This window comes from Pseudophryne corroboree, chromosome 3 (assembly GCF_028390025.1).
Source record: "Pseudophryne corroboree isolate aPseCor3 chromosome 3, aPseCor3.hap2, whole genome shotgun sequence".
Classification (NCBI taxonomy): Eukaryota; Metazoa; Chordata; class Amphibia; order Anura; family Myobatrachidae; genus Pseudophryne; species Pseudophryne corroboree.
In genome coordinates this window covers 215,953,241-216,025,329 of record NC_086446.1, presented here as the reverse complement: position 1 = coordinate 216,025,329, position 72,089 = coordinate 215,953,241, and the positions used below count along the sequence as shown (strand labels likewise).

Here is a 72,089-nt window from a genome sequence, read left to right as displayed (position 1 = left end):
ACAGGAGACGCCAGGCTGACAGATGCACATCCAACCACGCGGACACAGCGGAGGCCGCGGCTGACGTAATCGCCACTCTGAATGCAGAAGCTCAGGGACGGCGGCGGAGGCCGCGGGAGACGCCATGCCAGATGTATAAGGCGTTACTGTGACTGCGTCCAGAGAGACAGGAGAGGATGCGGGAATGTGCACATCAGGATAACAGATGGGATCCGGTCCTGGAGCGCTGAGCCAGCCTTAGGAGGCATCTGATAGGTAAGAAATGGCGTCCAGATACCCGGATCGTGACAGAGACAACTGTCATACACAATGACCTATGTTAGTGTTCCTTTTAACCTCATACATTGGATTAAAAAAGAGGTTGATCAATTTACATGGAGTAATGAGATTCTGAGTAATATTCTGACAGTAGAATTTCCAAAATACCTGCTCATATATACTGTATACTGCTAGGTTCATAATACCTTCATAGACTCAATGAGAATACTGATAATCTTTGCCAAGGTATATATCCTACAGTCTATTGTACAGCTGCTTGATTCTTACTTACAACATGTATCAAAAAGATTGATAGCTACTTTAAGACAAAACTAAATTCTTATCAGGTTTGTCATAGTTAACAATTTTCTGAAGATTGTTGACAGCAGTGGTTATTTACTTCCTCTAATTTCACATCATGGTGGTGCACAGTTAGTGAGACATACCTCATTAAATGATCCCTAGTAGCAGTTTCCATGTTATACCAATAATAGGAATACTTTTATACCTACAGTATGGAACCCATCTGTCAAGATCACTGAAAACACATTTTGTTAAGAGTTTACTATGTACTGGCCCATGCATCATTGCTCTACCAGAATGTCTACTTGCTTCTGTGCTCTTAGCTGCTCTTGTTACTGGTTGCCTAACCAATACTGGTTCCAGTCTGGTCATTAATGCTTCTAGTATTGCTCCAATACTGGCTTCAGTCTGGCTCCAATACTGGCTCCAGTCCAATCATATCCTAGTTCCATTCCAGCTCCAATACCGGTTTCAGTCCAGTTACCTACTGGTTCCAGTCTGACTACAATACCAGCATCAATCTAGTCACATTCCAGTCTGGCTACAATTCCACAATCACCATTCTGGTTACATTCTGGTCATCACTCTGGTTCCAGTATATGCATTATCCTGAAGTCTGCCTTATACAGTAACTATCTATGCTGGCCCGCTCTAATTACCACCAACACTATCCAGTTGAGTTAAGTTATATATATTATTAGTGCTAGAAGGTCATGCCATCAGGTAGTTCTCTTAGTCCAAGGGGGAAAATTACTAAGAATAATTTTTTGATGCGATCCCAAGTTGCCCTTCATCAGTCCTAATTGCCAGAACAAAAATTGTAAATTGACTAAAAATTGTGTTGGGCTGAAATGTGTTGTCTGATGGTGATAGCAATCATCTTATGTCATGCTTTGAGGTTCAATTGTAGTTGTGATAAAGCAAAGTGTTTGCAGCAAAGCATTTATGGAACAGTGAGATATGTGCAGGCATTTGTGTTCAAAGTAACTTAAGGTTTATTTATTTTTTAAATGGCATGGGGTCCCTCCTGAAAAGCACATCCGGAACTGGGCTCTGTGAGTTGGTCTTGGTTCAAGAAATAAAGAGGAAAAGATAGCATGGGGAGGTCCCCCAGATTTCATTGAACCAGCAGTGTGCTCTTGAGCTGGTCCTGGTTCTGGAAAAAAAGGGGGAAAAGTATAAGAGTTTGCTGTATTTCCAACAACCAGCACCGGCCCTTACGAGTGGGGGTGGGTAATTCCACAGCCAGGGGATACACTTATATTGGTTCTCCCTGCCATACTTAGAGAACCACAAGCACTAGAATGTGTGATATTAACGGCTCACTGGTACCTATAGTCCCCGTTTAAAAATTATTATTTAAAAAAACACAAGACACACACCATAGAAAGTATAACTTTACTACATACATGCACTCACACTCACATATTCTTACCTTGCCCCTGGTACCATTTGGTCTTCCTGTCCAAGTAGAATCCACTACATGGGGGAAAGGAAAAATCCATACTGTCCTATCCTTTGGAGAAGGTCGGTCCTCTTCTCAAGTAGTCATCCAGGGGATTAAAAATAAGAAAAACAGATTACCCTAACTGGGACGCACATAGAGGAGTTATATGTGTATACACATATAGCTACTCTCCGCAAAGGGTGGAACTCACATGCTGTGGGTTCTGTCATTCTCAAAGATACCAGGCCAATCAGCAGCCAATTCCATGGGAATAGGTCGCTGATTGGCTTTAAGCGGCATGATTGTCAATCAATAGCCAGGTGGATTTCTGTTCATACAGTACCTCCTTATTAAGGATATCTAGCAAACTAAAAGGTAAATCTCTTTACATTGTTTTATTACATCAGACTTTTTATATATGCTGTAATTAAACATATACAAATATCATAAAAGTGAAGTAAAGCAAATTATTACTTATGTTGGTTTTATTTTAGAAATCAGGCAATTGTAAAACAAAAGCTAAGTGGCACTAACAGTAGAATGATGATGATGATGATGATAATAATAATAATAATAATAATATGGAATAATTAAATCTGAGTGACCCTCAATGATGTCTTATACATTCCAGTAGTCAAGTGATTAATGTAACAAACATTAATCACTTGATGAAGTAGCTATGTGTACTGGTTTATAATTAGCAGTCAATTAAATTACAGATATTAGTTCAACACATTTGTACATATAGACTCAATGAGAATACTGATTATCTTTGCCAAGGTATATATCCTACAGTCTATTGTACAGCTGCTTGATTCTTACTTACAACATATATCAAAAAGATTGATAGCTACTTTAAGACAAAACTAAATTCTTATCAGGTTTGTCATAGTTAACAATTTTCTGAAGATTGTTGACAGCAGTGGTTATTAACTTCCTCTAATTTCACATCATGGTGGTGCACAGTTAGTGAGACATACCTCATTAAATGATCCCTAGTAGCAGTTTCCATGTCATACCAATAATAGGAATACTTTTATACCTACAGTATGGAACCCATCTGTCAAGATCACTGAAAACACATTTTGTTAAGAGTTTACTATGTACTGGCCCACTGCATCATTGCTCTACCAGAATGTCTACTTGCTTCTGTGCTCTTAGATGCTCTTGTTACTGGTTGCCTAACCAATACTGGTTCCAGTCTGGTCATTAATGCTTCTAGTATTGCTCCAATACTGGCTCCAGTTTGGCTCCAATACTGGCTCCAGTCCAATCATATCCTATTTCCATTCCAGCTCCAATACCGGTTTCAGTCCAGTCACCTACTGGTTCCAGTCTGACTACAATACCAGCTTCAATCTAGTCACATTCCAGTCTGGCTACAATTCCTCAATCACCATTCTGGTTACATTCTGGTCATCACTCTGGTTCCAGTATATGCATTATCCTGAAGTCTGCCTTATACAGTAACTATCTATGCTGGCCCGCTCCAATTACCACCAACACTATCCAGTTGAGTTAAGTTATATATATTATTAGTGCTAGAAGGTCATGCCATCAGGTAGTTCTCTTAGTCCAAGGGGGAAAATTACTAAGAATAATTTTTTGATGCGATCCCAAGTTGCCCTTCATCAGTCCTAATTGCCAGAACAAAAATTGTAAATTGACTAAAATTTGTGTTGGGCTGAAATGTGTTGTCTGATGGTGATAGCAATCATCTTATGTCATGCTTTGAGGTTCAATTGTAGTTGTGATAAAGCAAAGTGTTTGCAGCAAAGCATTTATGGAACAGTGAGATATGTGCAGGCATTTGTGTTCAAAGTAACTTAAGGTTTATTTATTTTTTAAATGGCATGGGGTCCCTCCTGAAAAGCACATCCGGAACTGGGCTCTGTGAGTTGGTCTTGGTTCAAGAAATAAAGAGGAAAAGACAGCATGGGGAGGTCCCCCAGATTTCATTGAACCAGCAGTGTGCTCTTGAGCTGGTCCTGGTTCTGGAAAAAAAAAGGGGGAAAAGTATAAGAGTTTGCTGTATTTCCAACAACCAGCACCGGGCCCTTACGAGTGGGGGTGGGTAATTCCACAGCCAGGGGACACACTTATATTGGTTCTCCCTGCCATACTTAGAGAACCACAAGCACTAGAATGTGTGATATTAACGGCTCACTGGTACCTATAGTCCCCGTTTAAAAATTATTATTTAAAAAAACACAAGACACACACCATAGAAAGTATAACTTTACTACATACATGCACTCACACTCACATATTCTTACCTTGCCCCTGGTACCATTTGGTCTTCCTGTCCAAGTAGAATCCACTACATGGGGGAAAGGAAAAATCCATACTGTCCTATCCTTTGGAGAAGGTCGGTCCTCTTCTCAAGTAGTCATCCAGGGGATTAAAAATAAGAAAAACAGATTACCCTAACTGGGACGCACATAGAGGAGTTATATGTGTATACACATATAGCTACTCTCCGCAAAGGGTGGAAGTCACATGCTGTGGGTTCTGTCATTCTCATAGATACCAGGCCAATCAGCAGCCAATTCCATGGGAATAGGTCGCTGATTGGCTTTAAGCAGCATGATTGTCAATCAATAGCCAGGTGGATTTCTGTTCATACAGTACCTCCTTATTAAGGATATCTAGCAAACTAAAAGGTAAATCTCTTTACATTGTTTTATTACATCAGACTTTTTATATATGCTGTAATTAAACATATACAAATATCATAAAAGTGAAGTAAAGCAAATTATTACTTATGTTGGTTTTATTTTAGAAATCAGGCAATTGTAAAACAAAAGCTAAGTGGCACTAACAGTAGAATGATGATGATGATGATGATGATGATGATGATGATGATGATGATAATAATAATAATAATAATAATATGGAATAATTAAATCTGAGTGACCCTCAATGATGTCTTATACATTCCAGTAGTCAAGTGATTAATGTAACAAACATTAATCACTTGATGAAGTAGCTATGTGTACTGGTTTATAATTAGCAGTCAATTAAATTACAGATAATTAGTTCAACACATTTGTACATATAGAGGAGACAATCAGGCAAATCATTTTCTTTAAACCTTATTAGAATAATTTAAGTGTAGAGACAAATTTTCCTGATATTTATAAACACCACACTTATGATTTTGTTAAACGCATGTCCAATTTGATCAGTTTACTTATATCAGAGCATTTTTATATAATATATAAGCCCTTTAATCTTTGATGCTATATAACTTTTAAATAGTTGCATTCAATTTTTGACTTAAAAAATGCAAGTCCTTCCATAAATCAGAACATGGGTGATTCAGAATTCTCTTCCTCTGTAAATAGATTGACAGCTAACACAAAATGGACAAAGTGGAAATATTGTGTAACACGGTGGTTCCCAAATTGGGTGCCATGGCAGCCTGGAGTACCTGCAGGGCACTCACAAGGGTACCATGGGTTTGTGGTACAGGACCAAAAAAATTATTTATGAGCAAAATTATAAGGACAGGTATGCATTTAAGGATAATTAAAAGGGAAGCAAAAAATTACACAAATGCCGTTTTATGTAATACAAAGAGTATTGGATTTACATAATTGGTGAACACTATTTTAGTTAGAACATCAAAAATTAATGGAAATATTTTAGTATGAATGCAACAGAGTACAGTTTAAACTTTGTGCTAACATGAGCCTGATGCTGAGTGATACAAATTGTCAATTTTGCACCAAACATGACCCCCCCCCCAAAAAAAAGGCACATGTATGCCACTTGCACACACATGACACTAGTGCCTGCTTGAAGCAAGAGCAGTAGAATGGGAGTGTCAAAAGACAGTATAACATAAGCTGGGTAAAGTAGGGCATCAGGGGCCCTTGTTTACTGTACACTTTGCACCCACTATAGATAAACCACTGTATTTACCTACATTTAAACACTTGCAGACCAACACAGAGATGAGAATATGCCATTAGATAACAAAATCAACTGTCTGTACCTGAAGGCTGGTTCACACGCTGATGATCATTGGTTGCTAGAACTGGTGAAGCAGATATGAGTGTTATAAAATAATTGTGAATATAAGATTTTGTAGATAAACAGGTGGGAGTATTTAGCACTCAATCTACTATGTGTGTGGTGTGAACAAAGCAGTATTTTATGGTATAACTTGTGTCTGAATAAGTAAGGAGTGTTGTTTCTGATGCTAATAACGCACTTAAGTTTAAGGTGTTAGTTATGCTGTGCACAGATGCAATTGTATACAGAGATAGTTCACAGTTTATGGCTGCAGATCAATTTCCTTATTTGTCTACACAACGTTGGTGGATTCAGTCTTAATTGACTACCAAAACAAATATTAAAATTTGGATAAATACATGTAATTTTTTTGGAGCCTTTTTTTGGACGCATACAGTATTTGGCTAACTTGGCATTCATTACCTATCATTTTCCTGTGCATGTACTTGAAGAGTATTTAGTAGTGTATCCATAGCCAAGCTAGGAGACATTCCCTTGTGCAAGTGTCTGTACATATGATTATAGGATAAAAAAAAACATACACAAGGCTAATATTTGCAATTATTATTGTGAAACTGCTACAGCAAGAATTTATTTTAGAGTGTATGGTTTAAACACTATAAATTATGCAATCTGAACAGGTATGTCAAATAATTATTTGTGCCCTTCGACAGTCATTAATTTAATTAACATTCTTATTAAACTTATTCTAATGTAAATTTACTGGTAATACATAATTGAATATGACTTTTAAGTAAAATTAACACCCACTCCTTTTTATCCCTTATGACATTAAATGCCTAGATATAATCAGCCAGGCAGAAGATCCTTCAGTTTGAAAGAATACTAATACATATATGCAGTCAATGTTTTAATTTTTCATTATCAGACATGCTTATTTTCCTGTTTTTAATGGGTAAAGCTTGTTCAATAAATTATTTACCACTGACCTGATAGCACAATATGTACATATGACATGTATGGTATTTAGTCATGTGTATTTTTGTACAGTACACCCTTTAAAACATCCTTTAATGATAGTCAGGTTTACAATAATGGTGCTAAACCCTGTTGAAAAGGTATCCGGACTCCAGATCGACAGCAAAAAGGTTGACAAACCTTAGGTCGACGCCAATTGCTCGACAAACCTTAGGTCGACATGGACAAAAGGTTGACAGGAACAAGGTTGACATGGAAAAAGGTCGACATGGGTTTTTCACAATTTTTTTCTTTTTTGGAACCTTTTAATACTTAACAATCCACGTGGACTACGATTGTAATGGTAATCTGTTCCGAGCGAAGCGGTAGAGGAGCGAAAACACCATGCGTGGGGACGCGGTGCACTAATTGGGGTTCCCGGTCACTCTACGAAGAAAACGAAGAAAAAAAAACCTCATTTTTCCATATCGACCTTGTTCCTGTCGACCTTTTGTCCATGTCGACATTTTGTCCATGTCGACCTAAGGTGTGTCGACCAATTGGCGTCGACCTAATGTTTGTCGACCTTTTTGCTGTCGATCCCGAGTCCCAGACCCGTTGAAAACTAATAATGACATTTAGAAAATATAAATATATATTACTTATCCAGTCATTCTCCAGTAGAATGTTGACTTTTAATGTGTTAAACGGCTAAAAGTAATATGGTCCATATTGGAGAAAAAAAATGCTTATTTTGCAGCTTTGCTGTAGAATTTATAAAAGCAAATCTTTTAATTGCAAAGCCAGGTCAATTTTCTTTAAAATAAAATTCCTCTTTAAATCATGTGGCAAATTTGAACCGTATTACAGTTATTCAATAGCTTGCAAAGTACATATCTTCTGCGTGTTGCACAGCAAAAATGGACAAATGAGATATGTTAAGATAAACAATTTAGAATTGTGGTTGTTGTTTATAGGTGATGCTTATGTGGAGAATTTATATACAGTACAGTAAGTGCGAGTTTGGGAGCTCGTGTTTCCTCTTGGTGCTGTTTGTTCGGTTTTACAGCCTCCCAGAGCTCAGGTCAGGTTTATTTTTTCCAGTCTCTTGTTATTATCTGCTGCATTCTGTTTGATTGCCACCCTCTCAGGTTGCCCTTTTCTTCAGTTTTCCATGTTATATCATTTATTTTTGGACCATTTTGTTTTTCTTCCTATTTTCCTTACGTCCTGTTTTGCATACTTTATATCCCACTTTGACTAGTGTTTTGTCTTTATGTAGGGAATTCTTAATGCTTTTGAAGGTTCAGGTGAGATCTTGCCAGTTCCTCTTCTGTCTGATAAACCCAGTCTAATTCCTTGCCAACTTTCTACACTTATTCTTTTGGTAATGGAGGTTATGAGTGTGGACTGTTTGGTTGGCAGGTGATTCAGATGAATCCAGTAAATTCAGTATCTCCTCTAGCTCAGTGTGTCCCTCTAATTTCATTTGGTTGCTATTGCAACTTTTCAGAAATATGTGTAAGCAGCCAGACAAGCTGGTTTGTGCTGTGAAAGCTGCATGTATAGGTGTGAGCTGAGTGCTTTGTGACAACACCGATATTATCAGGGGGGTTTATAGCAGTGTTGGGACAGATCGAGATGGGTCACTTGCAGATATCTTTGCAGTGACAGAGAAAGGTAAGGTGGGGATGTTTGCTGACAGTGGTATTGGGAGTAAGTTAACCATTAATACTTGACTTGATTTTTTTCATTGCTTGCAGCATGTCACTTGGGGACATGCCCAACAAAAACCAGATTGCATTGAGGCATATGCACATAATGTATGGACTTCCAGCTTTATGACAATGAACAAGAAAAAAGATGGATTTAGCTCTATCAGCTTTGGTGTCAAGAACATTGAGATGTGGCTTGTGGTCAAACAACCATACCCTTTTAGAATCCAGTAAGAGTATGAAGGCCTGGCCCACCTGCAGCATGGTGGCATATGTTTTATGCCTTCAAATAGCTGTCAATATTCATCTGGTGCCACCTGCTGATCGATCACATGTGTTAGGTCAGTATGGATGGTGTAATGCTTAGCATTACTGCCTCACAGCACTGAGGTCATGGGTTTGATTCCCAGCACAGCCCAAACTGTGTGGCATTTGTATATTTTCTCTGTACTTGCATGGGTTTCCTCTAGAGATGTGCACCGGAAATTTTTCGAGTTTTGTGTTTTGGTTTTGGGTTCGGTTCCGCGGCCGTGTTTTGGGTTCGAACGCGTTTTGGCAAAACCTCACCAAATTTTTTTTGTCGGATTCGGGTGTGTTTTGGATTCAGGTGTTTTTTTCAAAAAACCCTAAAAAACAGCTTAAATCATAGAATTTGGGGGTCATTTTGATCCCAAAGTATTATTAACCTCAATAACCATAATTTCCACTCATTTTCAGTCTATTCTGAACACCTCACACCTCACAATATTATTTTTAGTCCTAAAATTTGCACCGAGGTCGCTGGATGACTAAGCTCAGCGACCCAAGTGGCCGACACAAACACCTGGCCCATCTAGGAGTGGCACTGCAGTGTCACGCAGGATGGCCCTTCCAAAAAACACTCCCCAAACAGCACATGACGCAAAGAAAAAAAGAGGCGCAATGGGGTAGCTGTGTGACTAAGCTCAGCGACCCTAGTGGCCGACACAAACACCTGGCCCATCTAGGAGTGGCACTGCATTGTCAGGCAGGATGGCCCTTCCAAAAAATACTCCCCAAACAGCACATGATGCAAAGAAGAAAAAAAAGAGGCGCAATGAGGTAGCTGTGTGACTAAGCTCAGCGACCCAAGTGGCCGACACAAACACCTGGCCCATCTAGGAGTGGCACTGCAGTGTCACGCAGGATGGCCCTTCCAAAAAACACTCCCCAAACAGCACATGACGCAAAGAAAAAAAGAGGCGCAATGGGGTAGCTGTGTGACTAAGCTCAGCGACCCAAGTGGCCAACACAAACACCTGGCCCATCTAGGTGTGGCACTGCAGTGTCAGGCAGGATGGCCCTTCCAAAAAATACTCCCCAAACAGCACATGACGCAAAGAAGAAAAAAAAGAGGCGCAATGAGGTAGCTGTGTGACTAAGCTCAGCGACCCTAGTTGCCGACACAAACACCTGGCCCATCTAGGAGTGGCACTGCAGTGTCAGGCAGGATGGCCCTTCCAAAAAACACTCCCCAAACAGCACATGACGCAAAGAAAAATGAAAGAAAAAAGAGGTGCAAGATGGAATTGTCCTTGGGCCCTCCCACCCACCCTTATGTTGTATAAACAGGACATGCACACTTTAACCAACTCATCATTTCAGTGACAGGGTCTGCCACACGACTGTGACTGAAATGACCGGTTGGTTTGGACCCCCACCAAAAAAGAAGCAATTAATCTCTCCTTGCACAAACTGGCTCTACAAAGGCAAGATGTCCACCTCATCATCATCCTCCGATTCATCACCGTGTGCATCCCCCTCCTCACAGATTATCAATTCGTCCCCACTGGAATCCACCATCACAGCTCCCTGTGTACTTTGTGGAGGCAATTGCTGCTGGTGAATGTCTCCATGGAGGAATTGATTATAATTCATTTTAATGAACATCATCTTCTCCACATTTTCTGGAAGTAACCTCGTACGCCGATTGCTGACAAGGTGAGCGGCGGCACTAAACACTCTTTCGGAGTACACACTTGTGGGAGGGCAACTTAGGTAGAATAAAGCCAGTTTGTGCAAGGGCCTCCAAATTGCCTCTTTTTCCTGCCAGTATACGTACGGACTGTCTGACGTGCCTACTTGGATGCGGTCACTCATATAATCCTCCACCATTCTTTCAATGGGGAGAGAATCATATGCATTGACAGTAGACGACATGTCCGTAATCGTTGGCAGGTCCTTCAGTCCGGACCAGATGTCAGCATCAGCAGTCGCTCCAGACTGCCCTGCATCACCGCCAGCGGGTGGGCTCGGAATTCTGAGCCTTTTCCTCGCACCCCCAGTTGCGGGAGAATGTGAAGGAGGAGATGTTGACAGGTCGCGTTCCGCTTGACTTGACAATTTTCTCACCAGCAGTTCTTTGAACCCCTGCAGACTTGTGTCTGCCGGAAAGAGAGATCCAAGGTAGGTTTTAAATCTAGGATCGAGCACGGTGGCCAAAATGTAGTGCTCTGATTTCAACAGATTGACCACCCGTGAATCCTTGTTAAGCGAATTAAGGGCTCCATCCACAAGTCCCACATGCCTAGCGGAATCGCTTTGTGTTAGCTCCTCCTTCAATGTCTCCAGCTTCTTCTGCAAAAGCCTGATGAGGGGAATGACCTGACTCAGGCTGGCAGTGTCTGAACTGACTTCACGTGTGGCAAGTTCAAAAGGTTGCAGAACCTTGCACAACGTTGAAATCATTTTCCACTGCGCTTGAGACAGGTGCATTCCACCTCCTATATCGTGCTCAGTTGTATAGGCTTGAATGGCCTTTTGCTGCTCCTCCAACCTCTGAAGCATATAGAGGGTTGAATTCCACCTCGTTACCACTTCTTGCTTCAGATGATGGCAGGGCAGGTTCAGGCGTTTTTGGTGTTGCTCCAGTCTTCTGTACGTGGTGCCTGTACGCCGAAAGTGTCCCGCAATTCTTCTGGCCACCGACAGCATCTCTTGCACGCCCCTCTCGTTTTTTAAATAATTCTGCACCACCAAATTCAAGGTATGTGCAAAACATGGGACGTGCTGGAATTTGCCCATATTTAATGCACACACAATATTGCTGGCATTGTCCGATGCCACAAATCCACAGGAGAGTCCAATTGGGGTAAGACATTCTGTGATGATCTTCCTCAGTTGCCGTAAGAGGTTTTTAGCTGTGTGCGTATTCTGGAAAGCGGTGATACAAAGCGTAGCCTGCCTAGGAAAGAGTTGGCGTTTGCGAGATGCTGCTACTGGTGCCTCCGCTGCTGTTCTTGCGGCAGGAGTCCATACATCTACCCAGTGGGCTGTCACAGTCATATAGTCCTGAGTCTGCCCTGCTCCACTTGTCCACATGTCCGTGGTTAAGTGGACATTGGGTACAACTGCATTTTTTAGGACACTGGTGAGTCTTTTTCTGAGGTCTGTGTACATTTTCGGTATCGCCTGCCTAGAGAAATGGAACCTAGATGGCATTTGGTACCGGGGACACAGTACCTCCAACAAGTCTCTAGTTGCCTCTGCAGTAATGATGGATACTGGAACCACGTTTCTCACCGCCCAGGATGCCAAGGCCTCAGTTATCCGCTTTGCAGCAGGATGACTGCTGTGATATTTCATCTTCCTCGCAAAGGACTGTTGGACAGTCAATTGCTTGGTGGAAGTAGTAAAGTGGTCTTACGACTTCCCCTCTGGGATGACCATCGACTCCCAGCAGCAACAACAGCAGCGCCAGCAGCAGTAGGCGTTACACGCAAGGATGCATCGGAGGAATCCCAGGCAGGAGAGGACTCGTCAGAATTGCCAGTGACATGGCCTGCAGGACTATTGGCATTCCTGGGGAAGGAGGAAATTGACACTGAGGGAGTTGGCGGGGTGGTTTGCGTGAGCTTGTTACAAGAGGAAGGGATTTACTGGTCAGTGGACTGCTTCCGCTATCGCCCAAAGTTTTTGAACTTGTCACTGACTTATGATGAATGCGCTGCAGGTGACGTATAAGGGAGGATGTTCCGAGGTGGTTAACGTCCTTACTCCTACTTATTACAGCTTGACAAAGGCAACACACGGCTTGACAAATGTTGTCCGCATTTCTGTTGAAATACTTCCACACTGAAGAGCTGATTTTTTTGGTATTTTCACCTGGCATGTCAATGGCCATATTCCTCCCACGGACAACAGGTGTCTCCCCGGGTGCCTGACTTAAACAAACCACCTCACCATCAGAATCCTCCTGGTCAATTTCCTCCCCAGCGCCAGCAACACCCATATCCTCCTCATCCTGGTGTACTTCAACACTGACATCTTCAATCTGACTATCTGGAACTGGACTGCGGGTGCTCCTTCCAGCACTTGCAGGGGGCGTGCAAATGGTGGAAGGCGCATGCTCTTCACGTCCAGTGTTGGGAAGGTCAGGCATCGCAACCGACACAATTGGACTCTCCTTGTGGATTTGTGATTTCGAAGAACGCACAGTTCTTTGCTGTGCTTTTGCCAGCTTAAGTCTTTTCATTTTTCTAGCGAGAGGTTGAATGCTTCCATCCTCATGTGAAGCTGAACCACTAGCCATGAACATAGGCCAGGGCCTCAGCCGTTCCTTGCCACTCCATGTGGTAAATGGCATATTGGCAAGTTTACGCTTCTCCTCCGACGATTTTATTTTAGATTTTTGAGTCCTTTTTTTACTGATATTTGGTGTTTTGGATTTTACATGCTCTGTACTATGACATTGGGCATCGGCCTTGGCAGACGACGTTGATGGCATTTCATCGTCTCGGCCATGACTAGTGGCAGCAGCTTCAGCACGAGGTGGAAGTGGATCTTGATCTTTCCCTATTTTTGGAACCTCAACATTTTTGTTCTCCATATTTTAATTGGCACATCTAAAAGGCACCTCAGGTAAACAATGAAGATGGATGGATACTAGTATACTTATGGATGACGAGCGACTGCCGACACAGAGGTAGCTACAGCCGTGGACTACCGTACTGCGTCTGCTAGTATAGACTGGATGATAATGATATAAAAAATATATATATCACTACTGCAGGACAGGTATATATTGTATAATGACGGACCTGCTGGACACTGTCAGCACTGCAGACTCCTAAACTACTAGTATGAATAAGATAGAAAAAAAAACCCACCACAGGTAGGTATACAATTATGGACGAGCGACTGCCGACACAGAGGTAGCTACAGCCGTGGACTACCGTACTGCGTCTGCTAGTATAGACTGGATGATAATGATATAAAAAATATATATATATCACTACTGCAGTACAGGTATATATTGTATAATGACGGACCTGCTGGACACTGTTAGCACTGCAGACTCCTAAACTACTAGTATGAAGAAGATAGAGAAAAAAAAAACCACCACAGGTAGGTATACAATTATGGACGAGCGACTGCCGACACAGAGGTAGCTACAGCCGTGGACTACCGTACTGCGTCTGCTAGTATAGACTGGATGATAATGATATAAAAAATATATATATATCACTACTGCAGGACAGGTATATATTGTATAATGAGGGACCTGCTGGACACTGTCAGCACTGCAGACTCCTAAACTACTAGTATGAAGAAGATAGAAAAAAAAAAACCACCACAGGTAGGTATACAATTATGGACGAGCGACTGCCGACACAGAGGTAGCTACAGTCGTGGACTACCGTACTGCATCTGCTAGTATAGACTGGATGATAATGATATAAAAAATATATATATATCACTACTGCAGGACAGGTATATATTGTATAATGACGGACCTGCTGGACACTGTCAGTACTGCAGACTCCTAAACTACTAGTATGTAGAAGATGGAAAAAAAAAACCCACCACAGGTAGGTATACAATTATGGACGAGCGACTGCCGACACAGAGGTAGCTACAGCCGTGGACTACCGTACTGCGTCTGCTAGAATAGACTGGATGATAATGATATAAAAAATATATATATATCACTACTGCAGGACAGGTATATATTGTATAATGACGGACCTGCTGGACATTGTCAGCACTGCAGACTCCTAAACTACTAGTATGAAGAAGATAGAAATATAATGAATGACGGACCTGCTGGACACTGTCAGCAGAATGCGTTTATAGAATTAAAAAAAAAAACACCACACGAGTGTTTAACTTTTTCAGGCAGACAATATACTGGTGGTCACTGCTGGTCAGTCACACTGGCACTCTGGCAGCAAAAGTGTGCACTGTTAAATATGTACTCCTGCTATAACTGCTCCCCAGTCTCCCCCACAATTAAGCTGTGTGAGCAGTGAGCACTACTCAGCACAGTCAGATATACATAGATGATATTATCATGCAGCACACTGAGGCTGAGCACAGATATGGTATGTGACTGTGTATCTTTTTTTTTCAGGCAGAGAACGGATTATATTAAATAAAAAATAAAACTGGTGGTCACCACTAGTATAACTATCAGCAAAACTCTGCACTCTCTGAGTACTCCTAATGCTCCAGTAAATCCAGTGTCTCACTCTCTATCTAAACGGAGAGGACGCCAGCCACGTCCTCTCCCTATCAATCTCAATGCACGTGTGAAAATGGCGGCGACGCGCGGCTCCTTATATAGAATCCGAGTCTCGCGATAGAATACGAGCCTCGCGAGAATCCGACAGCGGGATGATGACGTTCGGGCGCGCTCGGGTTAGCCGAGCAAGGCGGGAAGATCCGAGTCTGCCTCGGACCCGTGTAAAAAGCGTGAAGTTCGGGGGGGTTCGGATTCCGAGGAACCGAACCCGCTCATCTCTAGTTTCCTCTGAGTGCTCAGGTTTCCTCACGCATTCCATAAATATACTGATAGGTTAAATGGATCTTGACAATAATTAACCATAGTGTTTGTGTGAACATTGAAAGACTTGATGGGCCAAGCGGTTCTTATATGCCATCATATTCTATGTTTCTATTTTACCTTCTATGGCAAATCCCAAATAACCAAAAGCTTTAGTAAAATGATGGGTGTGGAAGGCCATGGATGCTCTGAGCCCAGGGCAAACCCTAGGAAAAGCACTATCCCCCAGACATTTAGATGCTTCAAGTAAGTGATTTTATTGTGTTATATATAACAAACTACTTGTTAATCAAAGCTTGCCCTTCTGCATACCCTTGTCTCAAAGCCACTCTCTCAACCCCTTGCCTTGGCCATCTATGCCTTGCTTACTTCCTGCCACCTTATGCTTGCTCGCATCTCATGTCAACTGTCTGTCCTCCCCCTAGATTGTGAGCTCCTTGGAGCAATGCCCACTTCCCTCCTATTCTCACAACCCTCTTCTCTCACACTTCAATTACAGCTATCTCCTACTCAGGGACTGACTATACCCACATCTCCTCTGGCTCATTACTGTTTATCTCTTTCAGTGGCTGCCTGCCAGATTACTATGCAGTAGTATGCAGATTACTCCTTTGCTTCCTCACATATAAGCTGTAATGTGTACTGAGAATTATGGTGCTAATTGTTACCTGTGCTCTGTTTTAGTTTTTCTGTTACTGTAATGTCAAGTTCTGTGTACCCTGTATTAAGTTCTGTGTGCCCCAGCAACAGGCTGGTGCGGAAATTTCAATCACACAGCCATTCACAAGCTGATTGTCAGGAAGAGGCCATTTGTGGGTGGTAACTGACCGTTTTCTGGGAGTGTCAGGGAAAATGCAGGTGTTCTCAAGTGATTTCAGGGAGGGTGTGTGACGTCAGCTTTGGACCCGATCAGCCTATTCTCATCGCACTGTAGGAGTAAGTCCTGGGCTGCGCACAGACTGCACACAATGGTAAAATCATTCAATGGTGAGTGTGGTGCGAACGGATTTGCAGCTGTCAGCTGACTGGGGGACATTTGTAGCATGGCGTACACATGCATTTGCACACTTGCATGGGCTAATTTACACTCCCCTTGGGTGGCGACTATCTGATTGCAGGGCAGCAGTAATAGCACCCATCGATCAGGTCTGAATTAGGCCCATAGTTTGTACTGTTTGTGTTTGTATTTTATGTGGCATTTTGGTAACAGTATAGTGTTTGTATTTTCAGCACTGCCATTATAGAGCTTGTCACGGCAAAATGTGGCTGTCAATTAAGTTTATGTGAATGCACCATTTGGGTATTAGTAAAGTTTTGGTCTGTGGAAGCTGATTCGTGTATTGAAAACCATTCTACTTTTGTTTGTGGTGGTAATGCAGTCAATGAGAAAATGTGTATGCCAATGTTGGTGTTACCATGACATCATAATATTGTTGATCATACTGTGTGCAAGGCCCCTCTAAATTAATCCGTGGGCAGGCCTGGCATATGTTTCATGGGCCAATCCTATATTAGACTTCCTGAGAGAGCTTGGATTTGCTCCTCCTACAAAGGACATCACAAAATATTAACTGGATTAGAAGAGAGTTGTGTGGGGCACAATGTGTGACATGGGATAAGTTGAGTTGGGTACAAACTGTGACATGGAATAAGTAGGATAGGGCCCAGTGTACTGTATGAGAGGGAATGGGATGGATGTGCCACATTCCATGTGACACATGCTGGGTTGGGCATAGCTCAGTGTGTAACATGCGGTGGGTTGGGTGAGGCACAATTCTGTGACATAGGGGGGTTTGGGTGGGGCACAATTGTATGACACAGGGTAGGTTGGTTGTGGCACAATTATGTGAAACACGGTGGGTTGGTTGGTGCACAATTTTGTGACACAGGGTGGATTGGATGAGGCAGAATTGTACGACAAAAAGTGAGTTGAGTGAGGCACACTATGTGATGGATGTTTGGGTTGGAGATGCACTATTTATGACAATTGGAAGGATGAGGGTTCAAGGAATGTACATTGATGTTTCTAGAATTCCTCATATATATCACTACAATTGTATTTGTTTGGTGTACCAGTCATTAGAATACTCTAAGTATTATAAATACAGAAGGTCATTATAATGCTCTCTGCATAGTATAATGACACTTTTGGTGGTACTTTTTAAATTGTTGGCAATGTAAAGCTACTAGTAGATTCAAATGCATTGAGAATCATAATATATGCAGTAGTATAACATATGCACCTACACCTGCTGTATGCATTTATAGCCAGTAAGTAATAGAAAATGTATACATTCCATTCCAATGTACATTGGGCCTAAATCAGACCTGATTGCTGTTGTGTGAAATCACACAGTGGCCAATTATTGAATGACAGTGCATGCGTAGTGACAGAATAGCGTAAAAATTTCAATTGCTAGGCGTTCACAAGGTGATTGACAGGAAGGAGATGTTTGGGGGTAGTAAATTGTGTTTTCTGGGAGTGTCAGGAAAAACGCAGGCATTTTCTGGGAGGATGTGTGATGTCAGCTCCATCCCCAAACAGCCTGTTTGTATTGCACTATAGGAGTTAGTCCTGGGCTATGCCCTGACTGCACAGACTGGAAAAATCATTTGATGGTGAGTGAGTTGAGAACGGATTTGCAGCTGTCCGCTGTCATGCAAAGATTTCACTTGGTGTACACATGCATTTGCACACTTTGACTTACAAACACACCAAGTGGCTCAAACCCATTGATGGAAGTGTCATGATAGCAGGGGTGCGGCTAATAAGGGACCCACAGGTGTGTGCATAATGGGGGAACCTCCCTCTCAAAGCCCTACATAACAGCAATGTGGCTGCCGAATATTACTGCTTCCTCCAGAACCAGGCATAGCTGCTGTGATAGTTTAGTAGTTAAATATGTGATTCTTTTGCACAGCAGGAGCTATATGTCTCATTAAATCATTAATCAATGTGCCATAAAAAATAAAAAATAAAAAATAGTGTGTGTGTATATATATATATATATATATACTATATATATATATATATATACACACACACACACACACACACACACACAGTATATATATATATATATATATGTACCTTGTTTGTTTCTGAACTACTCAATTGATCATCACTATCTCACTTTTTGCCATTGGCAATGTCTGCTGCATTTCTGAAATAGTAATAAAGATTGTTTGATTTTGCCACATGATTGGCATGATGTGGAAAACAACAGTAACAAGACTGTTATTTTAAAGGGAACATTAATATGTGGCATGTAAGATGTCAGCTGGAGAGATTGAACTATAAAAAAGGAAACCTCATATATTCAACTTGTAACATTAATAAGTACGTATATAAAATGCTTCATAGTGAAGTATCAGATAATGTAAGATACTTGCAAATACATATACAGGCTGAGTATCCCATATCCAAATATTCCGAAATACGGAATATTCCGAAATACGGACTTTTTTGAGTGAGACTGAGATAGTGAAACCTTTGTTTTTTGATGGCTCAATGTACACAAACTTTGTTTAATACACAAAGTTATTAAAAATATTGTATTAAATGACCCCCCCGGCTGTGTGTATAAGGTGTATATGAAACATAAATGAATTGTGTGAATGTAGACACACTTTGTTTAAAGCACAAAGTTATAAAAAATATTGTCTAAAATTACCTTCAGGCTGTGTGTATAAGGTGTATATGTAATATAAATGCATTCTGTGCTTAGATTTAGGTCCCATCACCATGATATCTCATTATGGTATGTAATTATTCCAAAATACGGAAAAATCCGATATCCAAAATACCTCTGGTCCCAAGCATTTTGGATAAGGGAGACTCAACCTGTATTATAATAACTTTACTAGCAGCAGATCTAGATGTGGGGAACTGTATTCGGTAATCTTGTAACATTAATAAGTACGTATATAAAATGCTTCATAGTGAAGTATCAGATAATGTAAGATACTTGCAAATACATATATTATAATAACCTTACTAGCAGCAGATCTAGATGTGGGGAACTGTATTCGGTAATCTTGTAAAGCAGTGACATTTGTCTGTTATTCAGTAGATGTACAAGTGGATTTTAATGCACAGCTTTCAAAAAAAAAACACAGAATACTATTAAATCTAAAGTCTTCAATTCCATATACAGTATATTTGTTATTTTTTAGGTTAATGGTTATTTAACAAAACTGTACTAAGCTGCTTAATATTTTTTTTCTAGAAATAAACAATTTGTCTAGTTACAAATTTGCAGAAAATAATCACTGCCATATGCAAACTTACCTATGGTTGTAACTATAGTGGGTACAGGTGTTATGGTTGCTATGGGGCCTGAAGCTGAGGGAGCCCACCTCTAGAGCCCACCTTACCTGCGTTAAGCACACAACTTAAATTGGTGACGAACAATGCAGTGCTAGAGTAAACTGTGACACTTCCAACATTCCCTGAAGTGATCACATCAGCTGCTCGCTACTCCTCATCTTCAGCAGCATCAGTGAGTAAAGAGGTGGTTAGACAGTGTAGTCAACTACCAGGTGAAAATAGGAATTTGTTTAAACATAACAATAGATAATGCGTGACAACCTGAATTTTAAGAATGTGAAGAAGTGGACACTGGAGTGTATAGATTGTATAGGCTGGGGATACAGTACTACAACTTTTAATTTTTAAATGGGCACTGTCACCATATAGTTTTAATGCCCTTAGATATTATATCAAATGCAATAAAAATTACCTGTTGGTCATATTCCAAAACAACTTGCCTGTTCAGAGGGCATGAGATGTACCCTGCCTTTTTAGCAATGTTTGTAAATGGTGACTAAAGATGAGCATTCAGTTTTCAGAGAACCTGAACTTCAGATATTTTCTTTGCTGTATGTTAACTACTACTACTTTTTAGCAATGATTTTTCACACAGGATTCTTAGTAAATTTCTCCTCTGTATTGTTTTCCATTGAAAGTAGAGATGAACGATTTGTATTCCCTGAAATAAAAAATAAATAAATAAAAAAGTACAAAAATAACACTGCACCCCAGTGCATGTTCATAAAAAACAGTCTGACTCCACTGCAAAGTGTGAGCCAAGCTGCCAGTTTAAAAATTAAAAAAAATTGTATTTGTTTGCACAGTGCATTGCACTCCAGTATGCTGTAGAATCCCTGTGCACATGCGTAAAAGCAGTCTGACTTCACACAGTGTGAGCCAAGCTGCCAGTTTAAAAAAAAAAAAAAATGTTGTATTTGGTTGTACTGTGCACTGCACCCCAGTATGCTGTAACCCCCCAGGGCACATATGTAAAAGCAGTATGGCTCCACACAGTGTAAACTGAGCTGCCAGTTAAACATTTTTAAAAAAATATTGTTGTATAATTTGCTCGTACTGTTCTGTGCCCTGCATCTCAGTACAATGTACCCCAGTGCTCATTTGTAAAAATGATCTGACTCCACACAGTGTGAGCTGAGCTGCCAGTTAAATAAAAGTAAAAAATATTTTGTTTAAAAAAAAATTGTATTGTTCTGTGCAAGGACAACTCTATCTAGTATCACTTTTCATTTTTGCACGTTTGCACACAATGAGATGCAAAAGCATCTGACTGGTGTGATCACCTCTGCCTGACTGACAGGCAGAGGCGGTCATGGGGCATGCCTGCAGCATTCAAACGGCATTGGGGAGCGTGGTCCGGACAACACAGTCATTTCTGGATGGTTGCTGGGGCGGGTTGTGGCAGCTGCGTGACATCACTCGCAGTCAATGCAACTAAAAACAAGGCGGGTAGCCACCTGCCTACGCAGTGGGCTGTGTAGGCAGGGCACTACTCGCCAGATGCTGAAGCAGCACCACCATGCAATGCTTTCACACTTCTGCACGGGGGGGGGGGGGGGGTAGCCCTGTGCTGGGCGTCCCCCCGCATGTCAGAGATTGTGAACGTAGATGTGCTATTTTTAGCACATCTATGATCAGCTCTGAATCACTGCCTATGTTTCCTAGATGTGCTCTAAACTGCTGTGTTTTTGTACCGCTGCTCTTTCACTTAGTAACGAGCCAGCCTGCTACAGCCTTTGGCCTAAAGCTGAGAAAAACAATACTGTGAGCTGTGAGATGGTCAAAATTGACTGTAAATGAGTGGAAATGAATGTTATTGTGGTTACTAATATTCTAGGAACAAAAAAAGGACCAAATTATGTTATTTTAGCTGTTTTTGTCAATGTTTGGAAAACATATCCAAACCCAAAACCAGTCACGTCATACATACAAAACCAGATGACGAATTAGAACCAAAACCAGCAAATATGGTCCAGTGCACATCTCTAATTGAAAGTACTTGCAAGTGGGTTTGATTGGTTATTGTTAATACATTCCTCATTAAACAGATAATAACTGTTTTATATTTGTGTCGCTGCTCTGTCACTTAGTATAGCCAGCATTTGGCCTATGCTGGTGGACAATATTGTGAACTGTGAGGTGCTCAAAACTGACTGGAAATAACTTGAAATTACTGGAAATTAATGTTCTTGAGGTAAATAATACCATAGGAGAAAAAAAAGGCCCAATTTATTAAAATTTTAGCAGTTTTTATAACTTAAAAAAAAAATATAGACCCAAAACCATAACCAAAACATGTTCAGGTGGTTTTGGAAAAAACAAAACCAATCCCAAAACACAACATTAATACAGATCCAAAACTAAAACACAGGGGTCAGTGCACAGTTCTAATATTTAGAGCTGTGCAGGTTCTGCTCTTAGAGATCCGATCCCACCCAAACTTTCCCAATCCAAATGAATCCAAGTGATGGCCTGCATTTCCTGTCTCTAAACCATTTCTCACTGTTCATGCTGCTCTACTGGCTCTTGGGCTGTGCTGTCTCCACTGTATTGTATCTTCACACTCCAGTCAGTGGCTGCTGATGTGTTGTGCTATGTACCCTGTCCATCCACTATTGGGCTGTGCTGTCTCCATGGGGAACTGTCCACTGTCCATCCACTCCAGTCAGTGGTTGTTAGGCTGTGCTGTCTCCATTGTACTGTGTCCATACATTCCAGTCAGTGACTGCTGGGCTATGTTGTTTCCATTTTGCTGTGTCTAGTGTCCACAGTGTGAACTGTACTTTACAAAAAAATTAGTAAAACAAGACTATAGTGTTCTATAGTTTGTACTACATCTGTGTGCTGTACCCCAGTGCATTTGTTGACATACATATTAAAGTGCTGTGACTCCATGCAGTTTGAGCTGAGCTGTGAATTTAAAAATGTAGAAATAAATATAAGGTTCTGTTGTTTCTACTTCTGTGTGTTCATTGATATGGATAATAATCAGCTGAGAGAATAGCAGGAGCAGCAACCAACTGCTAGTGCTGCAGCTGCTGCCAGTCATGATAGTACAACATCTACTAAAGGTAGTCCAGGTGGTAGAAAGTTTAGGAAATGGCACCTGAAATTTAAATCTTTGTCAATGTTAAAAAAGGGGCAGAGGTGTAACCTTAAAAAGTGACAAATCAGTGCCAAAAAAAACAACAATAAAGCTCAAACTTTGTGTTCACAAATCCCAGAGGAGAGTCTACAGTAGGTGTGTCCACATTAGTTTTGTACAAGTTTGACATTTCTTACACTGTCCTCATTGAGAAGTCTCATTCATCTCCTTCCACCACTTCTTCACCATCTGCACATGTGAGGAGCAATACAAGTAAAGATGGTGATAAAGACATAATAGAAATTGAGGATGCTTGTGTGGAAGTGGGTCAGGAAGAGGTGGATAATTTCGTACTAATACTACTATATCTGACACTAATGAGGAAGATGAGGATGTTAATGTTGTTTGTGCAAGTCAGCCACCAGTGTCTGCAGTTCTTACCCATGAAAAAAAGAAAGTGGTTGTGATGATGGGGCATAAGACCAAAAAGTCACCTCTTGGGTGTGGAATTATTTTCATTCAAATCCTGACAGCATTTGTGAAGGCATTTGCTCCATTTGTGAATCCAAAGTTAGTAGAGTTTGGGACATTAGCCATCTAAGCACCTCCACCATGTTACATAATTTGCGACAAGTTTATTACATTTATTTTACAAGATTATAATGTAATCATCAACCTCCTCATTAGTGACTGGAGGTAGTGCTTGAAACAGATTGGTTTTTGGGTGCCCAAATAAACCAAGCACTTCAGCCACAAAAGTGGCAGTCCCTATTGCTGAAGTGCTTGGTTTCTTTTCATAGTGGGCTGTATTCTGGGGTGCATTGAAAATGATGTTTGCATTACTAATTTGCAACACATTTTAAACAGATATACATGCTGGGTGTTTGTGCTGTGCTTTGTTGCTTAGTTCAGCCATCCTTTAGCCCAAATTGGTGAAGAATAGAGATGTGACCTCATACATATTGCCTCAATACGCCATGCAGTGGGAGATGCCTAGTGTGAGTGAGCTGACAGATCCCTTGAAACTCCGTTAGCATTGGGTGTCTTTTGTACTAAAAATGCATCTTATTTGCATCACTATGCAAATAGGACACACAAACTGTGATGATTAAAATGATATGCAGCATACTATATTCTCTGTGCATTTGAAGCTGCATCTGCATATACTGTACCATTTTGTATGCAGAGGCATGCCACATAACATTTTAATTTATCATGAGCTGCTTGTGCATCCTATTCACATAGCTATGTGATTAAGATGCATTGTAATGGGAAAATTTGCATGTAAAGACACTCAGCGTTACAGAGTCTTGAAGGGCTGTTTGATGTGCAGAGAAGCTAGATTTCAGTGGATGCATATGTATTGTGAGCTGTGAGGTGGTCAACATTGAGTAGAAATAACTGGAAATTAATGTTATTGAGGGTAATAATACTTCTGGAACAAAAAAGGCCCAAATGTTTTAATTTTTACAATTTTAATATTTTTTTTTTTACAAATACAGATCCAAAACCAAAACATGCAAGGGCAGTTTTGGCAAAACCAAAACACGAAGTTAATACAAATCCAAAGCCAAAATCAAAACACAGGGGCTAGTGCACATCTCTACTTACAGTATACAGTAATTACTTCATTTTTGGAAGAAATTATTGTAAGATGTGATCCTATATCTACTTTCCCCATAGGCCATAGGGACTGATGATGTTATTGAAGCAGAAAAGGAAGAGACAGTGAATTAAGTCCACAAACTGACTAATTGCTCTAGACCTGATTCTGAGTAGCATGCAATTGCATTACTAGCTTGAGAATTGCAGCTATTCCCAGTTACATGTACAGTAGCAAGCAAACAATTTGTCCCAAACATCCACCAACAAGAGCAGTCTTCATCACTAGTCTCACAGACTAAAGTTGGATACACATCAAGTAGTATATTGCATGGATCATATAGTATGTACCCCCAATTGCAAATATGCAGCGGTTGATTTCAGAGGCATCACTGGATCTGGTGACACCTGGTACGCCCATTGCTGAAAAGCGGTGTGGCTTATGTCGGAGCTGCCTGGCCTCACGGCGGAACCCGGTGACATTACTCTGGGGCAGCCTAGCATCATCCAAAGAAGCTGGGCTTCCCCCATTGAACAGCAAATGTGCAGTGTCAGTGCATGTATCACAAGAGCCGAGTGCTGCAAGCGACTGACACACTGCAGCACCCGGCTCCTGTGAATGTGAGAAGGCATTTTGGTGTCACCCCCTCTGAGGGTGACACCTGGGTGTGGGCCGCACCCTTCACACCTCCCTTTTGACACCACTGGTCAATCTTCACATCTTCCCATCTGATGTGCTGCATGTCATTTCTGACTATATGTATGTAATGAATGATGGCATGCAGATACATGCATAGTGTAATGATTTATTGCATTGGATCATGCAGTGTTTTGCATCACACTGTCTGTTGGGACACACATCACATAGTGTGTACCCAGCTTTATACCAACCTATTCTGGATCCACCAGAAAAATACATATCTTTCATACACACAACTCATAATTGAATAGCAACATACACCTTCACATTACAGTATAGGACAGTATGTGCATATACCAACAGTAGTTGTGCAGAACCGGCCAACTTACATGCAACTCAGAATAGGATTATGCTTCTGTCAAGATACATATGTACTGTAGGATGCAGGCACAGTTAAAAAAAAAAAAAAAGTAAACTATATGTATATAACTCAGGATCAGGCCCTCTGTGTTTAATCAAAAACTAACTTATGATACACAGCATTATTACCACCTAGAAAGTGTATTTTTTGTTGTTGTTTAACTAATAATAAAGTAGCAGTAGGTAAACTAAACTATCTCAGCTGTCATTTGTTGGCAGTGTGGCTGTTGTCAATCACTGCATGTTTACTCCAAGGAGTTCAGATGAGAGAGGTGTCTCCCCATAAGCACTGGGGCCACTGTAATATGTTGCTATGTAAACATAGCAACAGAATTGATGGCAGATATAAACCACTTGGCCCATCTAGTCTGCCCCTTTTTGATCCTTTAGGTAATTTCAAACCTTGTTCTTTGTAAGGATATTCAATAGGTTCTAGTTTTGCACCTGAATGTATCATCACCTTGTCAGCTAACAATTTGTAACCTCTCTTGTGAGAGAAATGTCAGCTTTCCAATGTTTCTTTAATTATCTAATAGTTTTTTATTCTTGCTGTTTGAATTATATTTCAGAACTCTACTAGTTTTGAACTTTTCTCTCTACTTGTTGCCCTTAAAGTGTCTCACATTCTTACATCTGCTTCCCAATCTAAGATGCAAAATGGCATGAACTGAAGGTATAATTTTATAGTAACAATTCAGTAGACTTTCTCATGTTATTGATACTATACAGTAGATCGAACAAACATTTGGCTGAGACCTCATCTGAACAAGACTGAAATTTCTCATAACCACTAGCTATTCTACCCATTCTTCGCACGGGACATTCTGATTTTTATAGTTGTAAATATAAATGAGTGTTAAAATTTTGGCAAATCTATAGAGATGTAAATTTGAGACATCTTAATGTAAATAAGTATTAATTCATGGTTGTTGATGTTACCCGAGGAGTATCTGTAGCAGTTATGGTAAAAAGTGACAGGACCATTTTTGTAGTTAATAAAATTCTACACACTGGCGGTGCAATCCAATTTTTTTAGCTGATTCTCTGGACGTTATTGTTCACACAACACAAGCCATGCATCGGTGATGACATCATTATGTCTAACCTCTTTTCTTCCCCTTAGGGGAGGTTTATTAAAATTCTAAATATGTCATTTTCCAATTTTCCACCTGCAGAATACCTATGTTAAAATTCAGCTTCATAACATGTCAAGAAGTAAGAGAATTAGTGCTGAGTCAGTGAGTGAGTTAGAGCTTTCACACATAGATATATATATATATATATATATATATATATACAGCATCGGGTGCGGCACTCCAAGTGGCGGAAACAAAGTACACTTACATCCGTAGTGAAGTGTGCCGCACCCGACGCTGTATATATCCCAATACCTGTGGAGGCACCCAGTGCTATTGGACTGTCTAATGGGAGAGCCGGACCCGCATGTTGTTTATATATATATATATATATATATTCCAGAACCAAGAACCAGCACCTCCAATCAAAGCAAAAAAAAGTTTTAATATCCACAGAATCCACAAATTCCATTTAAAACATATGTAAAAAAACAGAAACATGATAAAGCATAGTAGGAGCAAAAAAGTGCAAATGCCTGCATAGTGTGGCCAATGATATAGTTACATGTCTCCAGTGTGTCATTTTCAGGTCGACAGTCATTTCAATGCCATCACAGCACCTTCATCATGGTCAAACTACAACACACAACAAACATGCTTTATACCCTTGTGATTGCATCAAATCATATTCACCTGAATGGAGCCATGTGATCAGTGCACACCCAGTCAGGCTTGCAAACACATGGACCAGAGGTCACACATCCCTGCAGCATCATCAAAAACCTGGCAGAAGGAAAGCGCTGCTGTAGTCAGGCGCCGCTGTTGTCATGGAGACCAGGGCAGTGTGTAAGGTGTCCACACCCCTCACAGTCACTGGTCCACACCTACACGGCCGAGCGTCCCGGCGGAAAGCATCTCTCACATCAGGCGGGTAGCTACATCAGCAGGAATGGCCCCTCCTATGTCCGCATGATGCCCTGCCCGATGGAGCATCACTGTATCCATGGCAGCCAAATAGGCACAAATACTATTGGTTCATGTAACATAAAGCATTAATAAAAAAAGGGAAACATTTTATGAAAAATGGCACAAAGCATGTTTGGTAAACAAAATTACACAAAAGGGACAAAATAAAAAAAGAGAAGAAAAACCTTGATGCCATATGAATACCAATATACATTATCAGAATGAATTATATCCAATGTCCCTATAACAGCCAAATCCCCAACTCAAAAAGAGTATGAGTATGTAACTTAATAATTCATGAGTATTTAAAGAAAGTAACTGAAACCCTGACTTTCATTCATGCCACCAGGGGATAGTGTATTAAGGCTTGCTATCCAATGTGCCTCACATTGTAATAATAATCTGTTTCTGTCACCACCTCGTCTCAATGGCGGGATACAGTCAATCTGCATACATCTGAAGTCTCTGATGGTATGTGCCATAGATACGAAATGATGTGCAACTGGCGGAGCATTCAGATCTATAGTAGACTGGGCTATTTTTATGGATGAGTGATTCATAGAAATTCTTTCTTTGACAGCTCATATAGTTTTAACAACATAAAGTAGATGGCAAGGGCAACAGATGATGTACACGACATAACGACTATTGCAGTCCAAATGATGTCAGATCTTGTAAGATTAATTATTTGTTCGATCAAAAAAAGTGTCTCCAAGGGACAAGAAATTGCAATTGGAACACCCATGGCATTTAAATACTCCCGTTTTTGGTTGCAGCCAACTCTTAGCTCGAATTGGCCCAACATCGGAGGGTGCTAATAGATTTTTAACATTTTTGCTCCTTTTGTAGCAGAAGAGAGGCTTCTCCCTGCAATATTGACCGATGATTTCATCACTGCAGGGGAGGCAGATATAACATGTGCAAAGAGAGTTAGATTTGGGTGTGGTGTGTTCAATCTGCAATCTAAATTGCAGTGTAAAAATAAAGCAGCCAGTATTTACCCTTTACAGAAACAAAATAACCCACCCAAATCTAACTCTCTCTGCACATGTTATATCTACCTCCCCTGCAGTGCACATGGTTTTGCCCAACTGCTAACAAAGGCCCTCATTCCGAGTTGTTCGCTCGCAAGCTGTTTTTAGCAGATTTACTCACGCTAAGCCGCCGCCTACTGGGAGTGAATCTTAGCATCTTAAAATTGCGAATGACGTATTCGCAATATTGCGATTACACCTCTCTTAGCAGTTTCTGAGTAGCTCCAGACTTACTCAGCATCTGCGATCAGTTCTGTGCTTGTCGTTCCTGGTTTGACGTCACAAACACACCCAGCGTTCGCCCAGACACTCCTCCGTTTCTCCAGCCACTCCCGCGTTTTTCCCAGAAACGGTAGCATTTTTTCACACACACCCATAAAACGTCCTGTTTCCGCCCAGAAACACCCACTTCCTGTCAATCACATTACGATCGCCTGAACGATGAAAAAGCAGTGAGTAAAATTCCTAACTTCATAGCAAATTTACTTGGCGCAGTCGCAGTGCGAACATTGCGCATGCGCACTAAGCGGAAAATCGCTGCGATACGAAGAAATTTACAGAGCGAACAACTCGGAATGACCCCCAAAGTTCCTGCTGCGATCATCTCAGAATTACCCCCAAATTCCTGCTGCGATCAACTCAGAATTACCCCCATTATCAACTGATGAGTGCATGTGAACAAGCTCCTGGGTCATTGCCTCCATTGCTGCAGCCATCCCATTTGAGGCAGAATTGATTTGGGCCTGTATGTGATTATTTATCCTGATCAGATGTATAATACTGTCAAATTGGGGCAATTGGCACTCTATAAATTGAGCCTTCATCGACTGAAAGTCCACCAAAGACTGCACCCTCTGATGGGAAGGATCAATGGTGGATCTGGAATAGCAGTGTGGGACTTTACTAAATGTAGTGTAAACTCATTTTCCTCCTCTTCCTCTGCTGGTGGATTCTCTTGTACTGCAGGATACTCGGAATGTGCTGCATTTAAAAGAAATATATAAGTATTAGGATTTTTCCAGGAACAACTTCAGACTTTTTAATTTTAAATGCTTTTTATTTACATTGTTGACATTTCAAGAGCTAATGTAAAAAAATAACATGTTCTTCATGCAAGATATAGCTTATAGACAAATGATTGCTTACAAGTGTGTTACAATGCATTCACTTACCTGTGGAAGGTATAAACTGCTGAATGTTAAAAAATTTTCACTCACACAATGAGTTGATGTATTTTAACCTTGATATATTAAAAGTTATATTTTTAAAATTGTGCACCATAAAAAGGCAGCTTCTATTTGTATACAAAAGTGTATATACAGTAACTTTCTTCTGGCTGCTATTAGTAGCAACACCTGATAATGTCACTGAGTTGGTTTCTATAACACAGAAAATTATGATTTGTAATAGGGGCCACATGAGTTACTAAATCCAAAAAGATTGCCTAACGCAGATGATTTTTTCCCCCTGAAATAGTATTACCTTCCAAATTTAGAATTTCTATGATTTGTGTTCTGAAATGAAAGGTATGTGCACACGGAGCAATATGGCTCAGCGATGTTGACTATATAGTCAAAATCATTAAGAAAGTTAGTGTATATCGCTCTGTGTGTACAGAGTGAACGATAGCGATGAACGTCCCCGCCAGGTCGCTGTCGCTGGAAAAATAGACTGTGCAGGCAAGTCAATTTCGATTATGTCGTTGGAAAAGTGAAAACATTCCCCTATTTAAATGAGTTAGTCAAAATCGCCTATAGCCAAAATTGCTGGTAAAGTTAGTCAAAATCTCCTACTGCCAGTTCAAGGTAAATCGCTCAGTCAAAAATCACTCTTAGTCAAAATCGCTCCATGTGTACGGACCTTCAGATATCTTAAAATTGTACCATATAAACAATCATTGCAGGCTGTTTATTATCATTTCCACCAAATGTCATTATTTATTAAGACTATTACTAGTTTTTGTTACCTGTAATCATACACTTGCGTTCTGTTTATTATAGTGCTGTGTGGACAGTTTATGAAACTAAGGGGAACATTTACCAAGCAGTGATAAGAGCAGAGAAGTGAGCCAGTGGAGAAGTTGCTCCATCAACCAATCAGCAGCTCTGTATAATTTTATAGTATGCAAATTAAACTATATATATGTTACTTCAGTGCTGATTGGTTGCCATGGGCAACTTCTCCACTGGCTCACTTCTCCGCTCTTATCACTGCTTAGTAAATGTCCCCCTAAATCATTAAAACCAAACCAACCAGGCTCTTGCTTTAAATTTCTAACCTCACTAGACAGATAACGCTAATTGCTTATTGGTTACTCTGGATCAATGCATTTGCCTCTAAGTGCAAAGTTAAAATGAGCCCTGTGTTTAGATCAAATACTTTTTGCCCTTTCTGCTCACATGTTCAGTAACATGAGTAATGGGGATCCATTCTGAACAAATTAAACCAATCAACTATTTGTGGCTATTACTGTATAATGTATGTATAAGCAGTGCAAATATTCTGAAATGTGGCATTTCTGATTTTACCTTGTAGACCCTGTAATAAAGTTGTTTTATTCTTAATTACATTTGCTTATAATATTACAGTCAGAGAATATTTTGCATTTGTTGACCACTTTTAATCAATTACAGATTGATGTAACACTGGAGGGAGCCCTTGAATGAGTAATATTTTCAATGGTTTTAGTAAAGCTTGTGATTAGGAAATATCCACACACATTGAAAGACAATTGAAAAGACTGAAATATAAAAATTACATTGCAGATAATTGAGGTGTGTTTACAGTAATGCCTAAAGTTGTATTTAAAGTGACATAGAAATAAAATGTAATATATTAATAATTGTGGTCATCAAAGAATTATGCATTTATGCACGTTGATAGTTAATTACGTTAATAAGTATATTGAAGAAGCAACTTTTGTATTATTATTAAAGCACAGTAAACTGCCTGGATCAGTACATTTTAAAGACACTGTACAGTAATCAAAGAATATTATACTGTTCTGTGGACAGAGCCGTAATTAGTGGTGTGAGAGTGGGTCTGCCACACAGACTACATGGCACAGACTACATGACTCTGTGGGAAGCACCATTGCCACTCCACAGCACTTGCTATTGGCTAGTATCACTACAGTTGTGCCTCCTGGAGCATTCTTTGCATACAGTGGGGCAGATGTATTAAGCCCGGAGAAGTGATAAAGCAGCGATAAGTGCAGGGTGATAACACACCAGCCAATCAGCTCCAATATAGGAGCTGATGACAGGTGCATTATCAGCATGAATTTATCGCTGCTTTATCACTTCTCCAGGCTTAATACATCTGCAACTATATACTTCTCAGGATGCCCCAAGCAGTAATTCACATTCCAGTGCTTGGCAGCTCTGCCCCCTCTATGCAACATTACGACATCATGAGCTTAGAGAGTGGGGCTGGCACAGCATAGCATAGAGCCCTGTTTTGGCACTGTCTGTGCAATATGCATTTCAATCATATTTGCCTACCCTACCAATTTTTGGGGTAGTACCCCACAGCCCCTAAAGGGTAGGTGATTTTCCTGCATCCTACCTGCTTCTGGGAAGGAAGATGTAAAAATCATTGGTAATCATGGGGCCGTGTGAAGGGGCGGGGCTAAATTACTGGCATTAGCCATTAAGCTCCACCCCTCACTGCAGTCCCACAGATTGCTGGGGATGGGCCTTAAGTTCCACCCCTCGCAATAGACCCACGAATCATAGGTGTTTTGAAGTGTTGGGGGCAGGGACTAATAACGAGCCTGTTTGACCCTGCCCTACTTAGTGACATGCAGCATCTCCTCTCTGGGCTTCTCCTGGAGAGTAGACTAAAAAATAGGTACAGTAAGTATGATTTCAGTGCATAAATGGGGCATCTTTCGTTAGCAGAATTTAGCTTTAAGTGTTTCATGAGGAATTACCTCGATCATTTTCGCTCTGTTTAGAATTTTGATATGCTAAAAAAAAATCCTTTTTATATCCCAGCCATAGCAGAATGAACTAACATTGTTGGTATCCCAGCTTGTTCATACAGTAGGTAACAAATTCAGCAAGATTCAGAAGACGGAATTTAAAAATACAATGCAAAGTTCATTCTACAGATTGGCAAAGCAAAACTGAGTGCCAATATTGTATCACCAAATTGTTGCAGCCATGCAAAATGGTCTGTTTTGCTGCACACTTTTCTACTGAAATGTCACACATCTCTATATACTGTATACTGTATATGCAACAGTGAATTAACTTACCTTATTAATATAAATACAATCTAGCGTGAAAAATACATACTGCAATAAATTTAAAATTAGTTCAGGGCTTAATTGATAGTGGCAAGCCTAGGGGAGGAAGAGAAAGGTTTAGTGCCTGTCAGTGGAAAGTGCACATTTTACTCAAAACGGTACTGTGATTAGTAAACAGAAACAAGCTGTAGACCAGGGCAGAAAGGCATGTGCTTTGGAGTCTGTTTCTTATGACTCCCTATATATGAGGTCAACAAGTATTGTGTTCAACACGGTTTTTTTCTATCCACTACAAAATATTGCAAAAAACCTATGTGAGCTGATGACATGTTACAGTCTGAGATTTCAGTGGCAGTGTATTTACTACCATTGTGAAAAATCTCTCTGTAGGCTCCAACAATTCCTCCAATTGTTTATCTGTTCAAATCATTTCAAAGGAATCTGACAATAGGAAACACCCTTTGGCATTATCTTTATGTGCTGTAAAGTGGTGAGTGACAATATTCTGAAGTCTGATTCTTGTAGCCATCACCATATTATTGTTATAATTTGTAATGTAAAATATACTATGAAATGCTTTCCGTACTGCAATTTTCCCAGTTCTTTTAATTTATATATTTTCTACAATATTATTTGGAATATTACCTCCTGTTACAAGATAATAAATCTATATGGAGCATATTTATTTTGTTACATATATATATAATTCACATGGTGTTTTGATGCACAGTGCTAATAGCACTAAAGCAAGCCATTCTCTATTTGTTAAGTGAAAAACCTAAATTTACAGATGTGTCCTCTTTTTATCTTGGCGGCCACTATGGCATGTCATGGCATGCATGCATGCCATGAGAGGGTGCCCACTGGCAGATACATGTGCTGCACTTGCACCCACGATCCCACAGGATCACATAGTGCCAACGGTACCGAAGCATGACATACTGTGTCACACACATGCACGCCAATTTGCCTGCTGCTATGCACACACACATTTGCCATGCTGTCGGTAAAGAAAGAAGAGGACACATCTGTATCTCTCCACCCATGACCTCTCCCCACTCATATTTCCAGCTGTATATCTGTTGTTTCCTCTGGGATGTCCAAGCAATTTTTTAAACTTAACATGTCTAAGACTGAGCTGATAATCTTCATGCCCTCCCAAATAACTTCACCTCCCACAATGTCTTTATCTTCTTACAGCACCACCATCTACTCTAGCCCACAAGTGCTCTATCTTGGGGTTATTTTTGACTCAAACCTCTCCTTCAAACCACAAACTTAGTACCTTTCACAGTTTTGCTGTTTTTACCTTTAAAAATATCTCCAGGATCAGACCTTTCTCAGACTGGAGGCAACAAAGACACTCATCCCCTCACTGGCTATCTCTAGACTGAACCTCTATAACCTACTCTTATATGGCCTCCCTGACTTGCACTTGTTTCCATTCTAATCTGTCCTCTATGCCTCTGCCAGACTTATCTTCCTTTTCAAACCTACTTCATCTGTCTTCCCTCTCCTACAAACTCCACACTGCTTCTTCTTCCGAAACCAAATCCAAGCTTCTCACACTCTCTTACAAAGCCCTGACTGAATCCTCAACTACTTATATCTATGACCTTATCTAATTTACACTCCTGCCCACCCAATTCACTCAACAAATGGCTGCTGCCTCCCCTTTCAACTGATTACTTCCTCCAGCTTCTACCTTTAAGATTTTATTTGTGCTGCTCCCTTCCACTGGAACTTTTTCTCTATCCCTATCAGACTCTCCACTTCTCTGGAAAATATCACATAGGCTTTGAAGACCGAATTCTTTATCAAAAACTTCCATCTCTCATCCTGACCCACTTCCAAATGAGTCTCTCCCCTATGTGCCACCCATATCTGTCTGCCCCTTTCAGACTGTAAGCTCTCATGATCAGGTCCCACTTCTCTCATGTGCTTTTCCTACCCTCACTTATACTATCATCTCCTTCCCACTGCCTACAATAACACCTAAACATTGATATCTGCCACCCTGCTGCTTATTTATGTATCATGACTGCTGATGCAGCAATGTTTATAAACTATGTCCAAGTCTGCAATGTTTTGTACTGAAATTAATTTTTTTTATTTATAGGTACACCATAGCTGCATGTAAGGAATAAGTTACTCTAGACTAGAAAAAATAAACAGAACACTGCAAAGTATGCAGCTAGTAATGGAATTTTTAATTTCTACATGATAATTGAAAATGCAGAGATCTCAGTAACATACATATGCAAACATATGGTAATATTCCAGTCTTGGCAAGGCATCTCTGTTATGAAGGTCCTATTTCTACATTATAATAGAACCTACTTTGGGTAATATGTTCAAGTATTTCTAAACTGAGAGTTAAATTACCTGGATGCCCCCCAAGATGGCATTACAAGTACCAGCTGTGCTACTGTGGGCATTATGTGTATGTGCAGCGCTACTGTGGGAATTATGTGTATATGCGGCACTACTGTGGGCATTATGTGCATTATCAGTGCCACTGTGGTCATTAAATGTATAGTCAAGCACTACTGTGGGCATTATATGCGTAAGCAGCACTACTACTGTTTGCATTATGTTTACAGATGTAGCCATGATCATGTTTGCTGTGATGCAACATTCTTCAACATGGCTCACTGTATGGTATGCAAGGCTGTGACTATTATGACTATTGGCAGCTGGCGATTGCTCCATTTAGTCATAATGTCCAGTGATCCATGAGGAAGCATGCTGCATTGCAGCAAAGATGAGCATGGCTACATCTGTATATGCAGAACTACTGTGGGCATTATGGGTATATGCGGCACTACTACTGTGGGCATTATGTGTGAAACAATGTTACTGTGAGAGTTATATGCATAAGCGGTGCTACTGTGGGCATTATGTGTATATGCGGTGCTACTGTTGGTGTTATGTGAATAAGTGGTGTTACTGTGGTTATTAGGTGTATACTGTATGCATACTTCTATGGTTATTATGCGTATATGCAGTGCTCCTGTGGGCATTTTGTGTATATGCAGCACTACTGTGGGCATTTTGTGCATAAGTGGCACTACTGTGGTCATTATGTATCTACTGTATGTGGCGCTACTGTGGGCATTATGTGTATATGCAGCACTATTGTGGGCATGATGTATATATGCAGCACTGCTGTGGGCATTATGTGCATAAGCAGTGCTACTGTGGGAATGTGTATATGCGGTGCTACTGTAGGCATTATATCCGTAAGCAGCACTACTACTATGGTAATTATGTTTATATGCAGCACTACTGTGGGAATTATGTGTATATGCAGCACTACTGTGGGCATTATGTGTGTAAGCAGTACTATTACTGTGGGCATTATGTGTACATGCAGCGCTACTGTGAGTATTATGGTGATAAGCAGCGCTACTGTGGGCATTATGTCCGTAAGCAGCACTACTACTATGGTAATTATGTTTATATGCAGCACTACTGTGGGAATTATGTGTATATGCAGCACTACTGTGGGCATTATGTGTGTAAGCAGTACTATTACTGTGGGCATTATGTGTACATGCAGCGCTACTGTGAGTATTATGGTGATAAGCAGCGCTACTGTGGGCATTATGTGTATAAGCAGTGCTACTTTGGGCATTATGTGTATATGCAGTGATACTGTGGGCATTATTTGTTTATGCTGTGCTACTGTGGGCACCACAACTGTGGCCATTATGTGTATCAGTGCACTACTGTGGGCATTATGCATAAACGGCACTACTATCGTGGAAATTATGTGTAAGGGGCATTTCTCTGTGGTATAACATATACAGTATAAAGGGGGCTACTGTGTACTGCAGGCATGTCCAAAATGTGGCCCTCCAGCTGTTGTGAAACTACATATCCCAGCATGCCCTGACACAGTTTTGCTGTCAGAGAATGCCAAAGCTGTGTCAGGGCATGCTGGGATGTGTAGTTTCTCAACAGCTGGAGCGCCACAGTTTGGACCTGTCTGGTGTAGCGTAACGTGAATAAGGGGCACCACTATGTGGTGTAATATAAATCAATAATATGAATACGATTGTGCTACTGTGTGGCGTAATTTGAAATGGGGGTACTATTGTGTGGCCATGCCTCTTCCTTGTGAGACCACACCCCTTTTTGGCATACACCTCAGGTGCTTAGTAAAGTGAGGGAAGGAACACATTTATTGTTTCCAGGGGAGCACCGATCACCATAGCAACAGTCCTCGATGTTACCCATTAATAAGTAATCAAAATGGATAAAAATGTGTATGTGTGTATGTGTGTTAGTGAAATCAAAAAGTGTTATGACTGCTATACAGTTCAGAATTCAAGAAAAGCACTAAAGAAAAAAAATGTTATTAGCCAAAGGTTTCAGAGTTAGGGACAAAAAAAATAGCTTTAAAAATTGTTCCTAACTAGTACTTTTTAATCAAAGTTGTACCCACTTTACATGTTGACATGATTTAGAGGTGGATGCAAATGCCAACTGTGCACACAGCAGATCTACAAAAATTACAAAAATATGAAGCTGCCACAGGGATTTGTTCAGATATGGTCACTGATGGCATCTCTGAACTGAAACTTGTGTACAAAGATGTTCCATCAGACATTCATTGGTTGCACCATTGATCACATGGATCAGAGTGTCCATTGTAAGAAAGCCACTGGAGGCTTTACAGCTGCAGAACAGTTCTCAGTCCCACCTCTGACACACCAAAAAAAATGGTTGTGGCATGCCTGTGTTTTTAAAGCCACCCCCATTATTTCCCTTCAAATTATTACAACTGGTCACTTTAGAAATAAATACTTAAGTGTGGAGCATGCGCAGTACTTAAAAAAAAAAATAGCTTAAAAGTGCAAAAATTGGCACCATGTCCACCTATGACTTGGACCCTAAATAACACATACTGTAAAGTCATCTTCTTCATCCACAATGTTTTGTCTTTCACCCACGCAGTTTTCAGATAGCGTGCAGAATACAGGTGGGCATTAGGTGTCACTAATCATTTAGCTAAACTGTAACAATGGGGACTGCTAATAGAAATATGACATTGATTTAAACTTAGATTTATGTTTTGCTTTAATTCCCATTAAGTCCAATCCCTTACTCTTCTTTCTCTATCTTGTCTTCATCACCTTATTGTCCTTTCCACCTGCATCCCTGAAACTCTTAACTTTTTCTTCAAACCTTCGGAATCATATACTGTGTATGAACAATAAGGGTTCAGTATTGTACTTGTCACTTAAAAGTACTTGAATGTTAGTAGTGTATAAACAATTTGCTAATATAACCATTACTGAACAAATGAAGTACTATACAATACAGTACAGCTGTGAAGAAATATCAGCAATATTGTGCTCAATGCCAGCAACAGAGAGCGTAGGGCCTGACATACTCATATTTTTAGGACCCCCCATTCCTGCCCTTTTGGTTCAGGCCAGTCATTGGCTCATCCCCTATGCTTCTCTGAGCCTCAACCCTCTAGTACAGTCTCTCAGCCTCGTATTCCCTAGTGTATCTCAGCACCCTTCCAACCCTGTCTCTCAGCCTATCTGTATCTCTCCAGCACATCCCCTTCTGTCTCTCCAAGACATCTCAATGTATTCAGCAACATACCCCCTTTGTCTCTGCATTTCCATCCCCCACACAATATATCTCTCCATTTCCAGCCCCCTGGCACCATATCTTCCCATCTCCAGCCCACATTTACCTTCTGCTGCCTTACTTTGTGACTACAATACATCACAGGATGGCTGCAGCGGAGCAACCTGTCTGGTCACTTGGACTACTGAGAAATTCAGGGACTCTCAGAATCTCAGGGCCTGGTACAATTGTGCCCCTTCTATCGCCACTGTCACTCGGACTGATTACGCTACAGTAACAGTCAGAAATGTGTGAAACCAAACATTGTAGTGCTGTTAGGCAGCACATCACCTTCAAATTAATTGTACCCTGTTCAAGTTAGGCCTTGTGCACTAACATGAACAGATATTTTTTTTTTTTTACCACTTATACAGTTTGTTAAATCTTTCCAAAAGCTTGTTAAAAAAAAGTAAGTGGACAAATCAGAGCTGGAATATAGCAGAACAAAGATAAGCAGAATAAAAAAAATATATATTTCACTATAATTTTGAGCCAAAATTTGAATGAAGTGCAGTGAACATTTCATGCAACTATACTGTAGTAACTGTATAAAAGGAGCTCATGTATAAAATAAGTTACTGTAAAAAAGGAGCTATTGTATTAATAATGTCATCAAGGTCATCACGGACGGATTTTCACAGGCTCTGTTGCTACCTGTAAGCACAGTGTCCACAGGAGTTGACACTTCTTTTCCTTTCTTCCACACCACAATAAGACCAAGTGATGGAGCACTTATATATGTTATGTGTATGCATCATTATCTAGAAGCAGGGCTGCATTAAGGGCCACATGGGCCCAGGGCTGAAAATAAGGGCCTATTGTGAGAATTGTAAGGGCTATGACAAATGCAGTGTGGATGTGTCCAGAGCCATGTGTGCATGTATGTACACCCACTACACTATCAGCCCCAATATCTCTCGAAATATGTAAAAATACAATAATTACATCATTTTTGTGAGGAAAATAGCAATAAAACGTCATATTTATTAATTATGTCTGGACATGTGGCCAGCTGGCTGGCTGACCATCATCTTGCTGTCATAATGATGGGCCTATTTTTAAGTGGAGGCCTGGAGCTGCAGTCCCATCTGCCCCATTGTTACTCTGGATCAGTAAACTCTCTCACACAAAAAATATAATTGCCGACTCTAGTTCCGGCTATCCTCTGCTACTCATAGACACTTAGGTGTGACAGAAGGGTTTTGCATAGGGTGGCAATCCCGAGATTGGTATCAGTGGGATCATGGGATTTAGGCCACAAATCGGATGGGATTCAATCCCAGGATTGGAAGCTACAATCCTGGGGATTGCAGGACCAGATGGCCCCTTAATGCCGGGCAGCATTGAGCATCCTCAGGATGCACAATGATGCCCGGCTCCCTCTTCCTCCTGTGCAGTGTGACCTCTGACATCACACTGTGCAGTCACCAGCATGTCACCTGTTGCCTCATCCCAGCTCTCCCTGCAGTCACCAGTCCAACACCTGCAGCCTCCTCCCAGCTCCCCCTGCAGTCACCAGGCCGTCACTCACCACCTTCCCCTGCAGTCACCAGCCCATCACCCTCTGCTGAGTCTAAATGAAGATTCCCACCCTCCTGTCCCTGCAGTTTGGTGTTGGTGTGTTATGTCTGCAGGGAGTGGCGGGAGGGGAGAGACGGGGCGGTGCATGGGGGATGGCTGGACATACAGTAAAACAGCTAATCCCGGGTATCCCGGTAATCACGGGATTGACCAAAATTCAATCCCGATACCTGGGATTGAAAAAATGGCCCCAATTTGCCACTCTAGTCTTGCAGATTACCCTCACTGTTCACCAAGGGAAACCTATCTATGACAGTTTCCACTTTTTCAGCATGGCGACTCTGCTTTCCACCCCTTTCTTGCACTCCTTAGCCTTCTCTTATTCCTGAACTAAGAAGACTTGTTCTCAGCCCCTTCTTACCTGCAGGATTCACTTGTGCACGACCTGTAAAATACCCAATAGCAACCTGTAAAATTTCCTTCCTGATACCATGCAGTGCACATAGGAAAGTGATACCTTGCTGACTGTTGGTTAGAACATTCAACAAAACCTGAAATTCAATGAACCAAAGAATACAAAAATGTTTATTACATAATTGCTTACCAAATTTTATTTGTATTTAATTTAATTTTACATTTCTAAAGGAATGCATGTCATTAGCAATGAATATTAAGCACCATAATACAGTATATTATTTAAATATTCTGTATTTCCTTGGAGAGTTTTACAGTATTTCAGGTCTGTGTTAATTTGAGAATACTGATCATAATTTCACAAATTCTTGGGCAAGGTCAAATGCTCAATGGACAGCTAAATTAGGTTATCACTTAGCAACACAAAAGTGTATCAGTCCTTTTAACAATATTTTTTTTACTTGGTCATGAGCAGCTTTAGACAAAACATCACTGTCTCCATTGATTTCCCTGAAGATAAAATCATCAGCTGGAAAATATTTGTGGGCCTGAAAAATAAATGACCAGCACATCGTTGAATAATAAGTCACTTGAGAAAAATGTATACAAAATAAATCTCTACTTGTAAAAAGGAGGAATAGATAAATTGAGCACAATATTGAATTTACATTGTGCATGGCTAGTCTTGTATAGCATTTTATTAGTAAGGTTTACTTTGGTAGTGTTCAAACTTGATATCCAAATGTATTTAAAATGAACCTGTTGTTTTTACATTAGACTGGTTTATTCAATATACTGTAAGAAGGATTTGCTTAGTTGACAATAAATAAAAAAAACATTTCTCAATGAAATTCTCCAAGGTAATCCAAGGTGGAAAAGCCATTATTATTTTTATAATTTTAATCTGTCACTCATAGGGCTGAAATACATGCGCTGGCTTTTACCGGCCGGGAAAAAGCCGGATGGCTTTTTCCCGTGCTGGTATTGTAGTTATCAGTGTGATGGGTAGGGGTCTTTCACACTGCACGGCCCGGCCCAGCTTCCGGGTTGCAGCCGGAAATGTCCACTGGAATGTCCGGCTGCCGTGCCGTCTTTGTGGGCAGTGGACCGTGTGTGTGAAGGGGAGCTTTCACACACAACTTTTTTTTTCAAGCCATTGTCTAATGCTGCGCATGCGCACAGCATTACACACGGCTCAAAGCCATTGTGTGTGAAAAACTCTGCTGGATGGCAAAAAGCCGGACAAAGTTTGTCCGGCTTTTTGCCATCCGGGAAAAAACAGAGTGTGTGTTATAGCCCATACTGTATCTATCAATCTATTGTAGTGTTAGAAAGATTCCATGCTTAAGTCCAGATGGTTAAATCAAATTGATGGAGGTGCTTATTAAAGTAAATACTTACTCAATCAACAATTTTTCAGAAAAAGTTTATGAACCTCTTGGATAAACAAGTCAATTAGTCAAAACACCATATGTAGGAGTATCATGGATTTCAGCTTTTGTACCAGTGAACTTGCTGTTCTTGATGGAACTACTGTATGAATTATACTGTACAAGCATGTTCTACAGATTATGGGGTTCATCCCGAGTTGATTGCTCGCTAGCAGTTTGTAGCAGCCATGCAAACGCAAAGTCGCCGCCCACGGGGGAGTGTATTTTAGCATAGCAGGAGTGCGAATGTCTGTGCAGCAGAGCGCCTGCAAACACATTTTGTGCAAAACAAGACCAGCCCTGTAGTTACTCATCCTGTGCGATGTTTGCTGCGATGAGTGACACGATAATGACGTCAGATACCCGCCCAGCAAATGCCGGCCACGCCTGCGTTTTTCAAAACACTCCCAGAAAATGATCAGTTGACACCCATAAATGCCCTCTTACTGACAATCTCCTTGCGGTCGGCTGTGCGATTGAAATCGTCGCTAGAAACAGTGCAAAACCACAATGGACTTTGTACCCGTATAACGTGTGTGCGCATTGTGGTGCATCTGCATGCGCAGATTAGCTGTTTTTTTCACTGATCGCTACGCAGCAAACAACGGCAGTTAGCGATCAACTCGGAATGAACCCCAATGTCAGAGTATGTATGTGAACTGTACCTTAGCTAAAGCTTAAGACAATGGGGCATATTTACTAAGATTCATATTTTGGGCAATTTCAGTCGAAATAGAAGTCGACTGAAATCGGCCATGCAAAATTGCAACTTTTTGTTTTTGTAACCAGTAATTTACTAAGATACCATGTTTGTCATATTCGTATTTTCCGATTGTCAATGTCATTCATATTTCTTGTGTGCATTTTCCAGCCATATGTGTTTGTGTCTGGCCGAACATGGATATTTGGATGCATGATTCGAAATTTTCAAGTGCAGCAGTGTTTTGTGGACAGTGCAGCCGCATTTTTACATTTACTTTCACTATTGATGGTGATGCATGATTGGTTGTGTAGAATTCATGGGAGTGTCAAAGCGCAGCCATATAAATGCGTGCCAAACCGTCCGCACCTCATGGGTTTAGTTAGTGGAGAGGTGAGAAATAGTGATTTTATTATTATTATTTATTATTATTATTTTATACCATCACAACAATATCAAATGCATGTTTTTTTATGTTTGTTTTTTTAGAGATGAGCGGGTTCGGTTCTCAGAGAACCGAACCGTACCGGACTTCACCATTCGAGCCCGGATCCGAGTCAGGCTCGGGTTTTCCAACCTGACTCGGAAACCAGAACAAGGCAAAACATCATCATCCCGCTGTCAGATTCTCGCAGGGTTTGGATTCCATATAAGGAGCCGTGTGTCCCCACCATTTTCACTGTGGCATTGGAGAGTGTAGAGAGAGGACGTGTCTCCGTTCTCTCAGTGTCTGTGTCTTGTGCTGTATTTGTCCAGTCACAGTGGTTGTGTCCTCTTGCTGCCATATGTCCATTGCTGCTGTGTTGTGCTGCATCAGTTCAGTGGTGGTGTATTGTGCTGCATCAGTTCAGTGGTAGTATCCTGTGCATCAGCCATCAGTTATTCCAGTGACCAGGCAGTCACAGTGGATGTGTCCTTTTGCTGCCATATGTCCACTGCTGCTGTGTTGTGCTGCATCAGTTCAGTGGTGGTCTATTGTGCTGCATCAGTCCAGTGGTAGTGTTCTGTGCATCAGCCATCAGTCATTCCAGTGACCGGGCAGTCACAGTGGTATAGTCTGCAGCCATATGTCCTCTGTTGCTCTATAATAAAAATAACAACAACAACAAGTCCCTTACAGTGTTGCTGTGTTGTCCTGCATTAGACCAGTGGTAGTGTCCTGTGCATCAGCCATCAGTCATTAAAGTGACCAGGCAGTCACAGTGGTATACTCTGCAGCCATATGTCAACTGCTGCCGTATAATAATAATAATAATAACAACAAGTCCCTTACAATGTTGCTGTGTGGTCCTGCATCAGATCAGTGGTAGTGTCCTGTGCATCAGCCATCAGTCATCCCAGAGTCCAGGCAGTCACAGTGGTATACTCTGCAGCCATATGTCCAGTGCTGCTGTATAATAATAACAAGTCCCTTAGGAGTGTTGCTGACTGTGTTGTCCTGCATCAGACCAGTGGTAGTGTCCTGTGCATAAGCCATCAGTCATTCCAGTGACCAGGCAGTCACAGTGGTATACTCTGCAGCCATATGTCCTCTTTTGCAGTATAATAATAATAACAACAACAACAACAAGTCCCTTACAGTGTTGCTGTGCTGTCCTGCATCAGACCAGTGGTAGTGTCCTGTGCATCAGCCATCAGTCATTAAAGTGACCAGGCAGTCACAGTGGTATACTATGCAGCCATATGTCCACTGCTGCCATATAATAATAATAATAATAATAATAATAATAATAATAATAATAATAACATCAACAACAACAAGTCCCTTACAGTGTTGCTGTGTTGTTCTGCATCAGACCAGTGGTAGTGTCCTGTGCATCAGTCATCAGTCTTTTCAGTGACCAGGCAGTCACAGTGGTAAACTCTGCTGCCATATGTTCACTGCTGCCCTATAATAATAATAACAACAAGCACCTTACAGTGTTGCTGTGTTGTCCTGCATCAGACCAGTGGAAGTGTCCTGTGCATCAGCCATCAGTCATTCCAGTGACCAGGCAGTCACAGTGGTAAACTCTGCTGCCATATGTTCACTGCTGCCATATAATAATAATAATAATAACAACAACAAGTACCTTACAGTGTTGCTGTGTTGTCCTGCATCAGACCAGTGATAGTGTTCTGAGCATCAGCCATCAGTCATTCCAGTGACCAGGCAAACACAGTGGTATACTCTGCAGCCATATGGCCAATGCTCCTGTGCCGCATATTGTGTTATAGATCTCCAGAAAAATAATGGAGAACAAAAATTTTGAGGATAAAATAGGAAAGATTAAGAACCACTTTCTCCTAGTGCTAAAGCTGTTGCCACTAGCCATGACATAGATGATGAAATGCCATCAACATCGTTATAGATCTCCAGAAAAATAATGGAGAACAAAAATTTTGAGGATAAAATAGGGAAAGATTAAGAACCACTTTCTCCTAGTGCTAAAGCTGTTGCCACTAGCCATGACATAGAAGATGAAATGCCATCAACATCGTCTGCCACGGCCGATGCCCAATGTGATAATAGAGGGCATGTAAAATCCAAAAAGCCAAAGTTCAGTAAATAGACATCAAAAAATAAATTTAAATGGTCTGAGGAGAAATGTAAACTTGCCAATATGCCATTTACGACACGGAGTGGCAAGGAACAGCTAAGACCCTTGCCTATGTTCATGACTAGTTGTTCAGCCTCACGTGACGATGGAAGCCCTCATCCTCCCGCTAGAAAAATTAAAAGAGTTACGCTGGAAAAAGCACAGAAAAGAACTGTGCATTCTGAGATAGTATCACAACTCCTCAAAGAGAGTCCAAGTGTCCGCTAAGTATGTGGGACTTGTGGATGGAGCCCTTTATTCACTGTACCAGGATTCAAGGGTGATCAATTTGTTGAAATCAGAGCACCACATTTTGGCCACCGTGCTAGATCCTAGGTTTAAAGCCTACGTTGTATCTCTCTTTCCAGCAGACAAAAGTGTGCAGAGGAGCAAAGACCTGCTGGTGAGTAAATTGTCAACTCAAGCGGAACGTGACCCGTCAACAGCTCCTCCTTCAATTTCTCCCACCACTGGGGCTGCAATGAAAAGGATAAGATTTCCTATCCCACCCGCTGGCGGTGATGCAGGGCAGTCAGGAGCGAAAGCTAACATCTGGTCTAGACTGAAGGACCTGCCAATGATTACTGACATGTCTACTATCACTGCATATGATTCTGTCACCATTGAAAGAACGGTGGAGGATTATATGAGTGACAGCATCCAAGTAGACATGTCAGACAGTCCATGTGTATACTGGCAGAAAAGAGAGGCAATTTGGATGCCCTTGCACAAACTGGCTTTATTTTACCTGAAATTGCCCCCCCCCCCCCCCCTCCAGTGTGTACTCCGAAAGTGTTTAGTACAGCCGGTAACTTTGTCTGTGATCGACGTAGGAGGTTACTTCCACAAAATGTGGAGAAGATGATGTTCATCAAAATTAATTATAAATTCCTCCAGGAAGACCTTGACCAGCAGTTGTCTCCGGAAAGTACACATGGACCTGTGATGTTGGATTCCAGTGGGGACTAATTAATACTCTGTGAGGAGGAGGAGGAGGAGGATGTACACAGTGAAAGGGGTGAGGAATTGGAGGATGAGGATAAGATCGACATCTTGCCTCTGTAGAGCCAGTTTGTGCAAGGAGAGATTCATTGCTTCTTTTTTAGTGGGGGCCCAAACAAACCACTCATTTCAGCCACAGTCGTGTGGCAGACCCTGTTGCTGAAATGATTGGTTTGTTAAAGTGTGCATGTCCTGCTTATACAACATAAGGGTGGGTGGGAGGGCCCAAGGTCAATTCCATCTTGCACCTCTTTTTCTTCTTTGCATCATGTGCTGTTTGGGGACTAGTTTTTTAAAGTGCCATCCTGTCTGACACTTCCGCATATATCCAGTGGTACTGCCATTTAATTCCAGTGATTTTGCGGTATAATTCCAGTGATTTGAACGTATAATTCCAGTGATTTTGCCGTTTAATTCCAGTGATATTGCCGTTTAATTCCAGTGATTTGGATGTATAATTCCAGTGATTTGAACATATAATTCCAGTGATTTGAACGTATAATTCCAGTGATTTGGACGTATAATTCCAGTGATTTTGCAGTATAATTCTAGTGATTTGGACGTATATTTCTACTGATTTTACTGTTTAATTCCAGTGATTTGGACATATAATTCCAGTGATTTGGACGTATAATTCAAGTGGGAATTGTTTGTGTCACTTGGCTTAGTCATACAGCTTCCTCATTGCACCTCTTCGAAATCTTTGTATGAGGTGCTGTTTGGGGCCTAGTTTTTGAAAAGTGCCATCCTGTCTGACACTGCCGTATGAGTCCAGGGGTACTGCTATATTGTCCACCAATTGCAGAATTTTTGAAAAATAACAGGTGCATGCAGGAGATGCTGTCAGTGGACCAAACAATTGCGGCCCACTTTCGACATTCAGCCACAATGCTACACTAATAGATGGGCCAGGTGGTTGTATCGCTTAGCTTAGTCATACAGCAACCTCGGTGCACCTCTTTTTCTTCTTTGCGTCATATGCTGTTTGGGGCCTTTTTTTTGGATATCTGCCCTCCTGTCTGCCACTGCAGTGCCACTTCTAGATGGGCCAATTATTTGTGCCGCTTGGCTAAGTCATACAGCTACCTCATTGCACCTCTTCAACATCTTTGTATGAGGTGCTGTTTGGGGCTTTTTTTTATATCTGCCCTCCTGTCTTCCACTGCAGTGCAACTCCTATATGGGCCAATTGTTTGTGTTGCTTGGCTTAGTCATACAGATGTTAGAGGGATTTTTTTGCGGAGGAGCGAAAAAAAAGACTGTTTTTTGTCTCTCTGGGGCACACTTTAAATCAATTGATGTAAGTATGATGAAAATATAGGTTACACTAGGGGTGGGCAAAATACGGCCCACGGGCCAGATGCGGCCCACAAACCAATCCTGCCCGGCCCACTGCCTCCCACCAGCAAGCAATGACAAGTGGCCCGACCAGCTGAGTTGCTTGTCATTGCTCTGCACTGCAGTACCTCCAAGCTGCCAGCGGCTCCTCTCTCCCCTGCTGCTGCGTTGTAGCAGCCTCCTCCTCCCGGCTCCAGACTCCACAGTGACAACGGCTTTGTTCAGCCGAAAAGGGGGTGGGGCTATGTGTCGATGAAGGGGCGGGGCTACATGGGCCCTCAGGGGGGCGGAGCTACACGGGACAAGAGCCAGACTGCTGCAGATCCATCCTTCCTGCCACTGCCAGCCAGATCAGTAAGTTAATGGGAAAAGTGAGTGAGAGAAAGTGTGTGTGTGTGTGTATATATATGTGAGATTGTGTGTGTATTTGTGTGTGCGGACAGTGGCGTCAGTCTGTTTTTAGGTTTGGGGGAGAGATCTTTAGCTCTCGCTGTACCAAACCCTCACCGTGTCACCCCCATGGTGTTCTGTCACTGTCACCCCCCGTGTTCTGTCACTGTCACCCCCCGAGTTCTGTCACTGTGTCACACCCCCCGTGTGCTGTCACCGTGTCACCCCCACTGTGTTCTGTCACTGTGTCACACCCCCGTGTTCTGTCACTGTCACCCCCCCGTGTTCTGTCACTGTGTAACACCCCCCGTGTTCTGTCACTGTCACCCCCCCATGTGCTGTCACCGTGTCACCCCCACCGTGTTCTATCACTGTGTCACACCCCCGTGTTCTGTCACTGTCACCCCCCCGTGTGCTGTCACCGTGTCACCCCCACCGTGTTCTGTCACTGTCACCCCCCCATGTGCTGTCACCGTGTCACCCCCACCGTGTTATGTCACTGTGTCACCCCCCCGTGTTCTGTCACTGTCATCCCCCCACGTGTTCTGTCACTGCATCACCCCCCCGTGTTCTGTCACTGTCACCCCCCCGTGTTCTGTCACTGTGTCACACACCCCGTGTTCTGTCACTGTCACCCCCCCGTGTCACCCCCATCATGTTCTGTCACTGTGTCACCCCCCCCATGTTCTGTCACTGTGTCACCCCCCCGTGTTCTGTCACTGTGTCACCCCCATGGTGTTCTGTCACTGTCACCCCCCGTGTTCTGTCACTGTCACCGCCCTGTGTCACCCCCATTGTGTTCTGTCACTGTGTCACCCCCCCATGTTCTGTCACTGTGTCACACCCCCCGTGTTCTGTCACTGTGTCACCCCCATGGTGTTCTGTCACTGTCCCCCCCTGTGTGCTGTCACCGTGTCACCCCCCGTGTGCTGTCACCGTGTCACCCCCCGTGTGCTGTCACCATGTCACCCCCACCGTGTTCTGTCACTGTGTCACCCCCCCAATGTTCTGTCACTGTGTCACACCCCCCGTGTTCTGTCACCGTGTCACCCCCATGGTGATCTGTCACTGTCAACCCCACCGTGTTCTTCTGTCACCGTGTCGCCCAGAGGCGTCACCGGGTGTGGTGACACCCGGAGCGCACTCTGTACTATTAAACCCCCCCCGCTCAAGCCCAGTGGGGCCCAAAAAGGTTGTGTGGCCTAATTTAAAAGGGGTGGGGCCTGGCGGGTATTTTCTCTTTCGCGCCGGGGGCATGTCCAGCTTCCCCGAAGATGCTGGCTGCCCCCGGAGACTGGATTGTGTGTGCCGGTTCTTATCTGTGACCCCTCGTGTTCTGTCACTGTGTCACACTCCCTGTGTCATATCACTGTGTCACACCTTTCCCCAGGGGCCATAAGACACTGGATAATTTGCTTGCTGCGCAATCATTATCCTAAATAAAATGTTAATGTGTAATAGGGGGCTCTACCTTCCGTACTGTGTAAAAGGGGGCTCTACCTGCCGTACTGTGTAAAAGGGAGCTCTACCTGCTGTAATGTGTAAAAGGGGGCTCTACCTTCCGTACTGTGTAAAAGGGGGCTCTACCTGCTGTAATGTGTGTAAGTGGCGCAATTTGAATAATGGAGACTATTGTGCAGCCTAATACGAATCTGTATTATTTTTTGTCCACACTCCTTCCACATGAAGCCACGTCCCTATATTTTTGGCAAGTGGGGGGAGCTGCTATTTTGTGTGTGGCCCTCGGATACTGACAGGAAATGTCAAGTGGCCCCTCAGCTGAAATAATTGCCCACCCCTGGGTTACACTGTGTGTGTAAGATTAAAACTTAACTTTTAATGGTGCTGCTGATTCTAAGCAGACGATGACAATTAATTTTTCATAAACAAAGATTGGGAGATAATATCGAATTAAATCATGATAAAAAAAATGTTGAGTAGGGTAAAAAGTTACTTACGCCTTCTATATTTTAAGTGAGTGTTAATATGAAACGTAAGTGAGAGCGAAAATGTTTATTTCCCAGTTCTCTCAATCAATTTATGAGATTATATATGGATGTATGCTCATAAGAGAGGAACCGGCTATGTGACTCCCAACTCCTATGAAGTAACCATTAGAATTGGCTTGTGCCACGGTATAGTATCCCTGTCCTGGGCAGTACAAATTGTTATAAAAATTATGGTTGTATATTTGATTCTATTCCACTTCTGCTCAAGAGAAATTATAGGGAAGTATAACAGAACTAGTCACTTCTGCTTTTGCCCATCTGTGGACATCGACTGGGCAATGAGAGAGTGTTTAACCTAAGTATTCTGGTTATGAAGAAAGTAAGAACACTTCTGCTTTCCTGGGTGCATTCATATCCCTTAGGACTACAGTACCCGGTATTCCCAGATGGTCTCCCCTTCTGGTACTGACCAGGCCCAACGCTGCTTGGCTTCCAAGATCAGATGGGATTGGGCATATCCAGCATTGTAGGACTGTAGATAATTGAAGGAGGAGTCTATTTTCATGCAGGGACACCCAATGGGATGAGAGAGTGTTGAAAAATCAGAGAATGCAAGAGTTCTAGATTTGAAGGTAACTATCAAGAGTATGTAAAGAGAGGAAAAGTATTAAACCTGAAGAATCAGGATGGAAAGTAATAGGTAAGTATTGCACTTCTGCTGTCCACTAAGGAGCCCCTTTTACTGTAATAGCATTGCAGAGAACAGTCCATGAGTCATGGATAAGAGAGTGCATGAAATGAAAAGAAAAAGATATAAGGCTCAGGGTAGAAGAATGATAAGTCCATAAAATATATCCCCATTAAAGAGGCAAGTTATGGTTATTAATATCACATGTGAACATTCACAAACATGCCCATTCTACAATATGAATAGTGTGATTCTTCAAATTACATCAAAAGGAGAAGAAAGGGTGTATGTGTATATATATATATATATATATATATATATATCTCTTTATTGAGTAGAAATTCTAATAATACTCCAAGAAGTGTATATCTCTGTGATGACCAAATTTTTGCAGTTTGCTGAGAGCAATAAATTCAGACTGAAAATCTTAGAAATAAATATCCATATACAGAGAGCAAGAGCACCCCAAAATCAATTGTAAGGGATGTAGAGACAATTTTTCATAATTATGACCAATTTCCAATGCAGATACATTTGATTTATACCACAGTAAAAAGAACACATTCAGAGAGATGCTCAAAATAGGTAATGATACTCCAAGAAATGTATATATCTGTTAATACCAAGTTTTTGCAGTTAATGCTGAAAGCAATAGATTCAGATTGGAAATCCTATAGATAAATCTACATATACAGAGAGCAAGAACACCCCAAAATCAATTATAAGGGATGTAGAGATAATTTTTCATAGTAATGCCCAATTATCAATGCAGATACATTTAGTTTCTCTTGTACGTCAGTAAAAAGAACACATTCAAAGAAATGTTAAAAAATAGGTTACCATAAAATGACACACTGTATGACTGCAAACAGTACACAATCCTTATACAATTATATATGCAGCTAATAAAGGCTATGTAGCTTCTATTATGTGGTATTAATGTGCCTGTTATGCAAGTTATGGTCCCCAGGTGCTAAAAAATCAGCAGTGGATTATAGTCTTTTATGCTGCAATTTTCTTATGTAGATATTTTGCCCAGGGAGTTGTTGTTTATATATCCCAATAGCTCTGTATATATAGAAAAATACAGAGTGAAACAGGCAGATCCCCACTGTGTGCTACTCATAGAACTATAATCCTATATAGATGTATCATGCCCAGGGAGCTGTGTGTTGGAATTTCCTTACAGCTCTGTCTGGGCACAGAACGGGGTGAGTGAGTCCCTGCTGTGTGTTTCTAGTGGACTGGGTATAGAAATCCTATACAGGCATTACCAAGGTAACTGGAAGCAGTGTGTAATACCTATTGCGCCCATGTACATGCACAGGGTAAGGTGGGCGGGTCCCTGCTGCCACTAAGTTCCTGTGTCAGGCATTGCCAAGGTGACTGGGAAGCAATATGTAGGCTTGATATACCCTGTGACCTGCCGCCTGCTCTATGTATGAACACCGGGTGAAATGGGCAGGTTCCTGCTATCGCTAGAGGATTGTCGATCAGGTGAACAATCTCCTCCCAGCAAAACGTGCATCACTTCTGGTCCGGCGCCCCCACTTCCGGGATTTCCGTACAGGGCTCTGGCAGGCTGACTCCTCTCCCTATGCACGGTAAGTAATACATGCTCCCCAGCCAATCTATGCAGCGTCGCATGTAGATCTCCATCTCCGGCTCCCTCCAAGGTATCTAGCAAATTCCAGTGATTTGGACATATATTTCCAGTGATTTTGCCATTTAATTCCAGTGATTTGGACATATAATTCCAGTGGGAATTGTTTGTGTCACTTGGCTTAGTCATACAGCTACCTCATTGCACCTCTTCGAAATATTTGCATGAGGTGCTGTTTGGGGCCTAGTTTTTGAAAAGAGCCATCCTGTCTGACACTGCCCTATGAGTCCTGGGGTACTGCCGTATATGTCCACCAATTGCAGAATTTTGAAAAATGACAGGTGCGTGCAGGAGATGCTGTCAGTGGACCGAACAATTGCGGCCCACTTTCAACATTCAGCCACTGTGTGACACTACTAAATGAGCCAGGTGGTTGTGTCGCTTAGCTTAGTCATACAGCAACCTCGGTGCACCTCTTTTTCTTCTTTGCATCATATGCTGTTTGGGGCCTTTTTTTTTGGATGTCTGCCCTCCTGTCTTCCACTGCAGTGCCACTCCTAGATGGGCCAATTGTTTGTGTAGTTTGGCTTAGTCATACAGTTACCTCATTGCGCATCTTCTACATCTTTGCATGAGGTGCTGTTTGGTGCCTTTTTTATATCTGCCCTCTTGTCTGACACTGCAGTGCCACTCCAAGATGGGCAAGGTGTTTGAAATGAATGTTATTGAGGTTAATAATACCATAGGATCAAAATTACCCCCAAATTCTGTGATGTTAGCCATTTTTATGTTTTTTTTTTTAAATCATCCAGATGCAAAACCAAAACCTGAAAGGGTGGTTTTGCCAAAACCAAAACACGAAAGTGGAATTAGAACCAAAACCAAAATGTGAAAAGTGCCAGCCGCACATCTCTAGTTTTTTTTTTACTAGCTTTAGGCAAACTTAACATGTTTGTGTTAAGTAACTTCATACTTTTTTGTGGTAAGAGACCTTGGTTTTTAAAGTTGACAAAACAAGGGTGAATGTTAGCAAGGTGCCAAGTGCAGCAAACCCGCGGCTAGGGGCTTCATTGCGCTTGCCCTCCTGCCAGTATTTTGGTGGCAGGATCCCGGCAGCGGTATGCTGACCACCAGGATCCCGAGTGCCAGTCACCCAGCCCCAACCCATCTACACATACAAATGTAACATTGGCTAACTAGAGTAATGTTCTTGTTTTGCCAGGTTACAGGTACTGTACATTATATACCAACCCTAAGCAGGCACCACCTTTAGAGTCAGAGGAGGATTAGGAGGATTTATGCTTTGCTTTGGCAAAAACTCCTACAGAGAAGAGCAAAGGACAAAAAATGAGGCCACAGATGAAAAACATGCTGTTCCACAGTGACACGACAAAGCTTCATTGATAGTCAGCATGTATGGTACTTTGGATGAGTCTTCAGTTGCAGTATAACCGGCTCTGATGTCATAGGTGTGACAGACATTATGAGCAATCATAGGATTGCTCAGTGGAGCACTGGTGTGACTGCATACCATGCTTCATCTTTACTCACAAGCAACCAGTTATGAGAAACCAGTAGTAGTCATCTCAATATAAATCTCACATTGACAAAGACACTGGGAGCATTAAAACATGTAGGTGACCAGCCCCTGTTTCACAACAAACCCTCAGAAGATACTTGCTACATGCCTGTGATCTTAGATGGTTGCTTTTCATTAAGTCCAGCTTGATCACAGACAACTATCCGGCTCTTGCTCTCAAGCCTTTTGCAAGAAGGATCATTTAGCCATTCTACAGTTCCATCAGGCAGCACTCCAGTAGCTCAGGCTATGTTCCCCACCACTAGTTAAGCTGGCTAACATCTAGCCATATAATGGGTCTCTGGACTGCTGTCACTGCATTTTAGGCTGAGACATTGTGGACTTAACATCCTTCCTTACCAGCTTTTTACATACTGCTCACATACAGCCTCATTTACAGTATATTGGAGAGGAACTTTCTGTTGGTCCAATGACCTGAGAGACACCTGCAACATATTATGTGCTGGACTGATTTCAATATTGAATAGGCACAAAATGATGGCATGCTGATAACAGATTCTTTATTTATACTCTAGAGTTCTAGAGACCCATTGCATGTTAATTATCAACATAAGGGGTATTTTTTTTATAAGCCACTGTAATATGTTAAGATTTTATGTTAATGTTTTTAATGTTTTTTATGTTAATGCTTTTTATGGAATAAATTGTATCTTGTAAGTTGTTACTAACAAAGTGAGTCTGCTTTGTCATAATTTGAACTCTGCATCCCAGTGCTGCACTTTTGTATCTATTTCTACTTTAGTGTGGGACTAAATGCTGGGTACAAACTTGGTGATCCGATCTGGTGGATCAGATGATATATTGTACATATCATCCAGTGTGTATTCACTTTATCATTAACGATGCATGCTTCATTGTACAATTTCTTGAAATGTAAAGATTGGATGTGGCCGGGTGCCATTATCCAGTATAGCAAACAATATCGTTCAGTGTGCATGAACAATATCGTTTGCGGTGGGGGGGGGGGGAACCTTGCATGATGTCACATCTTATGTGCATTGGCAAGTTGTATCCAACCATACTACTGTATCTCACGCAGCTACAGATAATCAGACTTTTTTTTTAAATCTCTTTTGTGCCTGAGTTTCTTCCTGGTGGCTGCAGCATTTGCATATCTCTTTAGATCCACTTCATACAATTAAGCAGCTGGGACAGGCGTTGCATTCACATCTGAACCATGCCAACAGTCTTATTCTAGTATATATACTGTACATGTAGCGACTTGAAATTTTCTGTAAATGCACTATATCACAAAAAACACAACCTATTACTCTCCTGCCTGCATCTTTCAACATGTTCGAGTATATACTGTACAGTAAATAGCTACATTTTATATATTTAACAAGATTGTTTTTTATTTTTATAAACTACTGTGTTCAAGTTTGAACTTTGAATAAGCTCTTTGCTGGTAGAATTATTAAAGAAAATGATCAAATATAGCCAGTTAAGCATGAAAATGTTAAAAATGACTAGAAATTATTTAGTCCTTTGTATCTAGCAAAATTACTGGGGATTGATAACAGCCGAACTCACATTTTTACAGACCCCTCTGAAGCAAAGCTTTTTGTCAGCCCAACCACTTCCCCTCCTCTCCCCCTACATGAGGTTAAGAGCCATTCTACAGTATTATCTATGGTTTGTTATAGCTCATATATCAGACAAGTAATAATGTCAGGTTCCAGGCACAGTGAAATAGAACATATGTAAAGCATACTCTCTTGTCGCAGTAGTAAACACGATAGGATACATGACACAAAAGAAAATTAAACAGCGCTACTTTTAGTATGTTATAAATGAATCATGTGTAACAAAATATTCTAAATAACCCTTATTTATTTTAAAAGGATAACAAGGAGTTTGTTAACTCTCAAATTAATATCACTGGAACACTTACAGACAATAATAGACATACATAGCAATATTTAAACTACATAAGAGTTTTTTGCTGGCAGCATTCATATATTGTCCTCTTATCCGCGGTCAATTATCAGGGACTTGTCATACAGTTCTGTGGGCTACCGGGAGACGTATCGAGTCATATGTGCGCATATGACGTTATCAAGGGGGGGGGGGGAAGGGGGGGTGACAAGCCTGGCCTCTAATGTGTAGCCATTGAGGAGGAATTTGGAGAGATGTATATTAATACATCTCCACCCGATTGGTGATTCAGGGTCACGAGATGCAATACACCCGATCACGTGACCGGACCTAAGACACGTAGAACTGGCCCGGTCACGTGATCCTGTCATCATTGGCAATTTCTGACCAATGACTTTCTCCAGACCAACGCATGTGACCTGAGTAAACCAACTGTGGTCTCAGATAGATTGGTCCACTCATGTGTAAGGTTTCATCCATACGAGTCATGTGACTCATATTATTAAAAAATTTAAATAAAGTTTTCCTAGTGTTTAAACACTCGTTTTAATAAATTATTATATAGAATAGATATGGGTTTGCCTCCTCTGTCTAACCATTATATTATTAATATATTATTTGGGATATTTTGATAATTTATTGTAAATTTGAATCATGTGATAGTAGTAATTGAATTACTGACCCCCTATATAAGGAGGTCATGTGCAGCCATACAACACCTTTGAAAAAGCTGTACACTGACAGCGAAACACATCAGGCTTGTTCCTCTTTGCACCTTGGTCTATGGGACTCTGTGGACTCTGATTCCATCTGCCATCCATTGGACGATCTGGGTCACCTCTGGTCCGAACCACAAAGGTTAAAGGGTACTCCATTCATCGTGCTGTGAACCATTGCCATCTTGGTGAAATCCTGCCACAAAAGGCTCAACACGAGGAGGTCTTTTCCCTTCACAAATTCCTTGGGACCGGTAAATATTATAAAACACCTGGGACCATTACCATTGGTCTATGACCATGTCTATAGGTACATATATGGACTGTAGCCCACAGAACTGTATGACAAGTCCCTGATAATTGACCGTGGATTCGAGGACAATATATGAATGCTGTCAGCACAAAATTCTTATGTAGTTTAAATATTGCTATGTATGTCTATTATTGTCTGTAAGTGTTCCAGTGATATTAATTTGTGAGGTAACAAACTCCTTGTTATCCTTTTATAATAAATAAGGGTTATTTAGAATATTTTGTTACACATGATTAATTTATAACATACTAAAAGTAGCGCTGTTTAATTTTCTTTTGTGTTTTGTGTATATATTGTGGAGAGTGACTACCTCCATTAAAACAGCTGCTAGGTAAACCAACCCAAAGTAGCGCCCGTTTTAGATACATTTCGATATATCTTTTCTTGCTACTTCACATAGTTTCAAACGGGCTGCAACGATGAGTTGTTTTTCCTCTTTTGAAAATAGATCTTTGAGGAGGCAAACCTTTTTAAATAAATGGGATAAGCCGCAGCAAAATACTGATATCGGCCCCAATTCTACACTAAATGATGATTTTTATAAATTAGAAGACTTATTGAAACAAGAAACTAAGCACTGGTTAGATGGAACTAATCTGCAAAAATACCTGGATAGTAAGATTATTCCTAGAGGCCTTCGTGTCTCCAAACCTTCAATTTTTACCAATTATGCAGATTTCCAGGAAGAATGGAACAATATTTTAGACAAATGTGCCTATTCATTAATGGAATTAGTAATAAAGTTTAGACTTGAAAGAGCAAAATATTTGGAGAAGGAAACTGAACGGATTAAAATCTGTTTGGAGCCACGAACTGCAGAATCAGAATTTAAAGCACTAGATCAAAGAACAATGGAAAGAGTTTTGAAATTTTAGCAAAATATTTCTGACTTAAAATGTAAAAATTTTAAAAGGGACACAGAGGACTACAGAAAAGGAGAGGAACGCACCTATAATAGGTCTAGAACGAATGGGGCATATGGAACTAGGGGAGATTTGGAGGCCCGCGGTGGCATTAAATATAATTACTCGAGAGACAGACGGAGGTTACACTCCAGTCGGCGCCAAGGTTCAAACACGGTGGCACCCCAAGGCACCTCGCTTCCCCATGATTCCAGATCCCCTAAAAGTGACAGGTCTAGATTAGGAGCTCGACCTAAAACTTGGTACAAACCCCCAGATAATTATTTGAAAAGATCTACCAATGAGGTTTTTTTAGATCCACACCAGCGATATTACAAAGAACCACGTCACCAACCAGAACAACTAACCCCCACGCCCAAGAGGGGAAGAGACCGAAGTTCAGAGGGAGAAGAGGAGGGAAGAAGGAAAAACATAAGATATTAAAAGGGAAGGAGAATAGTGGGGCCCCAAAGGAAATATTTAACCTTTCATCTAGAACATTAACGGAGGGGGAAATTTCCCTCTTAAAGAAGGCCCTAAAGTTTTCGCCCACTACCGATCCGAATATTTTTGATCTTTTTGTAGAACTGAATCGTTTGTTCGATCCTTATGTAGGAAAAGGTATTTTGCTAACAAGTCTCTGTCTAAACAGGGAGACACGGCTTCACCCATCCTTTTAGATATGGGGGATGAACCGTACCTCCAAATACTCAATGATCTTCAATGTGAAGGGGAAGATTTGTCCCCCCCCCCTTTCCCACTGACACTCGTAAGATATATGACATTGACAGAACAATTTTCAAACCCAGATCGGAATTTTTTTCCGATTCAATATAAAAACAGCAGCGTGGAGAGTTTCTACAAAACCTCCCTGGATGCTTTTAGAAACATGTGTCTGAAGAATGAACCAAAAACAACTAAAAACCAAAACCTTAATAAATGGGAATTGAAGGCCCAGCATAAACTTACCAAGGATACCACACTAGTTATTAGGGAAGCTGATAAGGGGGGGGAATAATTATTCAAAATAGGGTGGATTATGTCAAGGAGGCCCTACGGCAATTGGACGATAGAACCTTCTACATAATATTGACTAAGGATCCTACTGCAGAATATGTCTTGGAGTTACAGACCCTCTTGAAGGGCACTCTTGCTGACGGGATCATTTCCAAAGATGAATTCAAATTTTTGTCACCTTTGTTTCCTACCATCCCTATTTTCTATCACCTTCCCAAATTACACAAGTCCATCACTTCACCCCCTGGACGTCCCATTATTTCGGGTGTCAGCTCTCTCACGGCTAGTCTTTCCTTTTATGTTAACAGTTTTCTACAACCCCGTGTACCCTCACTGAAGTCACATGTTTGAGATACTACACATTTTTTGAAACGTATTAAAAATATTGAATGGCGTCCGAGTTATGCCTTTTTGACATTGGATGTACAAAGCTTATATAGTAACATTCCCCATGATTTGGGTTTGACAGCCATTAAACACCAATTTATCAAGGACGGTGACCTCAGTGAGGGACACAGGGATTTTATCCTCAGTTCTATTATTTTCATTCTCAAGCACAACTATTTTATTTTTTCGGACACTTTCTATCTTCAAATCATGGGGACGGCCATGGAGACCAGATTTGCGCCCAGTTATGCCAACTTGTATATGGGTCAAGTAGAGGAGCAATTGGTGTGGGGCAATGACCTAGCAGCGCATCTGGTCCTCTATGGCCGTTACATTGATGACTTATTTATTATTTGCGATGGGGATCTCGATTCAGCACGTATGTTTGTTTCTTCTCTCAACACTAACACTTTTAATTTACAGTTCACCTATACATTTGACAAATGTCAAATTAATTTTTTGGACTTGACCCTGGAAGCAAGGGGTAAGAACATAATTACGTCCAATTATGTAAAGGAAGTAGGTAGTAATGCCTACCTGCATTTCAAGAGTGCGCATCATGGCCCCTGGAAGAAAAACATCACCAAAGGGCAACTTCTCAGAGTAACGAGAAATTGCTCAGAAAGGGAAACCTTCATAAAACAAGCAGGGGCCATGATGGACTCTTTCAGAGTGCGTGTGTATCCAGAGCACCTTCTGGTTCAAGCTTATCAGGAGGTGGTAATCAAAGACAGAAAATCTCTACTTGATCATAAAAGTGTAACAATAAGGAGAATTTTAATATAGGTGATACCTTCTTTATTTCTAAGTTTAATAGTCACTCAGGGGAGATTAAAAAAATGATAAAACAAAATTATAACATTCTTTTATGTGAACCCATTTTGAGGAACATTCTGCCCGCAACACCTCGTGTTATTTTTAAAAAGAACAGATCATTAAAAACCATCTTGGCACCAAGTGCACTGAGAAGAGAAACAGTAAACCCAGCGACAAAAAAGTTGGGAGACTCCTGTTCTACTATAGAATCTTGGCTACCACCACTTCCCAATGGATTTTATAGATGTGGGAAGTCGAGATGCACGACATGTTCACATGTCATAAATAGAACACAAACAATTAACATAACAACAGATGGATCAACCTATTTTTTGAAAAGCTTTTTAAACTGCGACTCTAAATGGGTTATATACCTATTGGAGTGCGGGTGCACTACAAAATATGTGGGTAGAACCACACGTAGTCTGAAAGTGAGATTAATGGAACATAGGAGAAATATAGTCAACAAAACACAAAATCATAGTGTTCCAAGACATTTCTGTGAAGAGCATGGAGGTGATCCTAGCTCCCTTAGAGTAACAGCACTGGAACACATTCCAGTTACCATACGGGGGGGTGACCATTATAATAAATTATGTAAGCAAGAGATCTATTGGATATTCAAGTTAAACACGTTGCATCCATATGGTTTGAATGAAGCGATGGAACCTAACACGATAACCTGATATCCATCTTATTCATCGGCCAGTACTTGTTTAAAACCACATGTAATAGTCCTATGAGGGATGGGGATGTTTTTATGGTACGGAGATAGTGTCCAAGTATTGAAAACATATATGAAAAACATCTCTCAAATAGGGACAATGTATTGCCCCTTTTAAGATCAGTTGAAGTAGTGAATGTCTGCTCCCCAAAAATGTTTTGGAACTAAACAGGGATATTCCATTAAAAGACATGTAATAACATCTAATGGAGAATTTAAACTTGTATTTCATATTGTTGCTGTATTAATAGATGTTTGATAACCTATTTAGAGTTAAATCATATGCATCAGAGTGTTAACTTTTGGGTGTATGGACTTTTTAAATTAAACTTACCTATGATAAGGGGGACAGGGGGTAATGATGTAGATTATGTTTGTCCCCATTCTCGTGGCAACTGTTGCCTAGTAACAATAAACACTCTGAACAAATGAGGATTGTAAGATCCTGGTTACCTCTCTGAGATAAGTGAAACTGTCACATTCGATGCGATTTATGTATATGCCATTTATTTCTAATTTCTAATTCCAATTCTAATTTAATTCTAATTTATTTATGGGTTTTAATAATTAAGTTCACGTGCTTATTTATTTTTATGAAAAAGAAAGAGCAGTGTTTTGGATGGGTTCCGGTGGCTTGGTTACCATGCCAACACGGAAATCCATACATGTATTCATGTTCACCCATTGGCTACTCAGGTCACCTGACCCGTTGGATCCAACCATATGATCGGTCCCGTGAGCCGGGAGACGTATCGAGTCATATGTGCGCACATGACATGACCTAAGACATGAAGAACTGGCCCGGTCATGTGATCCTGTCATCACTGGCAATTTCTGACCAATGACTTTCTCCAGACCAACGCATGTGACCTGAGTAAACCAACTGTGGTCTCAGATAGATTGGTCCACTCATGTGTAAGGTTTCATCCATACGAGTCATGTGACTCATATTATTAAAAAATTGAAATAAAGTTTTCCTAGTGTTTAAATACTTGTTTTAATATATTATTATATAGAATAGATATGGGGTTTGCCTCCTCTATCTAACCATTATAATATTAATATATTATATGGGATATTTTGATATTTTATTGTAAATTTGAATCATGTGATAGTAGTAATTGAATTACTGACCCCCTATATAAGGAGGTCATGTGCAGCCATACAACACCTTTGAAAAAGCTGTCCACTGACAGCGAAATGTGTCAGACTTGTTCCTCTTTGCACCTTGGTCTATGGGACTCTGTGGACTCTGATTCCATCTGCCATCCATTGGACGATCTGGGTCACCTCTGGTCCGAACCACAAAGGTTAAAGGGTACTCCATTCATCGTGCTGTGAACCATTGCCATCTTGGTGAAATCCTGCCACAAAAGGCTCAACACGAGAAGGTCTTTTCCCTTCACAAATACCTTGAGACCGGTAAATATTATAAAACACCTGGGACCATTGCCATTGGTCTGTGACCACGTCTATAGGTACATATATAGACTGTAGCCCACAGAACTGTATGACAAGTCCCTGATAATTGACCGCGGATTCTAGGACAATATAGGAAAGTGACTACCTCCATTAAAACAGCTGCTCGGTAAACCAACCCAAAGTAGCGCCCGTTTTAGATACATTTTTATATATCTTTTCTTGCTACGATAGGATACATGACCAGAATATCCAGAAGACATGATTAGCAGACAGCACCAGGCTCAGCAACCTCTCCACATCCTGCCAGGGAAGACTAACGACCAGCAATGCATGCTGGTCCCAAGCAGCCTATATGGCTAACGAGCAGGTGTAGTTTATGATTGCTGATTGGCAATGATTCACCAGGCAACTGATCTAAGCAAAGTCTAGACAGCAGCCCCACTAGCAGAAACCAGAATTGCAATTCAAATGTGCCTGAAGACCCCTGGTGGTGAGACAGCATACTGCTTAGAAACATAAAGAACTATAACATAGAGTGACCATATTATCCCTTTTACCTGGGACGCTCATGGATAACACAGGTTCTGTGGCTGTCTGACTTCAAGCCTACATTTCAACTGGTTTTAGTCAGCCACATAATCTGTGTAATCCATGAGCATCCCAGGTAAAAGGGATAAAATGGTCACTCTCTATAACAGACAGAAATACTGTAACACTTATCTAGCAAATGTCATTGCTAATTTCATCTAGTGGATGTGTCCACCAGATTGACACCAGTCAATGTGTACAATTCTCTATACATGAAGTTACAGTTGCACTCCCATCACATAACACCATTTTGATACATTTCAATTTGTTACACTCTCCATTGGCTTATTCTAAAATGACTACAGTAGGACATGGTGGAATATTTCCCAATTTAACAATTGAGGTTCTTATATGATCTCTAGCTACTTCCTTTCATACCATTTCAGCTATAACTTATAAGGAAATGTTTTAAAATATATATCACAAGGCTTATTTGTCTCCAAAGAGGCACTTCCAAATTAGTTTGACCACTGATAATAAATGTCCAAAGTGTGCAGCTCCTATGGCTGATCTATTGCACTGCCTTTGGCAGTGCCCTGCTGTAAAAAGTGTTAGTTCAGTATTGGAAATTGGTTATCCATTATTTTATTAATCCCATCCCCTTTTTATTAGTCCCTTCTGCTCCTGAGTAGTTTACTGCCTGAGGGTTTTCCTGTTCTGAAAGGTCCCCCCCAAAAAAAATATTGTTAGCTGTATCATAAGTATGAGTTTATTACACCTGTGGAAATATAACACAATGTACCCTTTTAGAGCTAAATTATATTATATATTCCACATGGATTGGGTCAAGGCTTTTCTTCATAAAGAAAAGCGTGTACAATAACGCTTTGATATGTGGGAAACTCTATTTTTATATTGTCACCTTCCATTAAAGCCCAACTTCTTAAATGTTTTCAATCTGCAATGTGGTTTGAAACTAGGTTGCTTCTCCAGGAAGACCCAATACCTTCTTTTTGATTTTGCAAACATTTTCACACTGGGATATCCCACACATGCCTATTTGTTATATTAGATATTTTTGTCTTTCAAATGTCGTTAATAATGGTACCAATGTGTTATACTACTTCATTTCCGCCTAGAAATTGTGCAAGATTTCGATTCAGTGCACAATGTCTGTATTACTGTTTCTTTCTCAAATACATTGTAGTAATTTTTACATGCTTCAAATACATTTCTTTAAACAAATGCCTTAAGTATTGTCAAGTCTATTTGCATTATTGAAATTGTGTTACTTTTCTAAAGCTTTAACATGTGACTATTGGAACATTAGCACTGATTTAACAATGTTGTTCAGGATTCATTATGATAAAATTTCAATCATCTCCACATATCAAATCTAAGATGGATTGAATGAAATTATGTTTATTGTGTATCCCTAAGCATCATGACAAAACACTTTATTGTCAACTGCAATAAGTGTAAAGCTAACACGAAATAGGAAATAATGCACATGTTATCAAAGGTTTATCTGGCAAGGGAAGCCCTTAGTCACAGGTGCTGTCCACAGCTGCTGCCCAGGGTAATTATTCCCAGCTTGCGGGATCACAGAATCTGAGACCAGACAAGCTAAAACACCAATTTATGCAGTGTTGTACTGATAATATATGTCACTCATATTATTCCCTTCCCCAGGGAGTAACATTTACACACAAGCACTCACAAACATACACTCACACGCAAACAGTTTTGCTTAAATTGTTGGGATGGAATTTTGTGACATTGCCACTTGTCTTCTTTTTTGTAGTCCAAAATGACTCTTCCAGAAATCCAGCTATTTTATACTGCTTTTATACTAAAATGACGGGTTGCACCCGGAAACCATACAAGGGTGCTTCCCAGGTGCGACAAGAGACCTCTTTCATATAGCGTCTCGACCTGACATATTGATGTTGGGTTGGTGATGTCACCACTGACATGTGCAGAGGCAGCACGTGGAGATGATGATCTGCAGCTGCTGCTGCCAGGAAGGGGGGCACAATGACCCCTCCATTAGGCTTGGGCTCAGGTAAAAAGGACCTGCCCTCTCTTCTTGGCACCACTGGATACTGGATAAGTACACAGAAATACATAAGACAACATGATCAGCACACCAAGTAACACTTTACAGTAATTAGGCAGTGAACATAGAGTGAAACCAAAACACATGATGTTACACACACCTGTTTGCTAAACTTCATTATATAACGCCCACCACAAAATATGTAAAGCAAATAAAAAACAGTAAAACCATTTCTATAATGATCCACCAGTATTGTATTGCAGGATCACTATAGTGTAAAGTAATTCTGCAAATAAGTCATGAAAAGTAACAGGAATAAAATGTTCAAAGTTCATGGTAAAACTGAACCTTTGTCTAATATTTGTACAGTTTTTAATGTTAAGACTTGCTGATGAGTTATAGAATGGAAAGAATGTATAAAAACAAAATAAGTGATTCTTTTAATCGTCCTATAAGCTGTTTAATGGAACTGGGACTTTACAAAGTGCAGTATTAACAAGATCTCGGTTTACTGTAGCTCTATTTTCTTATCACCAATTTATCTTAATGACATACTAAAAGGTGACAAGAATAAGTTCCTTGATAATTAGAGCTTTCCACAATCCCAACATGCATGCTCAAACCTCATCAATATTAACTAACAGTGCTATTGTTTTCTTACACAATATCCCTCTAATTAAATGGAAATGGGTTGTCTAGTCCTCTGTTTGATCAAATAACATCACATTATTGATTTTCCACACATCCTGTCTAAATGTTACTTAAATCACTTGCAAACTGTTGTTTCATCACATGAAAGTATGTAACACTGCTTTTAATCTACAAAGTGCACAGGCACAAGAATAGTTTCTTACAGATATTCTACATGTTTAACAGGATGTATATATATATTAGAGATGTGGGGCCTTTTGTAAAAAAAAACAGCTAAAATCACAGAATTTTATCCTGTTTTGTTCCTACAGTATTATTAACATGTACAGTCATTTCCAGTCAATGTTGACCACCTCACAGCCCACAATATTATTTTCATCCAGTTTAGGCCTAAAGGTTGCAGCAAGGTAGCTGGATGACTAAGCTAAGCAAAAGCTGTGGGTGGCACAAACATGTGGCGCTTAAACATCCAACATGGCATGTCTATGAGTGGCACTGCAGTGGCAGACAGGGTGGCAGTTTAATAAGCTATGCAAAAAATAAAAAAAACAGTCTGCAATGCTCCAAACAGCACATAATGCAAAGAAAAGAGATGCAAGATGGAATTGTCCTTGGGCCCTCCCTCCCACCCTTATGTTGCATATATTAAACAGGACATGAACAGTTTAACAAACCAATCATTTCAGCAACAGGTACTGTCACTTGTGGCTGAAATGATTGGTTTGTTTGGGCCCCCAGAAATCAAGCTGGCAATGGGCAGTGCACAAACTGGCTCTATGTAGGCAAGATGTCATAATCAGTATTCGATTACTCATCCCCATCAGAGTGTGCATCCTCTTCTTCACACAATATTAATTTGTGCCTGCTAGAATCCACTGTATTAGGTGCCCATTTATTTTGTGGATGCAATTGTTAGTAAAGGTAATTCATTTTGATGAACACCTTCTTTCCCACATTTTGGGGTAGTAACCTCCAACGCTGATTGCTGACAAGGTTCCCGGCTGTGCTAAAAACTCTTTCTGAGTACACACTGGAGGGTGAATAACTTAAGTAAAGCAAAGCCAGTTTGTGCAAGGGCCTCCAAATGTCCATTTAATCCAGTCAGTAGTGAAATGGACTGTCTGACATGCCTGTTTGGATGCCACCACTAAAATAATATCAACCATTCTTTGAATGGTGACTGTATCATGTGCAGTGACAGTAGACATGCCTGTAATTGTAGCTCCGTCAGTCCAGACCAAATGTCAAAAGTTGTTCCTAACTATTCTGCATCACCACCAGTGGGTGTCTTAGGAAAATTTAGTTTTTTCCTTGCAGCTGCAGTTTCCGGAGAAACTGAAGGAGGAGATGTTGCCGTGTCTTGTGCCGCTTGAGCTGACAATCTTCTTACCAACAGCTCTTTGCATTTTTTCAGATTTGTGTCTGTTGGAAAGAAAGATACAATGTAGGATTTAAACCTAGTATCAAGTATGGTCAACAAAATAAAGTGATCTGATTTCAAGAGACTGACAACCCTTGAATCCTGGTGAAGCCAATGAAGGGCTATTGGGCATTGGCCTTAGCAGATGATGTTGATGAACTTGCATTGTCAGGACTAGTGGCAGCAGCTTCAGAACTAGTACATAGTTCATAATCTCCTCTCAATTGTTTGTTCTCCATTTCTATCAATAAATGCTAAGTGGGGTACAGCACACACCATAATTTGTACCAAAAATGTACCACCTACAGTATGCAAACAATTGAGGTTAGGCTCTCAGCGCTGATCTCAACATTAAAAATAGAAATGTCTGAATAATAAAAGATCACAAACACCGCCTGTAGAAGTTGTTTTCAGATGTTTCTCACAAGTGTCTTTCTCCTCTCTTAAGGACTGACACTTACTTTTTAACCCCTTGGGTCGTTCATCAAAAGGTTTCTTTTTAAACATCCCTGATTTCTTCAATCACCTTCCCTCTGCCGGGACCCGACTCAACATATCAGCAGCAGTAATGTGAACACCGTAAAGATATAAAATGGGAAAATTCCCAGCAAGGATGTTTACTATACAAACAGTAACAAGTGTATCAAAGTAGCACGTCTTGTTTAAACATTGTAACAGACGGGGAAGATCATACCCGTTAAAGGTTGAGGCTGTGCGCTACCGTTGAGAGGATCCGGAATGTCTCAGCGTGCTGTTCTGGCAACAGCCTCAGACATGCAAACGGGCTCTGTTCTCCTCACGTCCTCTCGTAACAATCCAAGTCCAGCATGATCGTGCAGGACTTGGATTGTGACGAGAGGACGTGAGGAGAACAGAGCCCGTTTGCATGTCTGAGGCTGTTGCCAGAACAGCACGCTGAGACATTCCGGATCCTCTCAGCGGTAGCGCACAGCCTCAACCTTTAACGGGTATGATCTTCCCCGTCTGTTACAATGTTTAAACAAGACGTGCTACTTTGATACACTTGTTACTGTTTGTATAATAAACATCCTTGCTGGGAATTTTCCCATTTTATATCTTTACAGTGTTCACATTACTGCTGCTGATATGTTGAGTCGGGTCCCGGCAGAGGGAAGGTGATTGAAGAAATCAGGGATGTTTAAAAAGAAACCTTTTGATGACCGACCCAAGGGGTTAAAAAGTAAGTGTCAGTCCTTAAGAGAGGAGAAAGACACTTGTGAGAAACATCTGAAAACAACTTCTACAGGCGGTGTTTGTGATCTTTTATTATTCAGACATTTCTATTTTTAATGTTGAGATCAGCGCTGAGAGCCTAACCTCAATTGTTTGCATATGGTAGTAATTGGTGCAGGTGTACACCACGAGGAAAGGACCAGCTGCTGATCTAGAAGGCGCTGTACAAGAGGACAAAACGTTTTTTGTTTGACTACCACCTACAGTGTCACACAATAAATGTATGAGTAAGAAATAGTAAACGAACAATGTGGTTTAATTTCACCAACAGTGTCATACATGTATGAGTCATAAATTAAATATATTACTTTGGTACCACCTTCATCCACAGTGTCAAACAATATGTGTATGAGTCAGAAATAGTAATCGAACACCGTGGTTTAATTTCACCAACAGTGTCATACAATACATGTATGAGTATGAAATAAAATATATTACTGTAGTACAACCGTCACCCACAGTATCACACAATACGAGTTTGATTCAGAAATAGTGATCAAACACTGTGGTTTAATTTCACCAATAGCTTCGCACAATGGGGGTAATTCCAAGTTGATTGCAGCAGGAATTTTGTTAGCAGTTGGGCAAAACCATGTGCACTGCAGGGGAGGCAGATATAACATGTGCAGAAAGAGTTAGATTTGGGTGGGTTATTTTATTTCTGTGCAGGGTAAATACTGGCTGCTTTATTTTTTCACTGCAAATTAGATTGCAGATTGAACACACCACACCCAAATCTAACTCTCTCTGCACATGTTAAATCTGCCTCCCTGCAGTGCACATGGTTTTGCCCAACTGTTAACAAAATTCCTGCTGCGATCAACTTGGAATTGCCCCCCAATACGAGTACAGTATGAGTATGAAATAATAATATACTGTGGTCTGAACAGCAGTGTCACAGTACTTAAAACTACTTAAATAAAAATTGTAGAGTACACTGGGGTATAGCACAAACAAACAAACAATATTTTTTTAGAATTATATTTTTATGCTTTTTATTTTAGCGTTTATTATTTTAATTTTACACTGGGGCCCATGGATGGAAAGACAGAGCACCACCTGGACAGATACAGCAGAACTGCAGAACTGAAAGAGCACCACCTAGACTGATACAGCAGAGCAGAAAGAGCATGACTGGACTGATACAGCAGAGCTCACAGAGCACTCCTGGACTGATACTGCAGAGTTGAAAGAGCACCCTTAGACTGATATAGCAGAGCTGACAGAGCACCCATGAACTGATAAATCAGAGCTGACAGAGCACCCCTGAACTGATACACCCCACACCATATATACACAGTACTGATGGACAATTCTTTCCAGTACACTCTCAACAGCCCGTTTGAAGATGGCGCCAATCATGGGGACCTTTACACTGTAAAATCCAAAACCAGCAAGAATCTGACAGCGGGAAGATGACGTTTGACCTCTCTTTGGGATCCATGTCAGGACTCGGATCCCGGCTCGGATCTCAATGCTCGGGTGGGTCCAGTTTTCGGAGAACCAGACCCTTTCATCTCTAATATATATAATTAAAATGTGTGATTTATCATTGAACAGTAGCAGAGCAATAGCAAAAGTGTCTTTTTCTCACTGGGGTTGCAAATTTGACATAATCTTTTATCTTTTAAACCTTTTACCCAGTTTTCCATTTAGCAATAACAGAGTGAAACCTTTCAATTTGTATTTTCTGTTTTATCTTTCCAAATGAAAAGTGTGTAATTTAAGTAATTTGACTAATTTGGCACATAATAGTGGAGATAAGAAATTGCATTGCACCATATTGTCTGTCCAGATGTGGAACTCCTGAGTGGACAGAGCAATGAGCTTCTACTGAGGTTTTGATTATCTTGTTTGAATTAAACACACTCCATATTTTTGTGGAATGACATTTAAGAACATTTGTGTAGGTTTAAAAACTGGTCTCTTACATGTATAATTAAATTGTTCTTCTCGAAAGACAGCAGAATATATTCAGTGTTCAACCATCAGGCAATTTCCATATGTCAATGAACAGAAACAACTTTTGTTAGTTCACTAACATGTGTCAGCTGCTGAAACTTTATTTGCTGTATTTCTTTTATTATTCTTGCATTACAATATGACCAAAATAATATACAGTAGATGTGATTTTAAGTGAATATATATAGAACATGGCACATGTATATAATAGGAGGCAACCAGCAGTTAGGGATTTATTAAGATAAAACTTGTTGGGACACAAGAGAAACAGGGGATGGCAAGGGTGGAACTCCCAAAGGCAACCGAGTCAGTTGCCACTGGGCTCCAGCCCTGAAGGGGGCACCTGGCTGTGTGAAGATACGGGTATCTATTACATGTATGAGAAGAGCATGAAGGATGGAGAGGAGATTTGCACATGCACCAGTAGGTGTCTCTGCTCATTCTGGCACATCCTGGAAGTTCTGTAGAAGTAGAGTGACCAGATTATCCCTTTTACCTGTGATGCTCATGGATTACACAGCTACACACTGGCTCATTAAAACCAGCTAAAATGTAGGCTTGAAGTCAGCCAGCCACAGAACCTGTGTAATCCATGAGCATCCCAGGTTAAAGGGATAATCTGGTCACTCTAGTAGAAGCAAGTTGTGAATACTATGCTGCTTACCAGGCTCTGTGCACAGACAGCAGCACTACAGAAGTACCCAGTACAGAGGGACAGCTCTTCCTGGCGGGATGGTGCATGGAGGACATCACTCATTCACATACCTCCCAACATGACCCTCTCCAGGAGGGACAGAATGCTCTGCTCCTGGACTTCCCTCTTAATTTATGATTGCCATCACCTGTGCTGAAACACCTTTCTTATCCATTAACCAGTTCAACACAGGTGCCGGCAAACAATAATTAAGAGAAAAGTCCAGAAGCAGAGCATTGTGTCCCTCCTGGAGAGGGTCATGTTGGGAGGTATGCATTCACCCTTCTCCGTGTACCACCATACTAGCAGCATCTCCTGTAAGTGCAATGCAAACATATCTAAGCCATGATCATATATAGTGGGGATGATGAATGGGGGGTGCTTTCTGTGTGCAGGCTGTTTCTGCATTGCAACCTTCCCTTAACATCCATGTGCTGTATATACCAGATGATAAAGTCTATAGGATGCATATGCAGTTATGCATGTGATTGCTGTATAGTGTGGTGCTGCTATGGCTATGTGCTGTGCTCTGACCTTTTTGGCATGAGCTGGGCAGGAGAAGGGACCCACCCTTAACCCTTCAATGCTGATTAAAGGGGTTCACACAGTCTGCAAAGCTCTGGTTATGTATAATGAACTGCAGTGTGTCCAAAGTGAATACTCCACAACACCAATACAGCAGATTTTTATTTTTTACACAGGCATATTTGCATTACAGAAGCCTGGCTGTATATTTTTAGTTTCCTGGTGTGATGCATGCATGTCTGTCTGACATAGATAAGCAAAACTGCAGCCTGGTGTATTTCTATGTAGTGAGGGTGTGGTGGGAAAAAGTCTGTCCTGTATCACCTCATAAAGAGGAAGCCACACCTGGCAGGTGCACAGGTGAATTCATTACTCACTAACATGTTTCAAAAGATGCACAGGTGGAGCTAATTATTTCAACTGTGATTCTGTGAGGAGACCTGGAAAACATGCCCTGTGTGGGGTCCTGAGGACCGAGTTTGAGAACTTGTGTCCTAGGGCGCCGTGATTCTGTAAAGTTTGTGAACCACTGTGTTAAGGCATTGTAAAGCTGTCATAGGCATTCAGGGGCTGTCTGTTAAAAAAAAATGGAAAAAAATAAAAAATGCTAAATCTTTTTAAGCTGTTCATGGAGTTTAACTGTAATGATTACACCAGTGTTATCCACAGTATTTTTGCAGGCATTAATACAAAAACAGCTAGTACAAATTAATACATTTAAAAAGGTCACATTACACTTTAATCCCTGTACAAATTGTGAATTCAAATTATCTTTGTTAGTGGAAGTAAACAGTAACTAAAAGGAATGTAATGAAAACATAATCTGACCTCCATTGCCACAAAATAAATAAATAAAAGTAGTGTGGTATCAATTAGTTTTTCTCCCGTAAAATAACCCGCTTATATCTAAATTTTTGCCCGAAGGTCATTATTGGCCAATCAATTAAAGTCTGGGGGTATTTTTTCGTGAGAAAAATGTCCTGTTTTCAACAAAGAGCACATGGGATCGTGGATAAGTTCCCAGCCCTTTGTGTTATCATGGCTCTGAGGACTGCTGTATCTGGGAGTATGCAGACCATACTTGCCTACC

General features: G+C 41.0%; 1 pseudogene; it reads right to left on the bottom strand.

The window, feature by feature from the left end:
- Positions 1 to 50,261: 50,261 nt before the first annotated feature.
- On the bottom strand, positions 50,262 to 50,380 carry LOC134895449 (5S ribosomal RNA; annotated as a pseudogene).
- Positions 50,381 to 72,089: the final 21,709 nt, after the last annotated feature.